Source organism: Physella acuta, unplaced genomic scaffold (assembly GCF_028476545.2).
Source record: "Physella acuta isolate Inbredline_101_S28 unplaced genomic scaffold, ASM2847654v3 ptg000991l, whole genome shotgun sequence".
In the NCBI taxonomy this organism is placed as follows: Eukaryota; Metazoa; Mollusca; class Gastropoda; family Physidae; genus Physella; species Physella acuta.
In genome coordinates, this window is record NW_026732508.1 from 68,527 (window position 1) to 138,862 (window position 70,336).

At 37.3% G+C, this 70,336-nt stretch overlaps 7 protein-coding genes and 1 pseudogene across 10 annotated transcripts; all 8 read right to left on the reverse strand.

The window, feature by feature from the left end:
• Window positions 1-840: 840 nt before the first annotated feature.
• On the reverse strand, window positions 841-7,247 carry LOC131954366 (endoglucanase E-4). The gene is made up of 8 exons (XM_059317992.1): window positions 6,883-7,247; window positions 5,826-6,316; window positions 5,453-5,608; window positions 4,836-5,046; window positions 3,575-3,711; window positions 3,156-3,328; window positions 2,070-2,217; window positions 841-1,373 (listed from the first exon to the last, which is right to left on the reverse strand). The coding sequence occupies exons 2-8, from the start codon at window positions 6,305-6,307 to the stop codon at window positions 917-919; spliced, it is 1,764 nt and encodes a 587-aa protein (XP_059173975.1). The 5' UTR covers window positions 6,308-6,316; window positions 6,883-7,247; the 3' UTR covers window positions 841-916.
• Window positions 7,248-13,005: 5,758 nt separating this feature from the next.
• On the reverse strand, window positions 13,006-17,024 carry LOC131954368 (endoglucanase E-4-like). The gene is made up of 8 exons (XM_059317994.1): window positions 16,892-17,024; window positions 16,503-16,622; window positions 15,998-16,153; window positions 15,615-15,825; window positions 14,565-14,701; window positions 14,266-14,438; window positions 13,875-14,022; window positions 13,006-13,515 (listed from the first exon to the last, which is right to left on the reverse strand). Exons 2-8 carry the CDS (start codon window positions 16,613-16,615, stop codon window positions 13,062-13,064), a joined length of 1,392 nt encoding a protein of 463 aa, XP_059173977.1. The 5' UTR covers window positions 16,616-16,622; window positions 16,892-17,024; the 3' UTR covers window positions 13,006-13,061.
• A 1,728-nt stretch (window positions 17,025-18,752) lies between these two features.
• Window positions 18,753-23,129, reverse strand: LOC131954367 (endoglucanase E-4-like). The gene is made up of 8 exons (XM_059317993.1): window positions 23,012-23,129; window positions 22,553-22,674; window positions 22,098-22,253; window positions 21,474-21,684; window positions 21,156-21,292; window positions 20,387-20,559; window positions 20,021-20,168; window positions 18,753-19,282 (listed from the first exon to the last, which is right to left on the reverse strand). Exons 2-8 carry the CDS (start codon window positions 22,663-22,665, stop codon window positions 18,826-18,828), a joined length of 1,395 nt encoding a protein of 464 aa, XP_059173976.1. The 5' UTR covers window positions 22,666-22,674; window positions 23,012-23,129; the 3' UTR covers window positions 18,753-18,825.
• A 3,944-nt stretch (window positions 23,130-27,073) lies between these two features.
• LOC131954353 (endoglucanase 4-like) lies at window positions 27,074-33,441 on the reverse strand. 3 transcript variants are annotated; one of them, XM_059317973.1, is made up of 8 exons: window positions 33,411-33,441; window positions 32,942-33,073; window positions 31,665-31,820; window positions 30,545-30,755; window positions 29,704-29,840; window positions 28,973-29,139; window positions 28,354-28,501; window positions 27,074-27,890 (listed from the first exon to the last, which is right to left on the reverse strand). In XM_059317973.1, the coding sequence occupies exons 2-8, from the start codon at window positions 33,058-33,060 to the stop codon at window positions 27,443-27,445; spliced, it is 1,386 nt and encodes a 461-aa protein (XP_059173956.1). In that variant the 5' UTR covers window positions 33,061-33,073; window positions 33,411-33,441; the 3' UTR covers window positions 27,074-27,442. The 3 variants fall into 3 exon arrangements, with proteins under 3 accessions (XP_059173956.1, XP_059173955.1, XP_059173954.1); XM_059317972.1 differs by having other exon boundaries at window positions 33,363-33,428; XM_059317971.1 differs by lacking the exon at window positions 33,411-33,441 and adding an exon at window positions 33,224-33,278.
• Window positions 33,442-36,172: 2,731 nt separating this feature from the next.
• Window positions 36,173-42,689, reverse strand: LOC131954354 (endoglucanase A-like). Of its 2 annotated transcripts, none has more exons than XM_059317975.1 (8): window positions 42,660-42,689; window positions 42,144-42,279; window positions 41,253-41,408; window positions 40,401-40,611; window positions 39,533-39,669; window positions 38,265-38,431; window positions 37,607-37,754; window positions 36,173-37,064 (listed from the first exon to the last, which is right to left on the reverse strand). In XM_059317975.1, exons 2-8 carry the CDS (start codon window positions 42,260-42,262, stop codon window positions 36,617-36,619), a joined length of 1,386 nt encoding a protein of 461 aa, XP_059173958.1. In that variant the 5' UTR covers window positions 42,263-42,279; window positions 42,660-42,689; the 3' UTR covers window positions 36,173-36,616. The 2 variants fall into 2 exon arrangements, with proteins under 2 accessions (XP_059173958.1, XP_059173957.1); XM_059317974.1 differs by having other exon boundaries at window positions 42,597-42,672.
• Window positions 42,690-43,305: 616 nt separating this feature from the next.
• Window positions 43,306-49,749, reverse strand: LOC131954342 (endoglucanase 4-like). The gene is made up of 8 exons (XM_059317952.1): window positions 49,680-49,749; window positions 49,071-49,206; window positions 48,479-48,634; window positions 47,589-47,799; window positions 46,792-46,928; window positions 45,274-45,440; window positions 44,826-44,973; window positions 43,306-44,195 (listed from the first exon to the last, which is right to left on the reverse strand). Exons 2-8 carry the CDS (start codon window positions 49,187-49,189, stop codon window positions 43,748-43,750), a joined length of 1,386 nt encoding a protein of 461 aa, XP_059173935.1. The 5' UTR covers window positions 49,190-49,206; window positions 49,680-49,749; the 3' UTR covers window positions 43,306-43,747.
• Window positions 49,750-52,113: 2,364 nt separating this feature from the next.
• Window positions 52,114-63,366, reverse strand: LOC131954356 (endoglucanase E-4-like). Its single transcript, XM_059317976.1, has 8 exons — window positions 63,308-63,366; window positions 62,687-62,822; window positions 62,094-62,249; window positions 59,244-59,451; window positions 57,535-57,671; window positions 55,765-55,907; window positions 53,780-53,927; window positions 52,114-53,027 (listed from the first exon to the last, which is right to left on the reverse strand). Exons 2-8 carry the CDS (start codon window positions 62,800-62,802, stop codon window positions 52,580-52,582), a joined length of 1,356 nt encoding a protein of 451 aa, XP_059173959.1. The 5' UTR covers window positions 62,803-62,822; window positions 63,308-63,366; the 3' UTR covers window positions 52,114-52,579.
• Window positions 63,367-65,336: 1,970 nt separating this feature from the next.
• Window positions 65,337-70,336, reverse strand: part of LOC131954355 (endoglucanase E-4-like) — a 5,053-nt pseudogene continuing 53 nt past the window's right edge.

The following is a 70,336-nucleotide window of genomic DNA, read 5'->3' on the forward strand; positions in this document are numbered from 1 at the left end:
CGTTAATTCGGCTAATAGAAAGATAACCATAGTTGAGTTTGTCTAATCCTTTGTAAATAAAAATATAGTATTTATTTTATTTGGTATCATTTCATAAAAATAATTAAAGAAAGCGAAAGAGAGAAGTGGAAATAATCGACTTTTTAAATTTTATCTTTCGTTATTTAAAATTAAAAGAAATTATTGTTTTACGTATAGCCATTTTCTACAAATAGGGCATTTTCGTGTACCAAAACTAAATATATTATAATTATATGTGCTTAATGTCCAACCCATAAGAGGAAGCACTAAAATGTTCTTTTTACATAGGCGCTCCCTGCATGTAACCTAAATACATTGTTCTATACATTATCTGATGTGTAACTCTCCACATTAACGAAGACAAAAGGTTTAAATTAGTACCTATGAATGATGGTCTTGATAACCAATATGTGCTTGCGTGTGAAATTATTAAAAGTATTTTTCTTATATAAGATATTTCCCAGTAGGGTTTCTTAGCAATTCAATGAATTGTTTTTTAAAGCCACACAAACATACAATAACAACATAAAATACCAACACAGTTATTATACGCATATTAACAGTGTGTTGTCATACACTTTTACTTAAGCAGGACAGAAGTAAAACATCTGTTCTTGCTGAGACGATACAGTTTCGATATTTGCGATTTTCAGATTTTTTTCCGCAATTCTGAGGTGATCGAGCATAATAGTACACATATAGAAATTAGCTCCAAAATGAATTTCGCCATTCAAGAAATTAATAATTACGTTCCTTGATATGAAATTAATTCTACAAAAATTATTCAAAACGCTAACATTCAATAAACAAAGCTGGTGATAAAATGGTTAACAAATAATTCAAAGAATCATTCGTTATTTTATTTTCAAAGAACAAATCAACAGGTAGTTCTACTTTATCTACCATTAGTAGTACATGGGCATTTGTTGTTGGTTGCAGGTAAGCTGTTGATTGCCTGGAGATGGGCGATTCCTGCAAGAGCTCCATGGAAACCAGAGTTATAGTCCGTCGCTACCTCGTTCAACACGTAATCTGTCCTGACGTCTTGGTAGTTATCATTCGCTTCCGGCCCGCCAACAATGGCACCGACCAAAATCTGAGGGCTTGGTCCTGGGGCGGTCCGCTGAGCGTCACTGCATGGCGCGGGGCGGTTTGGACAAGACGCGCCCCTGTGGTGAGGTTGACGTGGATACTTTGATCCATATCCAATCTGGAAACTGTAACATCCACCGTCGTGGCTGTTGTCGCCGAGGATGTAGTTGATCTGTTCGACAGCCCACTTCCGGTATTTGGCGGTGTTCAGCCCAGACTCCGCAGCCAACAGCGCCATAAAAGCAGCGTTTCCGGCATACCTAGACGAGAAACAACCCGCTTATAGCATTTTATACAATTTGCCATAAATCACACACAAAAAAAGAAATAACAAATTAGTAATGTCTACAGGAAATTTTTAACAATATTTTATTTTTACGTATTGATATTTCCGAATATCCTATGACGACTGGGTGTAGGTTTAAGATTTAAGCTCAACATAATTCACACAATAAAGGATATATCTATTCAATGAGCCAGTTGCATTCATCACTAAATAATTATAAATTCTTAGATGTAATATATACATGTGTTAACTGGTAAAATAAATGTTAGCCCTTATATGATGCTAGCATTAGCTACCCAATTGAAAGGTTTTTAACCTCATTCGAGTTTGTCATCCGTCTACATAATAACTTGTAAGTTCTCTGTCCATTTATATTTAGTTACTATTACATCTTTTGTGATCCCCCCCCCCCCCCTCTATTTTTTTTATCAGCCAGTTAGTCCACTTTCCACCCACATTTTACTGAAAACCTTATACTTAGTTGAAATTACATCATCTGTGATACCCCTATTTCCTTTATCAGCCACTAAGCCTACTCTCCATCCACATTTAGCTGACACTCCCTCTTTTCGCAATTACAACACTCTACTCCCTTGTTCTTAAATACCATCCTTCAACACCTGTACCAAAATGCCACTCCTATTACCAACCTGCCAACCCCTATACCAACCTGTTGGCGCCCCACTTGTCCCTCCATGCCAACCCACACGGTGTATACGTGATTCCACTACCGGGCATCCAACCCTCCAGGAAACCAACCACGGCGTTCTTGTAGACGGTGTTCTGTGTTTCTTCGTAGAGGATTAACTGGCAGGCGACTAGAGCAACATAGAATTTTACATCAAAACATGCCTTAACAAATGACTAGAGCGACATAGAATTTTACATCAAAATACACCTCAACAAATGACTAGAGCCAAAAATATTCTATTGGAGGAAATATAATAACAATGATACTTTTTGAAATACAGTAACACACAACATGTGACACAACATATTTTTACATAATATCATATTGGGGCAACATGTCTACCAGAGACATACATAAAGCTTTAGCTAATAATACACACAAACTGATGATTCTACAGTTGTTTAGCAGCTTGTTTCTAACAGTAGATTTTATATCACAAAACATAGTATTGGTGTGGACTTATGTTGTGAATAAAAGTCAAATATACAAAAAAGAATATTTAATGAAGGGGAGGAGGGAGGCTGGAAACAACAAATAAATTGAACAAGGACACCAGACTATTTAACTAAGCTGTTTTTCCGACCTATTTATCTAAATGTAGGATAGGTTTGGATTAGTTCTTTGGGAGTTGTCATAGAGTCATAATGAGTGTCAAATCAAAAGACGAGTACAATGAACGCTCAGCTCAAAAACAACTTCCATGACCAAAAAAAAAATAACAGAAAATACATCCAACTAAAATCTCAGAAAGAATATCCTAAAAAATATCTCCTTGAAGCAAATTTGACACGGAAAAAGAGTCACTCAAGCTCGGTGCCTAAGTGTAAACCCCCAAGGAAAGCGAAAAGAGGGCACCCAAGACAGAACTGAAGACAACAAAGGTGTCTTCTGAGGCTGCATTTCAACAGCCGAGAACCAGACAAAATAGAATATTGTAGTTAATGCGCTAAGCTCCACAAGGAGTTAAAATAGTTAAGTCACCTCCCCTTATTGCACGTTCAACAGATAGGTCATTCCCTCACAACTCCCAGTGACTTAAATCTCATAATTTTTTGATTGACTGACCTTTCTTGTCGTCCCAGCTTAGGGCCCACGCCCAAGCATCATCCACGAAGGTCTTGGCGTCGTCAAGGTACTGGGTGTTCTTTGTGGCCCGGTACAGCCAGGCACTGGCCTCACACATCTCATCTCTGTCACCAGTTGACGAGTAGAACGGGGCGGCCCCGCCGAATAGGCCCCTGTGGAAATATTTAGGGATAGATGGAGTATGCCCCTGTGAAATAATATTTAGCGATAGAGGGTGTATGCCCCTGTGAAATAATATTTAGGGTTAGAGGTTGCCCTGCGGAATGTCCCCTATGGAAATGTTTTTGTTTCATTTTGTTGTAGCACTACCCTTCGCACTAGTTCGCAATCCTCCGAGCTTGAAAAAAACTTCAATAGCAAAGTCTAAAAGTAATACTTGTGGTATTTTAGATTTTTACCTGTTTGCCTTGGCAAAAGAATAAAGACTTTGAGCAGCTGCGAGAAGCTGGGAGCTGTACGTCGTGTCACCTTTGGTTTTAAAGACAATAGATCCAGCTGCCAGAGCTGCGGCTGTTTCAGCTGCTATGTCACTTCCCTTTCAAAATAAAATACAATAGATTATACGTTCATATAGTTAGACACCTACTAACGTAAGGACAGTGTGTGAGAAGCAAAACTGAACTTTCAACTTAGGTCATGGATCAGGGTTTCGCTTTAAAATAAAGAAGGTTGGTATGTCGGAATAACTCGATTCTAGATTTAATATCTAGGCCTATAAAAACACAGTATTAAGTTATAATGGGCTGTTAGCTTTCGGCTAAAGGCTTACTTGTATAATTGTTTGTTGTCTCTATAATTGGAGAATGCAAGCGATGAATAGATTTAAGCTTTTCTTTATAGTTATTTAAATAGTGTATAATTTATTTTCTACTTTTTAGTGCATTATTACATAAAAGCTTGTTATTAAAAGTTTTTTTAAATGTGTTTTTGTTTTGTTTACATTTTGTATAATAACATTTATGCTAGCCTATCAAATAGCTGGAAGTCATCTTTTATGTCCCATTATAACGTGAAATCCAAATTGCTTTGCCCTTTTAAAAAAAAATTCTGTTTAATTACTGAAAATACCAAAACGTCAAATATATCGACTATGTTTTTAATGTTTAAAAAAATCCAGACAATCAGGATTTTATAACCATATTAATTTTTATTACACCGTGCATGATTCTTTAAATATTTAATGAGCCTTTCGAATACCTTTAACACTATGACTATTCACGGTAGCTTCGATTGATATGAGAGTTCCTAATCAAAATGATAACGCGTTTTCTAATCACTCAGGTGGTATTAGTACGGAACTTAAGCAGTCAAACTCAATTATTTCTTTTAATGATCTCATCCAGAACGTAGATAGAGGGAAACATCAAAGCATGCGATTGGCTAAAAATCATTTAGCTTTATTTGACATTTGATTAATTAATTAATTAATTAATTAATAACATGTGTTTTGCGCTAGAACGAAACCGCCTCATAATTATTATGACTCTGATTTAGATTAAGTGAATCACATGTTTTGCTTTGAAAGTTTGTTGTCCATCAAAAAAGTCCACAAAAACAAAGCTTCGTATTGCAACGTTACCTCATTTGCTGGGAGATTTACTTGTCTGGTTTTAGCCTGTACCTTGGTTGGAGCGCTGATGTTTTGACTTTAAGACCTACCTTATTGGAAGCGCTGACGGTCTGACAAGGTCTCGACATGCTCATGTCTTCAGGACGTCCCCAGTAGTTGTGGTCAGCCACGCCGTCCCCCACCTGTACGACCAGCTGCTGGGTCTGAGGGTTCCAGGCCTTGAGGAAATAGTCCAGTGGCCACTTGATCATGTCGTAGGCTTGGGTCAGCTGACCGGCCCTGACGTAACCATCCTGGAACCTGAGTGATAAGGTGTAGAGACGAAATTAAAAATTTGAAGAACTTGTGTGGTTAGATTCTGCGTGCTATACGTTTTTGCTAGATGACATCAGGAAGAGTGCGAGTTCTTGGCCAGGTAAAATTACGCTATTTGTGAGACTATGTGAATAAGTGACTTTGTTCTAAGCTGCCGTTAAAATATGACGATTTTTATTTTTTGTGGGTTTTTTTTTATTTATGTTCTAAATAAATGAATCCAAATGTGTTTTTTTTTTAAAATATATTTTGTAAAATTACCTAAAATTTGATTTTATTCTCTTGTAGATTAACCTGAAAATTTCGATTAGGATTAATCTGAATTTAAAGTAAGAGTAGCAGGATATCTTACTTAAGTAAACGACATTTGAAAAGACGGAATGAAACTGACCTGACCATAGACCACAGCAGGAGAGTCGACGACGCCGCCATGGGCAGACCAAACTTGATGTGGTCCCCAGCGTCGTACCAGCCCCCCACCACACAGTCGTATGGTGCGGAGTCTCCTCTCCATGGGATGGGGTTGTTGGCTGGTAGCTTGCCGGACCTGTGAATAAAAATAGATTGTTGGTTTCAACTCAAGTGTACTGGTATGTTGCTGGTCAGAAAAATCCAATCCACTATAAGTTAAGGTTAACAAAATGTGTTTCTTTGTATGAAAAAGTTAACAAATGGTTAAATGAGCAAGGCTTGGCGGAATTGTTTACTTCAGTCGTGTAAAATAAACTATTCTAGATCAAGTATTTGTTCTATGTTCATCTTACCTCTGGGCGTCGTAGAACAAAATTGACTTTCCCAGAGCAGCACCGTAGTCCTTGGTTGCCGTGCTACCACCGCTGTAAGGTGCTAACGTCACCACGGGCGCCTGGGTAGGAGCAGGCGTCACGCTCCCTGGCCCGTCCATCCCCTCGATGTAGATGGTCGTATAGGGCGCAATATCGCCAAAGCCGTGACCAAGGAAGGTGAAGCAGAATCTATCTCCGACATGTAGAACCGAATTGTAGTCCTTGTTGACAAGGAGGTACTCGGTGGGACTGATCTTGGTGGGCCAGGTCACCCACACCTCAATGCTGTCCACATTCTGGTTGAACAACAGGTGGGCCCTCCAGCCGTTCAGCTCCTTGGTGATAGAGATGCAAGGATCGCCTTGGAATCCGCCGTACCAGTGGTTGGTGATGGGGACCGTGGTGGCGCCCCATGTGGCCTGCACCACTAGCGACACCGTCAGAATTAAAACTGTGATCATCGTGGTAATCTGTAAAGAAATAAAGCGATGGCAAAAATGTTGGATAATTTCGATGTTATCACTTATTGTTAACTTTAACTATGTGTAATATTAATCATTCAATAAGGACTCCATTTAAAACTCTGATTCTCTTTTTAATCAACGTACAATATCTATGAAATGTGTGTAACATTAAAAATAATCTCAACACAAAATATATTTTTCTATCTTTGGACACAATTCTAGCAACACAAATTTAATCAGCTTTAATTAAACTACAGTTAAAACAAAATTTCACAATCAGTCAAATAAATAGATAATATAACCAAGTAAAGGAACAAACGCACAACCAGTAATGAAACTTACCCCGTAAAATTGTGCCAACACAAAAAAGGTTTTTATTTATATGTTTCTGTTTCCTTGACTAACACCAGATGGTGGTATTTACACCATTACTAACAAGTATCATACGATGTCATACAGGATCCTTACTGTTGACCCGTGGTTTGTGGTGAAATCGATTTGCCTGAACTTGGCTGAATTTGTGTTAATTGATCTGGCTAATTAAGTATATAACACTACACAAATAGACCTACGTATGTATACCTTATATCTTGTGTTTTATTTGAGGAAACGGCCCAGGTGTTATCCTTACCTCCACTTCGAGTTGATACAATGTGCTGCTCGTAAAATGCGTAGTACTTTCTCGAAATTTTCTTAGTTACAATTAGTTAAATGTACTTGATCGAGTCTAGACTAAAAGAATGTTCCAAAACCGTTAAGAAACAAATAACAAAAATATCTTTTCGCTGTGTAATTTACGTGTTATAAATCCAACAAGAAATAAATGAATACTGAACCAACTATTCTGACGTCAACTTATCACCATACATTTTAACATTTTGTTTAGCCTCAGGCTGAAAACGATAGCTGAATTGTTTTTAAACTATTTCAGCCGACAACCGTATGAGGAAAGAAAACAGTCGTGTGCGTCACAAATTCAAATTTAAAAAAAATAATTCTGTCAAGGTAACCTGCGTAATGGTGATTGTGAGTTTTAAAAGAGTGATCTCCCATTAAAGGGGAAACTATCCAATGTTGTAAAGGTAGCTTTAACAAAATATTTAACAAAATAAATATATTTTTTAAAAAAACCAAGTGATATTCAACATGTTATTAAACACACACTTACCAATCGTTAAAGAGATAGCACACCTGGCTTAATTGCATCAGGTTTTAAAGTTTTAATTACCTTTATCGACGTTAATCGCTATTTAAGAATTTAATTAATTTAAAAACCAAGTATAAACATTGTGAAAATGATGCTGGCCAGTTCCTAACGTCACCACTATTTATTGTACCTGTACGCTAACTAATTTGACAGATTTTTAAATATTATGTCAGTCGTGTAGGTGAATATCCTGAAAGAAAGACCATCTTTTTTTGTTAATGTTCCTTACATTGTTAATTTACAACCGCAAACTTTCTGGAAAATTTTCTATCATAGTTTTATTTAATTCAAACAAAAAGCATTAAAAACGTTTATAAATCTGTTAACACTTTTTATTGAATTATTTTTCCATTTTCTTATAATAAATTGTTGAAGTTTTTTTTCCTTTCTTTCCAACATCCACATTAAGGACTTGACATGGGTCAAGAAAAAAAGAACACGATTAATTTTTTTTTGTCCTAAACGGAAAATATCATAAACGTCTATTGTATCACAGTCTAAAAGAACCTAGTGGTAATGACGGTAACACTTGAAACGTCTTTAGAAAACTTGGTCCTAGAAAACACCTTTGAAACGAATTAAAGTAAACATTAATTGTTACTAGCTGAAGCACAATCGGTTATTGTTCTATACAAACATTTGTCTTGATCTTACCGACACTGATCCGATATTAGTAATGGTAATCTCGCTGACTCAAATCACGTGATACTCACCAACAGGTGTCCCGGGAAAATACAGTGCAGAGAAACATATATGTTTTGATCTTGGGTCGGATGGGAGGTCGGGAGGAGAGGACGGAAAGCGAGATGGGGAGGGGAGGGAGCACGGGATCAATCGATATTGATCAAGTGACGTTTTAAACGATTAGCGTTATGTTTATATGAATGTGTGTATAATAAAGATTCATATGGCCTTGGTTGTAGGCGTAGGTGGCTGGCTACTAGTGGTTTGTCAATAGTGCTGGTAAGACCATAGTGGGTATTTCTAAAGTGAGGATTTGATCACATGAGCTATTCTACACTGATGATAGAATCATATTTCTCTTTCCACATGTGGTTTTTCATTGCGGTCGTGTATGATAACATATTATGTGTCCATAGGAAAAGAAATCATAAAAACGTTTTAATAACAACCTTTTATGTACCAGTGCACTAAAAAGTAGAAAATAAAGGAGTTTCTTTAAATATATAGTAATATAATGCACTACAATTTATATTATTATAAAGAAAAGCGTGGGTCGCTTCCTAAATATTATTAGTAAAAGTATCCAATATATAATATAGTGACCCACGCACAAAATGTATAGTCAACCCGGGCGCTACGCCTTTGGTCCCGGGAAGATAAAGTGTATAGGAACCTAAATGTTTTGATTTTGGGTCGGGTTGGGCGGTCGGTAGGGGGCACAGGATCAATCAACATTGATCAAGTTACGTTACAAACGTTTAGCGTTTATGTTTACATGAATATGCGTATAATAACGATTCTTGCGGCCTTGGTCATAGGTGGCTGGCTACTAGTGGTTTGTCAACAGCGGAGGTATCACCACATGACGATTTTCCAGTGTGAGTTTGACCACAGTAGACATTTCAAAAGTGAGGGTTTGACCACAGTAGGCATTTCAAAAGTGAGGGTTTGACCACAGTAGGTATTTCAAAAGTGAGGGTTTGACCACAGTAGGCATTTCGAAAGTGTGAGTTTGACCACAGTAGGCATTTCAAAAGTGAGGGTTTGACCACAGTAGGTATTTCAAAAGTGAGGGTTTGACCACAGTAGGCATTTCAAAAGTGAGGGTTTGACCACAGTAGGCATTTCAAAAGTGAGGGTTTGACCACAGTAGGCATTTCAAAAGTGAGGGTTTGACCACAGTAGGTATTTCAAAAGTGAGGATTTAACCACATGAGGTTTTCTACACTGATGGTGGAATCATTTTTCTTTTTCCACATGTGGTTTTACAGTGCGGAGGTATGATCACAGACTATATGTCCATGCGGTGTTTATCTACTTGTGACGTTTATCATAACAATAAAGAAGAATTCTCAATGTTACGAATAATGAAATTTTATCCATCAGCGCTGCTAATAATAAATACAAATTAATAAGTAATAACAACAGTTTTTGTCAACATAAATCCTAATGCCAGACTACAAGGGCTATTGTTAAGCAAAATGTGTACATATTAGGCGTCGTCCATCAATGAGTTAACACTCTAAGGAGGGGATGGGAGAAAACTTTGTAACGATTTGTGAAGATGGAAAGCGGTGAGGTAAAATCGAACAGTTTTGAACCTGACAGTCGATGGAGTAGGAGAAGTGGAGTTCACTTGTACCAGTGAGCTCGGCATCTTAAGGGACATGTTTGTAACGGTAATGTTATTCTACCGCCATCGTCGTTACAGCCTCCACTCCTACCTATGCTCCGTCTCGTTTCCCTTCTGCCCCTACCCCCCCCCCCCGGTCAGCTGGAATCTTAAGACCGTTAGACTGTTCCGTCGCTAGATCTACACTTTGACTCTTCCAAGCCGAAAAGGCTTACGGGACAGACCCGTCGCTAGTGTGATAATAGGGCCGGTAAACGATGAACTCGGTCCTTTTTACCCTGACCACTGCCCTTGCTCAGCTCACGTGCAAACTAAACCCCACCCTGGGTGCGGGTGCGTCCAAGAATTTAGCAGTTATCGCTTCTTAACAGAATGTATTTGATTATTTTAAGAAACTAGAAATCTATATCAACCTTCTATTGTTATGTGTCTTTTATTGTCAGCATTTTTTGTATTTTTTCTTTTGTCCATATTGTTATAATTTTCTCTCAACTCGAGTTGTATTCAATGATTATCTTTTGTTACAATATCCCACCATACTCGCGTATCATACACATGTATTGCTAGTTATGTTGTTTATGTTAGCAACATTTAGTAGGCCATGCCTTCTATTAACAGCGTCTTAGGTCGGGGACTAATCTATTCCAATGCTATTCTAACAGAAAAGGTGAGCGCATGTGGACGTTCTACCGGTTTGAACCTGGATTCAAGATCAAGACTTTCGGTTAGATCACTTTAACATCAAACCACGCCGTCCCTTGTTTTTAAAAATTAATGTCCAAGGACAGACATTATTTTTCCGGCTATAATTTACAACCTAACGAAACCTTAGAGGGTTGTTAATTTTTCAATATATACATTTTATAAGACGGTTGTCATTCGCTATCAGTTTTCGCCCTTTTTGTGGACTGTGGTCGATCTTATTCACTTGGTGCGAGATATAATATATGTGACTTTTGTCTCTGTCTGTGTGTAACGTGTATGTTTGCGTATACGCGTATGTGTGTGTGCATGTGTGACTGAGTTTGTGTGTGTAAGAGTACGCGCATACTTGGGTGTGTGCGTGTGTATGTATGCGGGCGCACCTGTGTGTGATAGTGTGTGAGTGTGTGTTTGTGTGTATATATGTGTGTGTAAAACGTATTTAATCTCTTTGTTGACGTAGTATCTAAGCCAAGAAAACAGAACCATTATATCAACATTAAAAAGATTTTCCACTTGGGTTGGTTCAGGAAATCAATGTTGAAATGTAAATAAAGAAAAGACATACAGTATCAAAGTTACATTCCAACACAGCATTTATTAGCAAACTAGCCGTCCCGGCCAGTCCCTGCTCTGGCTTCTGTGAAAAACCTTTCTGTTAAAGACCATTACCTGTGTGTTTAGTAATCATCATAAACCCGGCATTGCCCACCCAAACCACAACCAACCAAAACAACAAAACGCAAACATAACGCTAACACAATTACAAATACAAACGAAAACAAAAACCTAACCACAAACCCAACCACAACCACAAACACCAATACAAACACAAAGAAAAAACAAACAAAAAAGCAAACGAAAACAAAAACCTAACAACAAACCCAACCACAACCACAAACACCATACGAACACAAAGAAAAAAACAAACGAAAAAGCAAACGAAAACAAACCAAATCTGAACGCAAAACCAACCACAAACACAAACCCAAAGAAAAAAACACAAACGAAAAAGCAAACGAAAACAAACCAAATCCAAACGCAAAACCAAACACAAACACAAATACAAACACAAACCCAAAGAAAAAAACACAAACGAAAACGAAAAAAGAAAGAACAAAAACGAACCAAATCAAAACGCAACCACTAACGCAAACCCAACCTAAACACAAAGAAAACACTAACGCGAACATAAACGCAAAGTGCTCACAGTCTAGCCCGGGGCAGAATCGCCTGTTTAAGCTTAATAATCGACTATAGTACCCCAACATTATTCATAGTCTTTTGCACTCACTTAAACGAACGTAGGTGCCAAACCAAACCAAATGAACAATTATAATACTCCAAGCTTATTCGTAAAATACCTACAACATTTGCACTTGATCAATCCCCGCTAATTATGTAATTATTTTTTTCCCAACACCAAAACAAAGTAATAAAAAGTAAATTCTTTTCCACTAATGCAATGTTTTATAAAGGGAAGTAATTATGTTTTCCTAATTTATCAAAGGGAAGTAAGTGCTAAAGGACTAAATATAAATAATTTTCAGAAATAATTAGAATTTTTGTTATTTTTTTTTTTAAATTGTGTTTAATGAACATGCCGACAATTATTACTATCAGTTTGAAAAATGAAAATTATTTCCCAACACTTTCAATAGTAATTTTTAACTCATAAATTTAGACTATGAGTACGATAATAGTCTAACACTTAAATCCATAGAAGTAAAAAAAAAAACAAAAACAAAAAAAATGATGACATAGAAATGTATCAGTTGTTTGTTTGTTTGTTATAAATCTTGGCTGCTGTATTTTTTTCAATTTATTATTTTATTTTAATCTGTTAGCAGATGATCAATCTCTTTAAATTTCGTTTGACCTATACACTACAGATGTAGGTGGGTAGAAGAGCGAGAAACCACTGTGTTTTTAGGATAGGATCTTCGTGTGTTGTATTACGACGAGTGAATTTGAGTGTGACGGGGTAGAAATGTGTTCAAATGGCGTGAACTTGTCCAAAGATCTACCATCTACAGTGTGCTTGCTCATCACCATCTTTTCATTTTTGTGCCCAACACATGGGGCCGCCACAGAAAGCTCCTTCCACTTTTGTTGGTCTCTGGTAATTTTCGCGGCAGTCCCCCATAACAGTCCTTAGTCAAACAAGGGCATCTCAGCCGTGCCCCTCCACGTATCCCTAGGCCTTTTCTGCTTTCGTTTTTTTTTTTTTTTTTTTTTTTTTTGAGGCGTTCATTTTAGACTTATTCCTGTGATGTCCTCTAGATTCATTCTTAGGACAACATAGTTTTTTTTAAACGTACAAAAAATGTTTTAATCCCTAAACCACACTGTCCTTCAAGACGCTAAAAAGACACTCTGTTCGTATAATACATTATTTCTATAAAAATATTTAAATTATAAAAATCAATACACATAGCTGGTTATTTATTAATATAGAATAATAAGGAGAACCATTTGTTACTTTATTTTTTTCAACAAACGAATCGGCAAGTACTTCTGCATTATCAACCAGTAGCGGTACATGGGCATTTGTTGTTGGTGGCGGGTAAGTTGTTGGCAGCCTCGAGATGGACGATTCCTGCAAGAGCTCCTTGGAAACCAGCGTTATAGTCAGTTGCTACCTCGTTCAACACGTAATCCGTTCTCACATCGTGGTAGTTATCGTTCGCTTCAGGTCCTCCCACAAGTGCGCCGGTTAATGTCTGGGGGCTTGGTCCTGAGGCGGTTAGTTGTGCTTGACCACAGGGAGCGGGACGATTTGGACAAGATGCACCTCTGTGGTGAGGTTGACGTGGATACTTTGATCCATATCCAATCTGGAAACTGTAACATCCACCGTCGTGGTGGTTGTCACCGAGGAGGTAGTTGATCTGTTCGACAGCCCACTTCCGGTATTTGGCGGGGTTGATCCCGGCCTCTGAAGCCAGCAGTGCCACAAAGGCGGTGTTTCCGGCATACCTAGGTGAAAAACAACTTCATAACACTAGCTACAATAAGCAAAAACTAGAAAAAAAAACCAAATTTTTTATATCTACTGCACTTTTTTCATTAGGTATTTCCAATATCAATCTTTTATGACTACAAGGTAGATTATTTTAATATATATATATTAGCTCAAAAATATCCACTTCAATTAAAATTTTAGCACTCCTTCCCGATAAGAGCACTAGCTTCTCCAAACAGAGATGTTTAACCTCTGTCTCCATACAAAGTCTAAGTCCACTATCGACTCAGTATCACCCTTATATGATGTACTTTCTTGTCAGCCCCTATACGAAACTACCAACCCATATGAACTTTCCAACACTTGTACCAACCTGTTGGCTCCCCATTTGTCTCTCCACGCCAACCCACAAGGCGTGTACGTGATTCCACCGCCGGGCATCCAACTCTCCAGGAAACCAACCACGGCGTCCTTGTAGTGGGCAGTGTGTGTCTCTTCGAACAGGATTAGTTGGCAGGCGACTATGTGAGCATATAAGGTAAAAGAAGATTAGAGGAATAAAATATCAGAAATCTCAGAAAAAATATCAATGAATAATATCTCCCTCAAGATATCTTAGAGAAAAAATGCAATACAAAATTGCTCGAAGTACGTCAAGAAAGCAAGAGAGATACACCCTGAAAAATACTACCCTCACCAAAAGACATCCAAGAGATAGACCATTCCCCCTCTCTCTTGAAAGTTCCGGTATAAAATTCACTGACCTTTCTTGTCATCCCAGCCCAGTGCCCAGGCCCAGGCATCCTCCACAAATGTCTTGGCGTCGTTCAGGTAATTGGCGTTCTTGGTGGCCCGGTACAGCCAGGCACTGGCCTCACACATCTCGTCCTTGTCCGCACTAGACGAGTAGAACTGGGCGGACCCATGGAATATTCCCCTGGGGAGACAGTGACAGTTAATTAGAGACCCAACTAAATCTGTATCTGGTAAAATTGGAATGTTTAGTTCCCGCCTTCTCAAACTCGCATCAAAAGTGTGTGGTGTGAATGTGGTGTATCTTTACCTGTTGGCTTTAGCAAAAGCATAAAGACTCTCAGCAGCTGAAAGGAGCTGGTTGCCGTAAGCCGTATCACCTTTGGCTTTAAACACAATAGATCCAGCTGCCAGAGCCGCGGCTGTCCCAGCTGCTATGTCACTTCCCTTTTGGAAGAAAAGATTTTAGAATAACCAATTTTATCGTTGGATACTTCGATATAAAAAGCTTTTCTGATGCAGTTAAACGGTTTTTCCAACGGTAGAGGTGATAGTTACAAATGAATTAAAATTAGTTTAGAATGTTTTGTTAAAGATATAAAATATGTGTGTGTTGAACAAGCTTTGGATGAATGTTTAGATTTGTCTATTGTAGCCGTCATTAGTAGTCAATTACAATACTAACAACCTATATCTACCTTAAATATTTTTCTGATAATGTAAATTGTATCTGAAAGTCGATAGAGTCTATTTGAAATTTAAATTGCGGTGCGAGCGTTACACCAAACATACAACTTTGGCTTTGTTAGAACCCTAATATTATCTCGTCTGAGTCAATACCATGCCATAGCTCTGACATTGAACGTAACCCCAAACATTTTTAGCCTATTCCAAACATCGAAACTTTTTGTCTTGCAGGTGCTTGTAACAAAACAAAATAAATTATACAAATGTTACGCCATGTGACGGCTTAAATCCTAAGATAACAGACACGAGGCTTCTTGTTGCAGTATTTCCTACCTTTTTAAAAGATCAAACAGTTAACTTTTAAGAACGACCATGTTAAAAGATGTATCTTATGGGCTTTGGGACATACATTGTAGGAAGATCTAACCGTTTGTTTTTAGACCTACCTTGTTGAAAGATTTAAGCGTTTAGTTTTAAGACTCATCAAGTTAAAAGATGTAACGTTTTGGCTTTGGGGCATGCTTTGTAGGAAGATCTAACCGTTTGTCTTTAGATCTACCTTGTTTAAAGATTTAACCGTTTAGTTTTAAGACCTATCATGTTAAAAGATGTAACGTTTTGGATTTGGGACATACTTAGTAGGAAGATCTAACCGTTAGGCTTTCGGACATACCTTGTTTGAAGCACTGACGGTCTGACAAGGTCTTGCCATGGTCATGTCTTCAGGACGTCCCCAGAAGGCGTGGTCAGCGTTACCGTCCCCCACCTGCACGACCAGCTGCTTGGTCGATGGGTTCCAGGCATGGAGGAAGTAGTCAAGTGGCCACTTGATCATGTCGTAGGCCTGGTTCAGCTGACCGGCCTTGGTGTAACCGTCTTTGAACCTGATGAATGCAGTGTCTGAGAGTGAATATTCCTGACTCGGGAAAAGTTTCTAGTTTGTTTGTTTGTTGTTGTTGTGTTGATTCTCTCGAATCTAATCAATAAGATTTGTGGTGATTGAAACATAAATCAACCTGTCTACATCGACACGTATTACAATGGAAGAAAACTGACCTGATCATAGACCACAGCAGGAGAGTAGACGACGACGACATGGGAAGACCAAACTTAACGTGGTCCCCAGCGTCGTACCAACCCCCCACCACACAGTCGTGGAGGGCAGAGTCTCCCCTCCAATGGATGGGGTTGTTGGCCGGAAGTTTACCTGACCTGGAGAATTTAAAAATTCGTCAATGTGAACTACTGGGTACAGGTAAGTTTATGATACGATAGTGATATATATATATATATATATATATATATATATATATATATATATATATATATATATATATATATATATATATATATATAACGTAAGTAAAAGTTTTTTTAACCGTATGTTTGCTCATAAAACAAACATACATATAAACAAATATTTCATTATCTTAAATTAAGGAATTAAAAATAATTAAGCAATCTAATTAACACATGGTACCTGATGGTAGATTTTACTTCAGTAATGTACCTTAAACATTTACCTGTTCTCGATCAAATGATTGTTCTATGTTCAACTTACCTTTGGGCGTCGTAGAACAAAATGGACTTGCCCAAAGCAGCGCTGAAGTCCTTGGGCGCACACCATGTCGTCTGGACCACCAACGATACAGCCAAAAGTAAAACTGTGATCATCTTGTAACTATGTAAAGATATGACACAATCCCAGAAATTGATCTATAACATCCAAATGGTCACTTATATTTAACTGTTTTTAAAGTGGTTTCCATTTAAATTACTGAATTTTTTAATTTTTTTTTTTAAATTTTTTCTTTTAACTTTATTTGAATTATCTAAGAAGTAAATCTGAACACTAAAGATGTCAACACAAAATATGTGTTTAATTCTGTGCAAAAACTTTTAGCAATACTAATGTTATGGTAACTAAATTAACTAGAATCCGAAACTCACATCAAGATAATAACACCAAGCAAATGAACTAGCAAACAACCAGTACGTGCAATCTCCTCTTAGAATTATGTCGGTATACAAATATCTTTCTTTATTTATGTGTTACCGTTTCTTAGGCTAACGCCAGATGGCGGTCTTTACACCATTGATAACAAGTATCTCACGACTTGACACTGATGCCCTCGTTTGACCTACCAATAGTTTGTGTTGATTTTAGTGTGGCTGGACTTGCCTGATCTACTAGTTTGTGGTGACTTTGGTGTGGTTGGACTTGGCTGACTCGTTAGTTTCTTGTGGTTTTGATGTGGCTGGCTTGGCTGACCCGCTAGTTTGTGATGAATTTGGTTTGGCTAGATTTGGCTAAATTTCTTTTAACTGATCCGAAACAAGAAATATTATAGCACTACACAAACTAGCGTACGTGTGTATACTTGATACATTAAGTAAGAATTATTTTCACTTCAATGGTTTACAGTGTAATAGTACTAAAACGATACGTCGAAATGTCTCAAAATTTTCTTTGTTATACCTATGAAATTATTTTATTTATTAAGACTAAACTAAAATAATTTATCAAAAACCTTATGATACAAATCACAAAGATGTCTTTACGGTGTGTATTTTACGTGTCTCAAGTCCAACATGAAAAAAAAAATTACTGAACTCTTTATTGTGACGTCAGCCTATCGCCCTAGATTTTATCATTTTGATTAGCCTCAGGCTGAAAAATGTCACTGATTTTAAACAATTGCAGACGACAACTGTATGGGGGGAAAACTGTCGTGTGCGTCACAAATTCAAATTTTAAAAACAACTTTGTCAAAGTAATCTGCATTTCGGAGTTTTAAAAGAGTAATCTCCCATCATACGTGAATAATATCCCATGTAGATAGGGTAGCCAATACAATGCTTAATATATACAAAAAATAATTTACGAGCGTTGTTGTCAAAAACATAAATTAAATTATTTTGACCAGAATATAACTAATGTTTAGCAACAGCACACATATTGTTTAACATTATACGAAGTTTTCTTGTGGTGTGGAAAAGACGTAGAAGCGACCTATCGTACGGTTTTTCATTTACTTTTTAATGTTCAGATTATATTTTACTTTTTAATTTATCGTAGTTTCTGGGTCTTTTCCTCGCAGATTAATATTGTGAACCATTTTTGTAAAAAAAGTAAAAGGTTGAGTTTGTTTCTATTGTTCGATTCTAATATAAGTTCCAGAAGCGTCACCTTGTGTTTGTGTTCACTCTTTCAGGTGACACCAAATAAAAGGAAATTAAGATATGGGAGGGACATCGTGGCCGAGTGGTATAGCTTGCGTTCGACTTCAAAGACTTGTCTGAGTCCACCCTTATTTACGTTAGGGAAAGTAAAAGCTGATGGTCATAATGTTGACCACACTATACCTTCCTTTTCCGAGGTCAGTGAAACAGGTGAACTCTATTCCAATTGCCAAATGGACGTTAAGGTACGGGACGCGAATACTATTTTGAACATTTTTAACAGTTTATCAATACTTTTTAAATGAAGTTTAAACTACAAATTACGGGCGTGGATGGGTAGCTTAAAGGAACGAGTTGTTTTTATGGTAAGGTGTTCAGTTGAAGACAAGTGAAGCTTGGTTAGAATGGGGTAGAACTCGGCTACAGTGGTGTGAGCTTTTCAACTACTCCATCACTGTACACATCTCCTGCTCAAGATTTCAGAAAACTCTTATCGGAAAAAAAATGCAACACTCTATAAATTTTGTTATATTCAAGACAATTAAGACACACTCAGTGCCTTGTGTAGATTATTTCCAAAATGTATTTTCAAACACTTAAAATTCAATGTAAAAAAAACTTAGTGATCTATGGTTATGAAATAATTCAAAGAACCATTTGGTATTTTATTTTCAAAGAACGAATTGACAAATAATGTTTTTTTATCTGCCAGTAGTAGTACATGGGCATTTGTTATTTGTGGCGGGTAAGCTGTTGATTGCTTGAAGATGGACGATTCCTGCAAGAGCTCCTTGGAAACCAGAGTTATAATCTGTTGCTACCTCGTTCAACACATAATCCGTTCTCACATCGCGGTAGTTATCATTCGCTTCAGGTCCTCCCACAAGAGCGCCGACCAATATCTGAGGGCTTGGTCCAGTAGCGGTCAGTTGTGCTTGACCACATGGTGAGGGACGATTAGGGCAGGACGCGCCCCTGTGGTGAGGCTGACGTGGATACTTTGATCCATATCCAATCTGGAAACTGTAACATCCACCGTCGTGGTGGTTGTCACCGAGGAGGTAATTGATCTGTTCGACAGCCCACTTCCGGTATTTAGCGGGGTTGATCCCGGCCTCTGAAGCCAACAGTGCAACAAAGGCGGTGTTCCCGGCATACCTAGACGAGAAACGATCGGCTAGCAAACTTAAGTACATTTTTCAATAATTCTTAGTAGGATAAAATTATTAGTACCCACTGCATTAAAAAAATAATAGTCCTAAGCATGAACATTAAATGACGATACGGTACGGTAGTAGGTTATTACTTTTAGCTTAACATTATCCCATTTTATAAAGGAGGGAAATACATGTATTTCGTTTAAATTTTTAATTATCACATCATATATATATATATATATATATATATATATATATATATATATATATATATATATATATATATATATATATATATATATATATATATATATATATATATATATATATATATAATGCACATTTACTGTTAGCCTTCCCTAATCCCATAGTAACAAAAATTTTGCACAAGCTTCACTTCACACAAATCTCCTTTTTTCAAAATGTTAAACATCCGTCTCCACAGAGGCGTAGTGAGGGGGGGGGGGGACACATGTCCCCTGGCGCCAACCTTAGGGGGCGCCAAAATGGATTGGAAAAATAAATCGAAAGTTTGAGGGGGGTTCAAATCGAAATCTTGACGGGGGTGCAAATCGAAAGTTTCTCCCCGGGCGCCGGGAAAGGTCGCTACGCCTCTGCCTCTCCATGCCAATTTGTTCACCAAATCTCCAATCAAACCTAATTGTTATCCCTTTTATTAATGATACCAATATATTCCTCCGTTATACTAAAAATCCAAAATGCCAATCCCTACACCAACCTGTTGGCTCCCCATTTGTCTCTCCACGCCAACCCACACGGAGTGTATGTGATTCCACCGCCGGGCATCCAACTCTCCAGGAAACCAACCACGGCGTCCTTGTAGACGGTGCTCTTTGTCTCCTCATAGAGTATGAGCTGGCAGGCGACTAGAGCAGCAGAACATTTTATGTGAGGAAATAGTGTGAAATAAAAGGAGCAAAATATAAGAAATCTTAGTATATATATATACCCAAAGAAAAACTTCCCACGTTCTTTTCTAACAACAATAATAATTTAGAGAATCCCACACTGAAATACACCACTCTCTCCATTGTCTATATATTATTTACCACTCTCCTGAAAACAACGGTTCAAATTCACTGACCTCTTTTGTCGTCCCAGCCCAGGGCCCATGCCCAGGTGCCCTCCACAAAGGTCTTGGCGTCGTTCAGGTAATTGGCGTTCTTGGTGGCCCGGTACAGCCAGGCGCTGGCCTCACACATTTCGTCCTTGTCCCCACTGGACGAGTAGAACTGGGCGGACCCCCGGAATACTCCCCTGTTGAGATAGTTACGGTTAGTGAGTGATTCAAGTGAATAAATCTGTGGCGTAATTGCGGAGGTTAGAATGTAGGACTGGTGAGTATGGCTACGGTGAAGAGTCGTCGTGAGGCACGGGCGTGGGGTTCGAATCTCTCCGGTGATACCATATAGGGGGGATAGATACCATGGTGAAAATTGCAAAATATATGTAGAAGAAATATGCAATTTGCCATTTTTATTAATAATTAATCAAATTTAATCCACTTGTATTAATAATTGACTATAGATAAACATCTTTCCTATTAACTATGCAAATTTTAAAACTATCAGCAGAGGAAAAAATGTTTTATTAAGTATTTTGAATATCTTATTAGTCAACCAACTACCGGGGAGGGGTGACATCAAATCTTATAATTTACAACGTAAAAACGATGATTTTTTACATGAATTAATAAGTGGATTAACATAAAATACGCACAAATCGATCGACGCCATTAGACAAAATAGGAAGGGGGTGCAGTACTGGTTGATAACTTGTGAAGCCACTGTGGTGAAATTATGATAATCACATTTTATATGTACTGGCTGTGAATGTACATGTTAGATCTTTACCTGTTGGCCTTAGCAAAAGCATAAAGACTTTGAGCTGCTGTAAGGAGCTGGGTACTGTAGGCTGTATCACCTTTGGCTTTAAACACAATAGATCCAGCTGCCAGAGCTGCGGCTGTCTCAGCTGCTATGTCACTTCCCTTTTGAAAGAGAAAATTTTAGAATAACCTGTTTGTATCATTAAATGTACCGATATAAAATTTATCTAGTGCTGTAAAAAGCTCTAAACTGTTGCCTTTAGGGCGAGCCTTGTCGAAAATCCTAAACGTCTGGTTTTAGGGTTCGTCGTTGGAAACTCTAACGGTCAAATTTTGGACCTACCTTGTTGGACGCACTGACACTCTGACAAGGTCTCGCCATGGTCATATCTTCAGGACGTCCCCAGAAGGCGTGGTCAGCGTTACCGTCCCCCACCTGTACGACCAGCTGCTTGGTCGTTGGGTTCCAGGCCTTGAGGAAATAGTCCAGTGGCCACTTGATCATGTCGTAGGCCTGGGTCAGCTGACCGGCCTTGACGTAACCGTCCTTGAACCTGAGGTATGTGATGTCTTAATGTGAATATTCCAGGCGTTTGTGAAATAAATTATAATGCTAAAACACAATTATAAGTATGGAGATGTTTGGTGTCTTCGCCATATGCGTTTTGACAAGGTTGCTGAATGGCCAAGACAGTATGTAACATTGTAGATTGTAATGATAGCATGTGAACTGTGTCTAGTTGTCCTTATATTGGCCAACTAATTTTAGGCTATTTGTATCTTTCTAGAGTTTTTTTTTTAATTTGTTAAAAATTAGTGAATCAAAACATAATTTTACTTATATTTTAACAATTATTCAAGCTTTGAATTACATCAATCTGATAATTGAGATTTGTATTTACTTATATCAAATACACCGTACAAAGATATCTCAAAGGTTACATGTAATCATGAACAAAACACTGACCTGATCATAGACCACAGTAAGAGTGTTGACGACGACGCCATGGGGAGCCCAAACTTGACGTGGTCCCCAGCGTCGTACCAGCCCCCCACCACACAGTCACGGAGAGCGGAATCTCCCCTCCATTTAATTGGGTTGTTAGTGGGAAGTTTGCCTGACCTGGAGATTTTTAAACCCTCAACGTTTTAGCTAGTAAAGAGGCAAGTTGATGATATTATAGTGGTGACACTTAACTATATACACTTTCTACATTACTTTTAGATGTTATCCTTATGTTTCTTTATTAAACAAAAAGAAATGAACCGTGCCTCACAATTTTTAACGATAAAGAATATAAGATGTGTAAACTTCTCTACAACAACAGATAATACCGAATTAGGCGGTATTTTTTAACTTTAGTAATGTCTCTTCGAACTATAGTTATCATAGCTTGAATTGTTGTTGTATGTTCAACTTACCTTTGGGCGTCGTAGAACAAAATCGACTTGCCCAAAGCAGCGCTGAAGTCCTTGGGCGCACACCATGTCGTCTGGACTACTAACGATACCGCCAAAAGTAAAACTGTGATCATCGTGTATTGCTGTAAAGATATGACACAATGTTAAAAATGTTTTAAAATAAACAAATTAACAACCTATTTTGACGTAGACTAAATTTTATCTGAATCATTCATTTTTAATTAGAATTTTTGTTTCCGTGTAAATCCCTAAATGTATTTTTTTATTATTTCTTTTTATGTCATTTAACTTATCTATTACTGTCATCTAAACATTTAAATTTCAACACAAACTATGTGTTTAAATCTATTAAGTGTAATTCTAACAACGCAAGCGCAATAGTTCCATATGTAACTAGAGTAAAAGCCTAAATTGACAATCAGACTTAAGATCGACAATACAAAATAAAAGTAAACGAACTTGAAATCAAACTTTACTGACAAATGTAAAAGCAGTTTGTCGGTATACTAATATGTTGCGGTATTTATATGTTAGCGTTTCTTTAACTAACGCCAGATGGTGGTATTTACACCATTAATAAAAAGTAGCTCACGACTTGATACAACGTCCTCTCGTTTGACTCGCTGTTTGTGGGGAATTCGGTGTGGCTTAACTAAGTTAAATGTTTGTTTATTGATCCGGCTGATGAAATATACAACACTACACAAATAGACTCACCTGAGGATACCTTGTATACCTTCTTTTGTTTGAGGTAACTGCCAGGTGTTAGACTAACCTCCCCACCGAGTTTATACAGTGCAATGGTACTTTCTCGAAACGTTAGTTTTTTTTTTATAACTAGTTAAATTAATTTAAGTAAAACTAATCTGAAATAATTTATCAAAAATATTATGACACAAACAACCGAGAAAAAATTACACTTGTGTGTTAATTGCCTTGATTCCAAAAAAAAAAGACGAAACCAGTTATTGCGACATTTGCCTATGGAGATAAATTTTAATTTTGTTTAGCCTCAGCTTGAAAATGATCACTGATTTTAACTACTTCAGACGTCAACAGTGTATGTGCGTCACAAATTCAAATTTTAAAAAATCAACACTGTCAAGGTAACGTATAAATGCCGTTATTAGTAGAGTGATCTCCCATTAAAGGGGAAACTAGCCGATGTGAATAAGTAACAAACCCAATACCTAAACAAAATATTAAAGAAATAATTTACTTATCAATTTTATGCAGTAGAATATATATATATATATATATATATATATATATATATATATATATATATATATATATATATATATATATATATATATCTATATATTGAAAAGTGAAAATATTAACTGAGAAATTCTAGAAACAATGATGGCCTGTTCATAACGTCACTGTTAGTTCTTCTACTCTTACACACTCCTAAATGGATTAGAAGTTAGCTAAGTTATTACTTTCTTGAATACTGAGTATAGAGAAAGTATTGCAATCGTGCTAAAAATCTAAATCGATATTTAAACAATTCTCTACGTTTCACACCTCCTTGAGTCAGAAAAACTTAGTTTTGCAATTTCGTCTGCGTGTCTGTTCGAAATTCTTTGTGTCTAAGAACACAATAACTTGAGTACCGTTTCCGTTATGTTGAAGAAATGACATATTATCTTAGTATGATATCGACTTTGTACTTTTTCAGCGATTTCCGGTACCCTGAAGGAAATCTACTTTCCGGTCTTAAAACCCATAAAATTGACTATCATTTACGTAAGTTCGTATATAATCTTAGAATTTTACTAAAATTTTGAAATGTTTCCAGTAATCGGAAACGGTCATTTGTTTCCATGGTAACACGATAACCTGAGTAATCTTTCAGTTAAGTTATCCAAAAAAGAGGTCAAGATTTAAAAAAAGATAACATTTCCTTTTCGGTAAAGAGAAATAAATTTGTTATAAAAAATCATTTAATATGTTAACACACGATATGTTGGTCCCGCTTGTGACGGTGGTAATACATGATACGTCTATAGAAAACTCACCTATCAAATGTACTCAAGTAGATCAAAATTATAACTGGTTGAGGCACAATAGGTTATTGTTCTACACAAAAGCTGGTTTTGATCTTAACGTTACTGAACTAATACGGTTGATGGTTGTCTCGCGGATACTAGTCTCTAACTAATGTACCGAGAAAAGAAAGTGCAGAGACACTTATAAGGTAGCTCTGGGGTTGGGCTAAGAGTTGGGGGGAGGGGTAGGAGGGGTATAGGTCAAGAGAGGTTTACATGAATCTGCCACGTGATATTAAGCAACAGATGTATCAAGGAAATTCAGTGTAGAAAAACCCACAGTTTAGCTCTGGGGTCAGGCTAAGAGTTGGTAGGGTAGGGACGAGGATGGGAGGGAGGGGAGGTGGGGGGGGGCACAGATCAAGAGAAGTTTTTAATCATAGACGTGTTGCCTACATGATTAAGTCACGTGTTATTCGGCGACAGATGTCCCCGGGTGATTGGGATATTCAGTGCAGATGAACCAAAACGTTTAGTTCTCGTGCGAGGCAGAAGATGGGACTGGGACAAAAACGACAATAAATGTAAGACGTAGATAACTAAATAACTATATATATATATATATATATATATATATATATATATATATATATATAGGGTTTGATCACAAGTGGTTTGCGAAAAGAAGGTCGCCCACATGTGGTTTTTATAGAAATTATTAATAATGTTAACTTCTGTTTATACTTTAATGGTTCAACTAATGTGCATCAGTGAGATGAACTCCCTTTGTGATGCCAGTTATATATTAGTTATTAACAGATAAACAGATAATAAATAAAAGCCAATAACAGCTTGTTTTTTCTGTTCATATATATATACATATATATATATATATATATATATATATATATATATATATATATATATATATATATATATATGTATACTTTGTTTCTTGGGAGGTAGCACCGCGAAGTGCCGCTCCGGGTGACACCCGACCTAGCGACGCCACTGAACAATAGACAGATTAGCAGCCTGTGGTAACACATCGTAATGTGGACAGGACAATGTGATATGTGATTTAGATGTGCATGTAATAAATGTTAAAATATTACAAGTTATTTACATGCTCACTGTATAAGTGTTCGCCGGAGCAACTTTTTGTTACACCTGTTTAATTAGTTGTAATATTAAAGTTTGCCAGTGTTGTTTGAGCGATGAAAAAAAATCATTCCAACCTGTTTAAAGATATCCTTATTGTATAACATTAGTAGTTGTTATTAAGATGCTAGGAGCTATAAAAAAAAGCAATGAAAAAAGCAATCAAGACAACACGGTGATAAAGGTTTTTTTTTTAAGTCTTGCTACCTGAAAAAACTTGTTACAATAATGTCTGTATGTCTGTCTCGTGTCGTAAAGGAGTATATATATATATATATATATATATATATATATATATATATATATATATATATATATATATATATATATATACATATATATATATATATATGAATGTATATGACAGACGTGTGACGTTCTTTGTTAGGTTACGTTGAACTTCTTCTTGCAGCTCCCAGATGCGACAGAACTGTGTAACTATCTGTCGTGTCTGAATTAGTCTTTTGCTGAGAAATTCCACCGCTAGGCTATGGCACCTTCAACTCATGCAAAGAATCAAATTCCGGCTGCAGGTTCGAGATTGCAACAATTTATCTATAGGTGAATAATCACTGTTCTTTTTATAACATAAAAATCAACAGAAAATCCAGTGTCCATACATTGTATCACTCCTTAACTTACTTTCTACTGTATTCTTAGTGATAGAACCCGTGGTCATAATACTTAATCAAACACGCCCAGTCTTGGTTGCACATACGACTACCATAGCCTAGGCCAACCAAGTGTTTATCCACTAACAGCATTCTTCATCTCCGTCATCACACTATCTCTGCACACAACCGTTCTCTACATCTATCACTGGCCTTCTGCCCACGATCGTTCTCTTGGCCTTTCTGCGCATGTACCCAAAAGTAGCCCTGGCACTTCGTGTTATTGTGCTGCTTTTGCCTAGATCTAACTAATCTATTTCGATAACGACAATCGTAATATTTTGAATTGGTTAATAGCTTGGTGTCAACTGCGTAGTTACAAAACAACTCGTTTACATCAAGTATTACGTCTTGTTGATAAGTTAAATTGTATTTTATTTTATTCCTACCAGTTACTTAAAAAACATCCTGTTTAAATTTTACATAATATCTCGGTTCAGTTTTGGCCTTGTCGTGGTTGACATCTAACCACGCTGTTATCAATAGCGTTTTAGTAACTATACTTTAGTTATACATATAAATAAATAAATAAATAAATATATATATATATATATATATATATATATATATATATATATATATATATATATGTTTGTGTGTGTATGTATGTATGTATATTATATGTATTTATACGATAAACCATTAAGGAAATTGTGTAATAATTAGAATTACAACAAATGCTTTTCAATTTCGGTCCCAACTGTTTTTTTTTTATTCTGATCAAATTTATTTTCTATATTTCTCTACCGTAATCAGTTGTAGTAGAGATGTGTATGGGATTTTGTATGTGGTTTGGTTGTATTGAATAGATGCTGTGAGTGTGGTGAGCAGAGGTTGACTGGTTGTGTCCAATATGCCCGGCAATATGTTAAAGGACCCTCAAACCCAAGGTGTTGAGTGAGTTAATGTTTAGTGAGGAGGATTGTGTTTAGGGAGATAGTGTATTGTGGTCGGTTGTCTGTGTTGTAATATTGTGTATTGGTGTATAGCTACTAAATGTGTGAGATAGTAAGATAGTATGAGTATGGTCTAGTTGTTACACGAAGATTAGTTGTGTTTGTAGTTTAGTTGTTACAGGGACATTTGTTGTGTGTGGTGGGCATGTGGTTTGTGCTCTGTAAGTAAATAATTCCAGCCAAGGCCCCAGTGAATCCCGAATTGTAATCTATGGCCACCTCATTAAGCACGTAGTCGGTTCTGACGTCAACATAATTATCTTGTTCCTCTGGTCCACCTACTAGTGCGCCCGTTAACACTTGAGGATTGGGCGCGGGGGAGTTAGCTTCAGTGTATCCACAGGGCGCGGGCTTGTCGGGACAGGAGGCGGCCCGATGGTGGGGTCGGAGGGGGTACTTGCTGCCGTAGCCGATCTGGTAACTATAGCAACCGCCGTCATGAGGGTTGTCGCCCAGGATGTAGTTGATCTGCTCTACTGCCCAGGTGCGGTACCGGTCTGTTTCAATGCCAGCTTCTGCTGCTAACAGCGCAATGAAGGCGGAGTTGGCGGCGAGTCTAGGATAAGGGCAAGTTGAGATGAGTTATATATTCGTGTCTTATAGATATATCAACACCTTAATAAGAGTTCTTACTACGCTTATGTTGCATTAAGTAGTTAAATACTAGTGCACTACTACAAATTGTTTTTATCATTAGATTAAGCTGTCGATCATATGATGTTGTAATAAGTACAGTTTCAATTTGTAAATGTAAAAATTCCATCCACATTTTTCTGAAATACATTTATGATTTCTTAACTATCTGTTTTTATATAGATAAGTGTATCAAGAATTTAACAATTCTTGGTTCTGCCAGAGGTGCAAGAACACCTGGTAGATAGGTTAGTTTAGCCGCCGTTTTTATATCTTACATTTACAAAGTGCTATGTGCTTAGAATTCGCTGTGTTTAGAATGTACTTGGAATGTGCTGTGTGTTTAGATCATGTTAATGTTTTGAACGTGTTCAGTGCTATAATACCTGAGAGAGCCCCACTTCATAGCCCAGGCTAGGCCACAGGGTGTGTACTGGATGCTACCCCCGGGCAACCAGCTGTTGAAGTAATCGATTACACCATTTCTCTGGACGGTATCCTGGGTCTCTTCATACAACAATTGGTGACATGCCACTGGTGGATAAAGTATGGATAAAGTGTTGGTAAAGTGTGGATGAAAAATACAATGTAACATGTGTTGAGTAAATCAATAGACTAATGTATAGATAAATTTCTAGATAAATATATAGATTAAATACGTAGATAAAATAATAATTACATAAACGGAGATACATTCAAATCTGTACATTTACTATACATGTAGGGAAATTTTACAACACCATTTGTGACACCATCTGCTAATCTCCATTTTGGACACCGTCTACTGACTCCATTTCGTACATCGTTTTTACCCCTTTTCGTACACCATTTATTGACTCCATTTTGATATCATCTACTGGCCTCCATTTTAGACACCATCTACTGACACTATTTCGGACACCGTCTACCGACCCTTTTTAGACACAATCTACTGACGCCATTTTAGATACCGTCTATCGGATTCACTGTGGACATGGTCTTCTAACACCACTGGACATTACTCACGCCTTTTATCTTCTAGCTGATAGGCCCAGATGTAACCAGATTCAGCGTTGGCCTTGGCCTCGTTCAGGTACTGGGCTCTCCCCGTGGCCCTGTAGAGCCAAACCCCAGCCTCACAGAGTTCGTCCTTGTAACTGGTAGAGCCGTAGGTGTTGGTCTGGTACAGTCCCCTGGACAAGAGGCGGAGAAAATGTAATTAGAACATAACGCTGACCGAGAGTATAATCTCAATGTGCATGTTTATGGCTAAGATAGTAAGGGTAAACGTGCTTATAACACTTTTGGTTCCATTCGTTACCAATAATAAAATAAAGCTATTCAGTTAACATCTTTTTATTTAACTTTTTACTTTATTGTGTAACTAAAGACACAGTTTTCTGTACTGTTTTAAATAATTTTTAATTTATTGCAATAATTTAAAAGTTTTAATTTATTCCAAATAAATCTAAAACCGCAGTCTATTAGTTTTAATACAGATGACTTTTTCTAAAAAAAAAATATTAAGAAACACAATATCATCAACAGAGTTTGAGGGGGATTTTGTTTTAGTTAATTTTATAAACGTGACTATCACTCTTACTTAGTTTCGTTTGCAAACTTGTACAAACTCTCAATCAAATTCTGTCATAGTTTGATATATCTCAATTCATTTTAAAAGTATTTTAGTTTTAGCTTTTCTTTTTTATTGTGTATGTAGGTTTTTAACGTACTAATTACGTGATTCTCGCCCTTACTTATAATCGTTAGCAAACTTGTACAAACTCTCAGCGGCTGTTAACAGCTGTGTGCTGTAGGCTGTATCTCCCTTGTCCTTGAACACCAGTGACCCAACAGCCAGGGCAGCGGCTGTACCCGCTGTTACGTCACTTCCCTGCAGAGAAAGCGATACTTTTGTTCTGAATTTTATTTTGTAAATAATGCAGAGTTTATCAAATGTTTTGGTATTCATGAAATATTTAAGAAGCGTATTAAATAATTTCACAAGTTTAAAGGACTAAGAATGTATTGACTGTTGCAGAACATTGATTTTTTTAGGAGTTACACAAACGGCCGTGAAAATTTCAAATGCTATGGAACATGTAAAGCATATTAAACATTCCATAATCGTCTTTTCCTTTTTGTGCCCAAGACACATGCCAGAAAGCTCCCTCTACTTTTGTCGGTCACCTGCAATGTTCCTGGCAGTCCCCCACGACAGTCCTGCCTCTGCCAGCTGCGTCCCCGCCGTGCGGCTCCACATCTCCCTTAGCCTCCTCTGCTATCTTTTTTCTTGGGGCGTCCAGTTTAGCATCACTCCTGCGATGTCTTCTGGATTCATTCATAGGACGTGATTCATCCATCGCCATCGTCTTTTTCCAATTAATTTGGAAACTGCTTCCATTTCCATCACTCCAAGTATTTTATCATTTGAGATGGTGTTAGGCCAGTGTATGCCATTTAGCCAACGTAAGCACTAAGATCAAACATTCCATACTTTATTATATTTTCTAAAACACCTCAAATGTTCCAGAACTAAATTGATATCTTACAATTTATCACATGTTTCAGAATGTTATCAAAAGTTCTAGAACCTACCGGATGTGCCACGTCCACCTTCTTACAAGGTCTCGCCATGGTCATGTCCTCTGGACGTCCCCAAAAGTTGTGGTCAGCAGTCTCGTCGCCCACCTGGAAGACAAACTCGTGAGCTGTTGGGTTCCAGGCCTTGAGGAAATAGTCCAGTGGCCACTTGACCATATCGTAGGCCTGGTTCAGCTGACCGGCCTTGACATAGCTGTCCTTCCATCTTGGTTAAACAGTGAAGAAATAAAAAGTTTTTTAATGTCAGTATTATTTCAATTCTGCATGGCATATTTTTGCTTCTCAATATAATTTTTATACGCTTTCCCTAGGCGTGGCTTGATTTCTGACAGAGGAACACTTAGTAGACCGTGAATAAGTTATTATTTGAATTAAATATCGGTTATTTTCAATGAACAATTTAATTGCTATACTTTTCCTCAAGGCGAGGTTTGATGTCTGACCAGGGACCAGCTGGGGAACGGGTTCTCACTGGGGGGGGGGGGTCTGATGGAGCTCTCGGTGTTAAGAAAAAAAGAAAACGACATTCACAATGACGGCGCTGGTTCCGCACCTGCAACTGACGTAATAGAGTTTGAATTCTCCACCCGGCCTGCGGCACCACATACCAATTTGATAAAATTTAGTATTTTATATTAATTAAGGTTCTGAGGAAAGTAGCCTAGTCCACGAAGTCCAAATATTATTTCGTCACCTCTAATTTTATAAGAATTAATGTGACTCATGTTAATGATTTTAATTTTATCTGACTGAGAAATGCAGTGTTGTATTTTGAAGCTCTTTTTTGTGTGTGTATGGCTGTTATGATTGAGTTTTGGGCTAGTTAGAGTTAATACCATTAGAGTTATCGTAAAGACAATAATTGTTTCCAAGTTTTTAAACAAATTTTGAGATAGAGGTAACAATATTGGCTTTTTTTTTACATTCCGCAGCGATACTAGAAGTAAAATGAAAATTTTCACGTGGAGAGAAAACACACCCACCACATTGCCATGCCAAGGTTATCGTTATGAATTTTAAATATGAACTTGTCAGTATTTGCTTTGTTTTACTGCTGCCATTCTTTAAGTTATAAATTCTAAACTCTAACTATAAAAAACCAACAAGAACGTACTTGTACATGGACCAGAGTAAAATGGTGGTCGTGTACGCCATGGGGAGTCCAAACTTGACGTGGTCCCCAGCGTCGTACCAGCCCCCCACCACACAGTCGTTGAGGGCAGAGTCTCCTCTCCAGGGGATGGGGTTGTTGGCGGGGAGTTTACCTGACCTGTGGATACAAGAGAAAAAATATGAGAGAGAAGAGATCATAAAAACAGGTATCAACATAATCTCTCTTAGTATATTAAAATTTGCTTTATTGAATGTGCTCATTAGGGAGATATCGATCTATTATTTGACTAATCTAATATTCTTCCAATAGATTAAAAAATATACACTACGGGGAGTCGTTTCTCAATAAAAATATATATAAAAAATATCTCACTAATAAGCCCTTTATTATTGATTAGACCTATTTTCTTGCAACATAAAAAGTCGTCGTCATAGTTTACACATCCCATGTGCAACATTTCTTCCCAATGACATAGCTCTGCCTCTTTTGGTACCAATTAGTGGAATAATTCTCCTATTACAATAAAACTAACCGAAAATGTATTTTTTTTAAATTTAAAAATAATTTCATGATCTATTTTACAGAGTCATTTCTCTATACATTCTATTCGAATGATGTGTCGGGGTAACAAAATACTTTCAAACAATTAAACAAGGAATTGAAGGCTTCTTGTACAATCATCTGTTTCATCTCAGGACTGCTCTTTGTGTTGGTGAATATGCTTGTTCGGTTAATGGCGATTTACAACCCCATATGGTATTATGCTTATCCACTGGGCGACATTATGCTTGCTCGACATAAATGCGATATGCTTGTTCAATATCAAGTGTTGCGCTTGTAAGACATCAAGGAATTTGTTTGTTAGGTATCCGTCACTATTGTTTGTCAGAAAAAAAATGTAATTAGTACAAGATCCGGCCTGGAACGGCGTGGTCAAAGGATAGAGAGTTTGGCTGTTAACTTAAAGATCACGGTTAGTAGCTGTAGAATGTCCCTGAGTTCATCCAGCATTGACCTAAGTAAAAGTGAGTGACCACATCATCCTTTCATATGCCGAAGTAAAAAAAAACATATGAACTCTACTTCATCCAATAGATAGCTAGGTCGTTATGTCTGTCCCGCTGCCTCAAAATATGCCTGTACGGCATCCGGCAATGTGCTGTCCGAATCTAAATGTATTCCTGCTCAACATCCGGTAGTTTGCATATTTCTTCACTTAAACAACCATTGTGAAAATAAAATGCTTACGTGCAAGTAAAAATTCAATTTAAATCTACCTCTGTGCGTCGTAGAACAGAATAGATTTCCCCAAGGCTGACTCGTAATCCTTGACTGACTCAGTCTGCGTCACAAACATGGGAAGCACAAGGCAAAGCATGAACCATGACGCCATCATGGAGGAATTATTACTTTTGGGAAAATAAAAAAAAATTGAAGTTTTGCGTCTTAAAGTTATTGAATTGGGTTAACAAAATATGTAAACATAATTTCAATGCACCCGTGCAAGCGTAAGATACTGCACTATCTACATTTGAACCAACATTTAAAACAATATCTACATCAAAATTTGTCTCAGCATTTTAAAAATTCAGCGTAAGATGTAAAGCATTCAGCCTTTATCTGGAACGTTTATGAAAACAAAAAAAAACCTCTCAAACTTAACCTATAAACCTATCAAAACGTCATCATAAGTCTTACCTAGCAACCTGTATAGCTTGCCTAAACACGAATAAAAACAGTCTTTACCTGTTGATCTATCAAAACATAGGCACTCTATATATTTTTTATACTTATCTGAGAAAATAAAGTTTGTAGTTTTGTTTTAAAAATTAAACATTATTCTTATCTCTTTATCTAAAACATTAATTTCTTATATTAAGTTCAAGGATGTACCATCAACTTAACTTGCACGTGATGGTTTAGTGGTGCACCGTGTAATGACCTTCAGTGCATTTCAATCCTGACTGCTTCTATGTAATGGACAAACACTATACAGAGTTGCTTTCTGGTGTGTTTGGGAAGCAAGCAACACAAATAATTTGTGTAATGTTAACTTACTATGTTAATGTGGCTATCAAGAGACAGAACTATATTGTGGAAGAGAAACTATCTTTGTCTTTTTTTTAATGGCAAATGTTGGTTTTTGTATTTTTAGGAAGGAATTATATTGGTAACTAATTTTTTAGGTCCTTATATTTTTTTTAAGTATTTAGATATTCAAATGCTTTTAAATTAATTTCGGATATTTTTTTCCAATTTTTATTAGTGTGGTGATAGAGTGATGAAACGCATCCAAGCAATCATCCCTTCGACTCTAGCACATCTAGGGCTTTGGCCTGCTACACCTCCTGAATCCAATCCCCCTTAACTGCTAACTTTTTCCATGTTTCGAATTAAATACGCCTTAGGCTCTTCTCCACATTTTATATCTGACTCTGATTTAACGCACTATAAACACAAATACCAAAGTGAGATTGCATCAATTCTTTCAGAATTTTTCTGAATACGCTCAGCTTTGACTGATCTTTAACAATCTTGCACTATTTTCGCCACACACTTATAAAGCCTTTTCACACCAAACGAATCTCTCTTCTTAGACCCGAACTGTGAAAATTCGCAGCAGTAAAAGAAGGGTGGTGATACAGAATTCGATTTTTGTTGGCTCTTGTTGTGGGGGTGAGGTTGGCTTTGTGAAAAATTCAACTCTTCAAATATGAAATGTCCACATTATTACAACCAAAATATAAACATTTTATTCAACAAAACAATATATTAAATGCCCAAATTGATTTATTGCCTTAAATTATTCCGTTTGAAAATAAAAATAAAATATTGCTATTTTTTGATGTTTTGTTTAAACTTGTATTTTGCATTTTTTATTTTGTTCGACTAAAATAAAATTTATTGCCGTTTATTATTAAAATTTGTTATATACATTCATGGTATACAGAACTAGCAATCCCGTCCCGCACTTCAGTGGGCTGATTACTTTAAGACGATTACATCAATGCGTTACCAACTAATATTTTTTGACGCGTGTCCTCGTTTTCTAAGACTAAGTTTATTTAATTTAAAGAAAGCAGGCGCTATATTTCTTAGATCTGAGTTATGATGTCGCTGGTTTGTCAACCCTAAAGACCAGACGCGCCATTGTGTCAGGAGATATCTGGCGCCAAATTACACCCTACTTGTTTGCAGAAACACTCCAACATCTTCCCAAAGGCTGAGAAATTGATAAAAGACAAACAAATAACACAGACATGCTTTGATTTTAAATGCAGAGATAGATTGCCAATCGCTATTTTCTGGCGAAACTCAACATTTTTTACTTAAGGTATTAATAATCTTTATTTTTAGAACGGTAAGCCCATCCAAGTTTTTATATAGCATTTTTTATAGACAAAGGGAAACAATCAATTTAATTTTTTTTCAAAATAATCTAATCCAGATAAGTTAATCCGAATATTCAAAATTCATTAACATTCCTTATTTTTATTCTCTAGTCCTCGAACATTGACCAATAAAAGCTATTCTTGAAAAAAAAGAAATATATCATTGACAAAACTGCATTCGCTGGCCGATTTAAAAAAAAATCGTCATTCGGCAACTACAAGGTTATGCCGGTTTCTAGAATAAACCAGGAGTAATCTCCCCTAAACTTTCTCGAATATTCTTACATAAAACAACAGGGGATGGGAACTCGGGATATAGACATGATTTTTAATCCATTTTAAATACTTAAACTTTTTAAAATAGAATAAAATCTCGTGGAAAAGAATTGCACACCAAGTGAACGCCAAATAAAATGTGCATAATACTACGCAATATTATTAGTATTTTATAAATTTACATTAGTTTTTTTTTGAGAAATCGGAAATAGCGTAAATTACTACTTCTGGTCAACGGAAATTACTCAAAATTTGAAAGAAGGTAGAGAATTAAATCTTTTACTTACAATCTGCAATAGTACTAAAGTTATAGGCTTTTTAAAAATTCAAAGTAGAAAAAGTTCCAATTCCAGTAATCGGAAATCGCTCAAAAGTTAATACGGATCTACGATTTTGATAAAATACTTATATATGAAATTTCATCAACCTAGCTGTAACGGTACTCAAATTATCGTGTTTACACACACACAGACACGCAGACACACATACACACACACAGATATACTGACAATATTGCAAAACTATGTTTGTCCGATTCAGAGAGGTGTAAAACGTCGAGATTTGCAAAAATCTTGATTTTTTTTGCACGATTACAAGACTATCTCTATACTTTGTACTTACGAGAAAGTAAAAAAGGGGAATGCGATACACCATTTACGGAATACTTTAAGAAGTAGAATTGCAACATACAAAAACTACTAAAACACAACTATTTACCAAATATAAAATTGTCTTAATAATTTTCCGACACTAAATATTAGAAATGTTAATTTTGAAGATGTTCGTCGATGTATATTTTACTAATGTGAAAAATACATATCAAATCAAGGAAAGATAGAATCGATTTTGGTGTAATTTTTATTGGTGTAATTTATATTTATTTTTCTTGCTTATCCAGTCGTTGTAAAGAATTGGGTGGTGTTTTGTATGTACGTTGTGTTGTATGGATGCTGTTGGTGTGGTTGGGAGGTTTGTGCGTGTATGGAAGGTTCTGTGTGTGTGTTGGTAATATTGAGTACAGTCCAGTTGTTTCACGGACATCCGTTGTGTGTGGTTGGCATGTGATTTGTGTGTGTAGGTTAAAGGTATTAGTTTAGTTGTTAGAAGGGCATTTGAAATGTAACGGTTGGCTTGTGGTTTGTGTGGAGGTTGAATGTATTGGTATTTGTGTATGTGTGGACTTAATTTAGTTTATTATACCGGAATTCGAAATGTAACGGTTGGCTTGTGGTTTGTGTGATCAGGCCGTATGTGTGTGTGGTCGAAATGTGTTGTGTACGTAGTTTAGTTGTTACAGGGACATTTGTTGTGTGTGGTGGGCATGTGGTTTGTGTTCTGTAAGTGAACAATTCCAGCCAAGGCTCCAGTGAATCCCGAATTGTAATCCACCGCCACCTCATTCAAAACGTAGTCGCTTCTGACGTCAACATAGTCATCATGCTCTGCTGGGCCACCTACTAGAGCACCCGTTAACACATGAGGATTGGGTGCGGGGGAGTTAGCATCAGCAGATCCACAGGGTGCGGGCTTGTTAGGGCAGGAGGCTGCTCGATGGTGGGGTCTGAGGGGGTACTTGCTGCCGTAGCCGATCTGGTAACTATAGCAACCGCCGTCATGAGGGTTGTCGCCCAGGATGTAGTTGATCTGCTCGACTGCCCAGGTGCGGTACCGGTCTGTGTTTATACCAGCCTCGGCGGCTAACAGGGCAATGAAGGCGGAGTTGGCGGCCAGTCTAGGACACAGACAAGTTGTCACGAATTAGTCACAACACAACTTTAGATGTTTAGATGTTTTGCATGGGTGTGGTTACGTGTTAAGAATGTGTTACGAGTTATATATTGTGCATTTAAGCATTCTGAAAATTTGACGTGTTTAGAGTTTAAAGTGCGTTTAGTGTGTAATATGTTCTTTTAAAATTTAAGCATTTGAATTTGTGGTAAGTATTGTATGTGACATATTTTTAGAGCTTGATGTATTTAAATTGTGTAAACTTTGTATAGTCTCGAGATCTAATCCCGGGCTCGAGTCTGTAGGACGTCCGTGTGTCCACCGAGCTCTGATGAGTACCTGATTAATGTTAGGGAAACTAAGACCTTTAGGCATAGTACAAACCCCACTATCTCCCCTCCCCCATCCACTCCACCCTGTGTGCCAAGTTAATAAAAACAAACTACAATGACTACACTTCATCCCCCCCCCATGCTTATTGTGCATGAACCCGGAAATCTTGATGATGTGTTTAGAGCGTGTTGTGGGTTCTATTTTTAAACCTACCTGAGAGAGCCCCACTTCATAGCCCAGGCCAGGCCACAGGGTGTGTACTTGGTGCCACCCCCGGGGAGCCAGTTGTTGAAGTAATCGATTACACCATTTTTCTGGACGGTATCGTGCGTGTCTTCAAACAGCAGTTGGTGACAGGCCACTGGTGGATAAAGTGTGGATAAAGTTTGGGTTAAACGTGAATAAAGGGTGGATAAGAAGTTCGTAAAGTGTGGATAAATTGTTGGTAAATTGTGGATAAGTTGTATTATAAAGTGGATAAGTTGTTTGGTAAAGTGTAGGTAAATTGTTGGTAGAGCGTAGATAAGTTCGAGCATAGTGTGGATAAGTTATTGGTAAATTGTGAGTAAGTTATTGGTAAAGTGTGGATAATTCTGAATGTTTGAACTCCCCACGGACAAGGAACTAAAATCCCCACTTTAACCATTGTCTTTAACCTTACATTGGATATATTCTACCTTCGACACTGTCGATTGACGAGATTTTGGGTACTCTCTATCGACCATACTTTATACACCATGGTCCTACCTTGAATAGCTACTGAGTTTACTTTGAACCTCTTCAATAACACTACTTTGGACATCATCAATAACGCTATTTTGAACATCGTCAATAACGCTACTTTAGACAATAAACTTAGGACACTACTTACGTCTTTTATCTGCCTGCTGATAGGCCCAGATGTAACCAGATTCAGCGTTGGCCTTGGCATCGTTCAGGTACTGGGCCCTCCCCGTGGCCCTGTGCAGCCAGACCCCAGCCTCACAGATCTCGTCCTTGTAGCTATCCGACCCGTATGTGTTGGTCTGGTACAATCCCCTGGACAAGAGACAGGATAAATGGCATTAGAACGTACGATGCAATACTCTGATTAAGTGCCACCAAAATCTTTCATTAGCTCTGTAGGCCAACATCACGACCATGGTAAGTATAGCTGTGCTTATAAAATTCGAGTTTCTTTTATCTTGCAAGTAATGAAAAATCTGCTCTTGTTCTCTTTTTAATGTTTTAAACTTGTTATTTATGTGCTCTTATTTTTTTTTTGTTTTTTGTTTTTATTTTTTTTTAAATTTCTAAATTAATTTTTATTTTGTATTTCTTGGTCTTTTATTTTTATTATTATTATTTATTTATTTTTTTGTGTAAATAGAGAAGTTTATTTTCTTTAATATTTTGTTTTCATTTCATTTCTTGTAATATTTTTAAATGTTTTGATTTATACCGATGACTTTTAGCTTGAAACATTATACACATTTTAGAGTGTATCGTTTTTTTTATAATCTTTTATATAGTTCAAAGTGTATGATTTTTTATATTTGTACCTTAATTTGGACCGACGTCTAATACAGGAAATTTGTTTAAATTTTTAAGATATATCCGTCTCAGATGACAATGCAGAAATGTCTAATTTTTAAGATAAGACATAAGTTTAGTCATTAAAAGTTAATTTTTAAACTACCATATTTAATAATAAAATTCTAAATCAGTTGGCCGTACACTGAATATTTTTTCTGAGTGACTTAGTGCCTGCGCATCGACCACAAACTAAGAAATGGCATGTAACGATCTTTTAGAGTTTGCAAGCTATCGATGGGTTTTTAACAAAAATATTTTTTTAATGTTAGAACGATTTACTAAAATGTTAAATAAAAGAAGCATAAAATCATTTAATAATAAGCTGTTAAATGCACTGAAAATTAAGAAATTAAATCAACTTTTTTTTATAATAAAAGCTTATTTCTTTTAAATTTATATTTGTTTTATTTTTTAAATACTATTTACGTGGTTATCGTTCTTACCCCTGATTGTTTACAAACATGTACAAACTCTCATTTTAAAAGTATTTTAATTTTAGGTTTTCTTTTTTTTTTACGTGCGTAAGTTTTTTTAATGTATTATTCGCGTGATTATCACCCTTACTTATGGTCGATAGCAAACTTGTACAAACTCTCAGCGGCTGTTAACAGCTGTGTGCTGTAGGCTGTATCTCCCTTGTCCTTGAACACCAGTGACCCAATAGCCAGAGCCGCGGCTGTACCCGCTGCTACGTCACTTCCCTACAGAGAAACCGTAAACTTTTACCCCTAATTCTACCAAACTTACTAACACGTGTTAAATCGTTTATTCAGTAGCAAATTGAATGTTCTTTAACTTAACAGTTGCTATATTATTTACATAAATTGCTTAAGCCAATGTTTAACAACTAACGAGATAAACTTGATATAGTTTCTGCTATTATCAAATATTCAAGAACTTGGCAAATTTTCAAATAATTTCTGTCACTTACTAGGGTTTTCAAAAACTTCATTTTCCAGAACTTATCCATCATTTCGAACTTATCAAATTTTCCAGATATTATTAAATGTTCCAAAACTTATGAAATGTTCAAGAAGTCAAAACGTATCAAATATTTTCAGAACTTAAAGATTTGAGAACAAATCAAATATTTTAGAACATATCGAATGTTTTAGTCATTTTCTCAGAATATTTTATAATACATCTTCCGGAACACATACAAATGTTCCTGACCGTCTCCAATGTTATACAAACTGTCAATGTAAAACAAACTAAACCCTGTGATATTTTACAACATATTTCCAGTATTAATGTTCCTGATCGTCTCCAATGTTATACAACCTATCAATGTAAAACAAAATAAACCTGGGATATTTTACAACATATTTTCAGTACAAATAAAATTTTCTAGTATTTTTAACTTAGCAAAACAGAATTAATAGCCCAGATATTGTCTCATGTTCCAAAAGTTATCAAGTGTACCAGAACCTACCGGATGCGCTATGCTCGCCTTCTTGCAAGGTCTCGCCATGGTCATGTCCTCTGGACGTCCCCAGAAGTTGTGGTCAAGAGTCTCGTCGCCTACTTGATAAACAAACTCGTGAGCTGTTGGGTTCCAGGCCTTGAGGAAATAGTCCAGTGGCCACTTGACCATATCGTAGGCCTGGTTCAGCTGACCTGCCTTGACGTAACTGTCCTTCCATCTTGTTAAAACAGTGACGAAAAAACACGTTATGACAGCATTTGTCCACACAAAACAATCTGCAAAGCAGCAGTTGTTTGATCTTTGACTTTTCTCTCCTAGAACGGAGGCTGTCCCGTTTTTAGGAAATTCACAGGCCCAAAGTTCAAACTCGGGATTTTCGGAGTTATAAATCAAGCAAAATCCTACCCTACATCTACTCCATTTACTACATCTCACCACTGGAAAAGAACAAGGATCTAAGGGATTTCTTTATATATGCTGATGGAAACTAGATGTTCGCAGGAATGATTATTTTTTGTTGTTTAATATACAAGTCAAAATATTTATATCGAGGTTGTGTTTCTCTTTCTTCTGGTATGGCTGTTAGGATTTTGAAAAGAGTCTGGGTAGTAAGATTTGAGTAGAGATAATATTCAGTGTCAGGGTTATAATAACAGTTAGATATGAGAGGCGTTTAATGTTAATTTGAAACCAGCCAGATATTCGACACGTAAAATGAAAATTTTCACGTGCAGGAAAAAGACGCCTTCCTCTTCTCACATCATAGTTTGCACAATAAGAATTTTAAAAGGAATCTATTTATATTTTCTTAGTCTTGCCTGCATTTTAAATTTAATTTCAAACACTGAGTAAACGTACTTGTACATGGACCAGAGTAAAATAGTGGTCGTGTACGCCATAGGCATCCCAAACTTGACGTGGTCCCCAGCGTCGTACCAGCCCCCCACCACACAATCATGGAGGGCGGAGTCTCCCCTCCAGTGGATGGGGTTGTTAGCGGGGAGTTTACCTGACCTGCGGATACAAGTAAAAACACATTGGAGAAATATAAAAGATACAGTTATCTACGTTTCTTATCATAATTACCTCACAACGTACGGAAAACAATCGAAGATTCTACCAAACCTCTTCAGCAAACAGCTTTTTAGTTTAAGTCCATTGGGCTTGTGAATGTAGATGTTACAAAACACACCATGTATATAAGAGGATACTTTTACTTAATTGATTCTGAGTAATTACCAAAATTAAATGTGCTGTTTATTTTTTAATATTCGGTATCGCAGTAGAGGGCACTAATTGCCAACTTTATGTTTATCCAGCATCGAAAGATTTGTTTGTCCCCTAATAGAGTTGGGAGGATGTTTGTAACCCATCGTTATTTTTTATGACGCCAAGCTTTTTGCCTATTTGGGCCTTTAAAAATGATGTGGACATGATATGGGCCAAAAACTGCATTTTTTCGAGGTTTTTTTGGCTTTTCCGGGAAATCCATGAAAGAAACCCGGAATTTTTATAGCCTATGTTTATCCTCGTAACTTGCTTAACATAATTGCTTTTGGAACTAGTCATCGATATTGCTTCGTTGAGGAGGAGATACGACTTAAAGCTGCGGACACACATCCACCCATCCATCCATCCATTCATTCACACATTCATACACCCAGGAATGACTGGTTAATAATAATAAACGCAATTCTCCAGAATGGAAATTGCGCTAAAAATTCAAAGAACATTTTAATTCCAATCTACCTTTGTGCGGCGTAGAAAAGGATAGATTTCCCCAAAGCTGACGCGTAGTTCTTGACTGACTCAGTCTGCGTCACAAGCAGGGGCAGCACCAGGCAAAGCATGAACCATGACGCCATCATGTAAGAATTACTTCAATCTGGAAAATAAAAAGTATCAAAACAGCGATTCTCGATAACTTTATAATGTTCAATTTACAATATTTGGATCAACATCTAAATCAATATTAGTATCAACATCTAGATCAATATTTGGATCAACATCTATATCAGCATTTTGATCAAATTGAAATTATTCTAGGATGTAAACATTACCATTTGATGAAAAACTTTTCAGTCTTTACCTACAAACTTTACATACAAACTTTACCGAAACACGAAAAATACGATTACACTTAACATATAATCCTATTTAGACGTCATCACACAGACTTACCTACGAACCTGTTCAACTTACCTAAACACGAATTTTAGAAACCTGTCTCTGTTAAACTATCAAAACATAAGCACTAAGTCCTACCTTTATACCTGTCTGAGACATTTGACTTTTTCATATCTGGCGATCTAAAACCCTAATTTTAGCAACTTTCATGTCAGTCAAGTTCAAGGATGTACCGTCACTGTTATCTGTTGATTAAGTCGTGCACCATGTACTGACCGTTAGTGCAAGCCTCTACTGGCTGCTTTAGAATAATCGTGTCGGTGATTAAGTTCGCAAAAACTTTTCGTGTGATGGGTTATCGTGATCTGTGTTGTAATTAAGTGAGTGGCTATATATATATATATATACGTTCGTTGATTGTGAGAATGAATAAAGTTGTGCTTCAGTGTATCAATTTTTATTCTTTGTGTTTCCTTATGGTTTTATATCAAGTTCTGATTCAAACTTAGGTTCCATTTAAGGATCTTGACTGCTACACTACTTTGATCCACCTAAACTTGACCGTTGTCATTTTCTTCATTTTCAGGACTTCAAGTTATTTTAGGCCTGTATCTACATTACCCATCCCTCTCTTACTAAATGCATGGTGATCACAAAAATATCTTTGAGTTATTCAGCTTTAATGAATACTTACAATAAATTTAAATTGCTTTGTATTATTCAGGATTATCCAAATTACCAGAAATTTAAGAAATTAAAACAAAAGATGATAATGTTTTTTAAAGACGAATTGTATTTAAATCTCATTAAAACAGTAATTTTAAATTTTACAATAACATCAATTAACTGCAATACATAAGAGACACAATATTGAAGAACCCTTAATTAGTGAATATGATATGACGTTCAGTGGAATATATTATACTTTTATTGATAAAATAGATTTAATAAGGATTTTGATATGTTTGCGTGTGGTCTTTCTGTGACTTCAATTTAATTTATTTCTTCACAATTGTTGGGTGTGGTTGGCATGTTGTTGTGTGGAGGTTACATGTACGTGTGTGTTGGTGGTGTGTGTCCGGTATCGTTGTTATATGGACATTTCTTGTGTGAGGTGAGTTTGTTGTTTGTGTGGGTGCATTAGTGAGCGTGTGATGTATTTGCTTCACGCACTGTATGTGTCTGTCTGGTCTAGTTGTTACACGAAGATTAGTTGTGCTGTTAGTTTAGTTGTTACAGGGACATTTGTTGTGTGTGGTGGGCATGTGGTTTGTGTTCTGTAAATGAACAATTCCAGCCAAGGCCCCAGTGAATCCCGAATTGTAATCCACCGCCACCTCGTTTAGTACGTAGTCGGTCCTGACGTCAGCGTAATTATCTTGTTCCTCTGGGCCACCTACTAGAGCACCCGTCAACACATGAGGATTGGGCGCGGCTGTGTTAGCCTCGGCATTTCCGCAGGGTGCGGGCTTGTTAGGACAGGAGGCAGCCCGATGGTGGGGACGGAGGGGGTACTTGCTGCCGTAGCCGATCTGGTAACTATAGCAACCGCCGTCATGAGGGTTGTCGCCCAGGATGTAGTTGATCTGCTCGACTGCCCAGGTGCGGTACCGGTCTGTGTTTATACCAGCCTCGGCGGCTAACAGGGCAATGAAGGCGGAGTTGGCGGCCAGTCTAAGACACAGATGTTGACATGAGTTATTCATAGGAGGACCTCGGTCACAAGATGACTTCAGTGATAAGATGACCTAAGTCACAGCGAGACTAAGGTCAAAAAATGTTTTGCATGTTATTTTAAATGTATTTAAAATGTGATTACGTATTTAGAATGTGCTAGGTGTTAAGATTTCCATCAACATCTAAATCAATATTTGGATCAACATCTAAATCAATATTAGGATCAACATCTAGATCAATATGATATTTGTTTATACGTTAAGCTTTTCTTTTTGAATGTGTGATTAGATAAGGACAGTGAAATGTTTTTATTGAGTGATACGTGTTATACATTTCGAGCTTTTAAATTTGTTATTAGTTTAGAGAGTTAAACATGTTTAGGGTGTGCAATGTGCTTAAATTTTGTTATGTGTTTAGAGACTCGAGTTTTGATCCTGGGCTCGAGTCTGTAGGGTTCCCTGTGTCTACCGGGTTACAATGGCTACTTGACTCAAGATCGTGAAACTAAGGCGGCTGCGCATAGTGCTGATCACACTATCCCTTCATGGTCAATGAATTATATGAACTCTACTTCATCTGCCTCTTCATATGCTTAGAGTGTGTTGTGTTTTATATTTTTAAATCTACCTGAGAGAGCCCCACTTCATAGCCCAGGCCAGGCCACATGGTGTGTACTTGATGCTACCCCCGGGGAACCAGGCGTTGAAGTAATCGATTACACCATTTCTCTGCACGGTATCGTGGGTCTCTTCATAAAGCAGTTGGTGGCACGCGACTGATGGATAAAGTGTGGTAAACATAAATTTATAGACACATCTATTGATAGTTTTTATAGATAAAATTTAAAATGTTAGGTACACATTTTACTTAAATAAAAAGTTAACTGCGTGATGTATGTATATATAGATGTGAACACTAGCTGATGGTGAAAATGCTACAAAAATATATGATGTATGAATGTGTTGATGAAACATTCTTCGCCAACTCTACTCTTTGGGCACTATCTATTGACTCCTATTTGAACACCGTCTAATGATCCCACTTTGGACACCTATACCGACCCCATGATACTCACGCCTTTTATCCTCTAGCTGATAGGCCCAGATGTAACCAGATTCAGCGTTGGCCTTGGCCTCGTTCAGGTACTGGGCTCTCCCCGTGGCCCTGTAGAGCCAAACCCCAGCCTCACAGAGTTCGTCCTTGTAACTGGTAGAGCCGTAGGTGTTGGTCTGGTACAGTCCCCTGGACGGGTCCTAGGACCTTTGACCACAGGTGCTTTGACCATAGGGGGTTTGACCATAGGGGGTTTGACCACAGCGGAGCTTTGACCATAGGGGCTTTGACCATAGGGGCTTTGACCACAGCGGGGCCTTGACCATAGCGGTGCTTTGACCATAGGGGGTTTGATCATAGGGGGTTTGACCATAGGGGGTTTGACCACAGGTGTTTTCTCAGCCGAGGGTCTTTGATCACAGGTGGTCTATTAACTGGTGTTTGATCACAAGCGCTGTGTCCGGCGTTGATCATAGGTGTTTTGTCCACATAGGGTCTTTGATCTCAGGTGGTTTGTCCAATGCTGTCCATATATGGTAAGAATTTATTTTAAAAGTTGCTAAATTATATTTTAAATTTCGACATGATGTAATAATATGGTCATACAGATGTACTGGCATATTTGCGTGCTATAGCACATCTGTCATTTAGTTAACCATTTTATGTATTACATCTTTGAATATATTGGTGGCAAGTTTTGTATCATTTTTTATCCTTTATATATGCTATGTATTTTCAAATACTTCTACATTATTTATTTGTGAAACTTGTTATATGTCGCATTATTTGTGTTTCATTTATATTTAAAATAAATCTATGAGGTCTAGCACCAGCCTACATGTGGAGACTAAAATATAGTTCTTGGCTTTTTTAAATACATGTTAATTTCTATTAACGTACTCTCAGGAAACATGTATAAAATCGTGTTAATTGTATCACACCTATGATCAAAGCCGGACAAGGTGCTTGTGATCAAACACCAGTTGATAGACCACCTGTGATCAAAGACCCTCGGCTGAGAAAACACCTGTGGTCAAACCCCCTATGATCAAACCACCTATGGTCAAAGCACCACTATGGTCAATGGCCCGCTGTGGTCAAACCCCCTATGGTCAAACCCCCTATGGTCAAAGCTCCGTTGTGGTCAAACCCCCTATGGTCAAACCCCCTATGGTCAAAGCACCTGTGGTCAAAGGTCCGCGCACCCCTGGACGAGAGACAGTGTAAGTGTCAATAGAACATACGAGACAAAGCCCTACACCAGAGCATTATAACGATCTACGTGGAACTGTTTATCGCTACAATAGTAAGTATAGTTGTGCTTATAATTTGGTTTCTCTTTTCTTACGAATAATAAAATATATGTGCCTATTTTTTTACTTTTTGTCTAACTAAAGACAAATTATAGCCGGCCGTATAATGATTTTAATTCTGACGCCTTTTGTATAAAAAAAAAAGTAAACACAATAGTATCTATAGTTTGTCGTTTTTTTTTGTTTTTTTTTTTTCAAAAAACTATTAACGTGGTTATTGCTCTTACTTATGATCGTTAGCAAACTTGTACAAACTCTCAGCGGCTGTTAACAGCTGTGTGCTGTAGGCTGTATCTCCCTTGTCCTTGAACACCAGTGACCCAACAGCCAGGGCAGCGGCTGTCCCTCCTGCTATGTCACTTCCCTGCAGAGAAAGCGAAACTTTTGTTCTGTAATTCTATCAAACTTACTTACACGTGTGGTTTAGTTTATTAACTGGATGTTTAGGAACATCGTTCAGAAACTTATGGAATGTTCTTTAACTTAACGATTGCTCCGTCATTGCATACATTTTTAAAGATAGCCTACTAATGTTTAACAGCTTATCAGATGAGTTTGAACTAAAGACATTTTTCTGCTACTTTTTAAATAATCCAGAACGCATTAAATTTTAGTATTTAAAGAATTGCTGTTACTTACCATGGTTTTCAAAAAATTAAAATTACAGAACTTATCAAACATTTCAAACTTTATTATTCCGAAATAAATGTTCCGAAACGTATGGAATGTTCAAGAATTTCAAACATAATAATTTCAGAACTTAAAGCTTCGAAACCTAATTAAATATTTCAGAATATTCAGAAATGCCCCAGAACGTACTGAATCTTCCAGAACAAATGATCCTTAGTTTTTCCAATGTTATAGAACTCTTCAAATATAAAACACACCAAACCTGGGATATTTTATAATATATTTCCAGGACATATCAAATTTTGCAGGACAGAATTAATGTCCTAAATCTTATTACATGCTTCAGAACTCGTTTCACTTGTTTCAGAAGTAATCACAAATTTCCAGAACCTACCGGATGTGCTATGTCCACCTTCTTGCAAGGTCTCGCCATGGTCATGTCCTCTGGACGTCCCCAGAAGTTGTGGTCAAGAGTCTCGTCGCCCACCTGGAAGACAAACTCGTGAGCTGTTGGGTTCCAGGCCTTGAGGAAATAGTCCAGTGGCCACTTGACCATGTCGTAGGCCTGGGTCAGCTGACCGGCCTTGACATAGCTGTCCTTCCATCTGTATGCGTCAGTGACGAAATAAACATGTTTAATAAATTAATTATATATTAATTAAAAATTGTTTTTTTTTACTGCTTTATGGCATTGTTTCACGTTTAGCCTACGAGTGTCGTGCCATTTTTGTTTCTGAACGGAGCCTCAAATGCCCGAGGTCCAAACTTTGGATTTTAAAATTACTAGTCAAGCGCACCGACCACTCTGTCCCCTAAATGTACTTACTTACACCTCGCCACAGGAGAATAACAAGGATCTGCGGAAATCCTTTATATATGCTAATTGAAACTTCTTGCTCTGAGGTAATAATTACGTGGTTTTGTTGTTGTTGTGGTTTTTGTTTACTCTGTAAGTCTATACAGTTATATCTAAGTGTTTCATTTTCTGCCAGTACGGCAGTTAGGATTGGAATTAGGTTACAGACAATACTTAGGCCAGGGTTATAATCATAATTAGAGATAACCGTGGCGTTTAAAAGTTAAGTTGAAGCCTGCCAGCCATTCTAGAGGTAAAATGTAGGGGGTGGGGGGGGGGGGGGGAGAGACGCCGCCAACTTGCCACGCCATAGCTTTCAATAAGAATTTTTTTAAATAATTGATTTATATTTACCTTATCTTTAATACGACCATGCTTTAAAAAGGCATTGCATTTAAAATCTATTTTTAAACATAGATTTAACTTACTTATACATGGACCACAGTAAAATGGTGGTCGTGTATGCCATGGGGAGGCCAAATTTGACGTGGTCCCCAGCGTCGTACCAGCCCCCCACCACACAATCGTGGAGGGCGGAGTCTCCCCTCCATGGGATGGGGTTGTTAGCGGGGAGTTTACCTGACCTGCGGATACATGAAAAAACATTTAAAAGAAATATAACACAAGGGTTTTAAAAGTTTGTTTTTTATAGTTACCTCACAGAGTAAGCAAAACAACTGAAGTTTCAACCAAAATTCTTTTACTGCACACAGAGATTTCCATTGCGCTTATGAAAGTTGATGCTTTTAGAACACACCATGCTACGAGAAGATACTTTGATTACAGAAATCTTCAGTGATAACCAAAATCAAAGTTCTGTTTATTTTTAGTTAGCAGTATCGCAGGAAAGGCATCAACTTCCCAGAGCAACTTGTAGAGCATCCAAAATTGTGTCTGTCTTGCATCAGGTTTTTCAGAATTCATTGATGTTGGATTGTGACATGCAGCCAATACACATTTTCGGCACTTAACATATTGTGAAAATAAAATATTTAAAATAACAGTTCAATGTAAATTTACCTTTGTGCGGCGTAGAACAGAATAGATTTCCCCAAAGCCGACGCGTAGTTTTTTACTGACTCAGTTTGCGTCACAAGCATGGGCAGCACAAGGCAAAGCATGAACCATGACGCCATCATGGAAGAATTATTTCTATCTGAAAAACAAAAATAATAGAAACAGGACTTAAGAACGTTAACTGCATAATGTTCAGTTTACACCAGTAGACCTAGTCTTGACTGCACGCTTACATTTGCATCAACTTCTGGATAAACATTTGGATCAACATCTAGATCAAAATTTGCATGAACTTCTAGATCATTATTTGGATCAATATCTAGTTCAACATTTGGATCAACGTCTGATCAATATTTGGATCAACATTTAGATCAATAACTAGATCAAAATTTTGATCATCACCTAGATCAACATTTGGATCAACGTCTCGTGAACTTATTCTAGGATGTAAACATAACCAACAGACAAAACATTTCTCAGCCTTTACCTACAAAATTTACCTACAAACTTTACCTACAAACTTTACCGAAAAATGAAAAAACTCTCAGACTCAACCTATAAACCTATCGAAGAGTCATCATAAAGCTTTACCTTTAAACCTGCATAACTTACCTAAAGGGATTTTTTTAACCTGTCTTTACTCTTTAAACTATCAAAACATAAGCATGGAGTCCGACCTTTATACCTGTTTGAGACATTTGACTTTTTCTTATCTCGCGATCTAAAACCCTAATTACAGCTACGTTCTTGTTCATGAAGTTCATGGATGTACCATCACCGTTATTTGCACGAGTTGTTTAAGTCGTGCACCATGTACTTACAGTTAATGCAAGTCATTCCTGGCCGCTTCAGAACAATTGTGTTGGTGATTAAATTCGCAAATACCTTTAATGTGATGGGTTATCTTGAGACAGAAATAATGTGTCTTATTTTAAGTTATTAACTTAGAGTGGCTATCTAGAGGAAAAATATATATAATGGAAGAGAAAACATGTTTTTTTGCTAGAGACAAAATTTTAATGTTGGGTTCTGTGGTAGAGAAAGACTGGTACTCATGCAAACAAACAAAAATCGAGATTTTTGCATATCTCGAAGTTTTACACCTTCTGAGTCGGAAAAACATAGTTTTGCAATCTTTCCGGTATGTCTGTGTGTATATGTGTGTATATGTGTGTGTGTCTGTCTGTCTGTCTGTCTGTAAACACGATAACGTGAGTGCCCTTACAGCTAGGTAGGTGAAATTTCATACATAAGTATTATATCAAATTTGTAGATCAGTATCGGGAGAGTGGACAGAAAGATACGCAACGGAAAACTGCATACAAAAAAGTGCGCTCGGACATTTTTACTTTCTCGTATACAGAGTAGGGCCTATAGAGAAAGTATATTAATCGTGCACAAAAATCACATTCAATTTTGACAGTTTTCACCGTTTAGCACCTCAGTCCTTCATCACATCCGAAGTATAGAGGACTTATTTTAATCGGGCAAAAATTATAAATCCAGATATATCCAAATATTGGCGTTTTATTCGTTATCGAGTCGGAAAAACTGGACTTTGCAATTTTGTCCGTATGTCTGTGTGTGTAGTTGTGTCTGTCTGTGTGTCTGTAAATTCGATAACTTGAATACCGTTTTAGCTAGGTAGATTGAGTTTTATATAAATTACATTAAATTTCTAGATCCGTATTAACTTTTAGCGATTTCCGATAAACGGAAGTGGAACTTTTTCTACTTTCAAATTTTCAAAAGCCTATTACTTGAGAACTATTTCAGATGGATATATTAAATTTCACATGTAATTAAAAGACCTAATAAGCTGCCTTCTATCCAATTAAGAGTAATTTCCCTTGACCGGAAGAAGTAATTTAGGTTATTTCCGATTTCTAAAAAAACTCATGTGAATTTTTTAGTACTAATAATTTTCCGCACTATTATACACATTTTTTTGGCGTTCACTTGGTCTGCAATCCTTCTACGAGATTTTATTCAATTTTAAAATGTGCAAGTAATTAAAAATAGATTTAAAACAATGTCTATATCCCGAGTTGCCATCCCTTGTTTTATATACGAATATTCGAAAAAGTTTAGGGGAGGTCACTCCCGATTTATTTTTTCTAAAATCGAGCCTTTTTAGACTTGAACGAAGAGTGACTGTACTGTAGCATAATATAAAAATATATGCGCGAAAAATGACAAATTTAAATGTATTAGTATAATTAGTTTGTATTTGCGCATTTTTCTATTTCTTCGCATTTTTCCTATTGTGCATTTTTCTGGTATCATTTCGGGAGGCCACCTACGATGAATGCACGGGGGAAACTTCTTTCGTTGATTGTGAGAATGAATGAAGGTTTGCTTTAGTGTATCCAGTTTTATTTATGATATGTCCTTATGTTTTTATATCAAGTTCTGATTTAAACTGTGGATATTTAATTACTATGAATAAAGTTATGGACTGAACTAGTCTCTCCTTTCAAAGAAGAACTCACCATCACAGCTGGGTAGGTCAATAGCAGTCTACAGTCTATACACTGTGAAATTTGTATAAATCAAGATGTATACACAATGTGACATTTTATTAATTTTTTTCAGAGTTTAAATACTCAAACAATAGAAACTTTTGGATCAATTTTAATTTTCAGTGGTGTGGTGTGATCTGATAATGCAACACACCCATGCAACCATCCATGCTGCGTTACGGTCCATTTAGGACTTTGGTCTTCTATGCCATCTTGATCCACTCACACTTTATCGCTGTCTTTTTCTTCATTGTCTGGACTTTAAGCTAGTTTAGCCCTTTCTCCATATTACCATTCTTCTTATACTAGATGCACGATGATCACAATAAACCAAGTATATTATAGGTCGATTTTTTTTTCCAAATATCTTTGAGTTATTCAGCTTTAATGAATACTTGCAATAAATGTAAATGGCTTCGTATTATTCGGGACTATCTTTTTTACCAGAAATTTATTAAATCAAAACAAAAGATGATAATGTTTGTTTAAAGAAGAATTGTATTTAAAAATCATTAAAATATTAGTTTTAAACTAAACAATACCATGAATTAATTGCACTACATTAAAGAAACAATACTGAAGAAACTTTAATTAGTGAATGTGATAGAACGTTGAGTGGAGGATATGATACTTTAATTAGTAAAATAGTTTTAATTAGAATTTTGGTATGTTTGCGTTTTGTCTTTCTGAGACATTTTTTATTACTTCACAATTGTTGTGTGTGGTGGGCATGTTTTTGTGTGGAGGTTATATGTCCGTCTGTCTGTGTGTTGGTATTTGTGTGTGTCTGTTATAGTTGTTACATGAATATCTGCTGTGTGTGGTGAGCATGTGATTTATGTGTGGAGTTTGTGTGTGTGTTTTTGCATTAGTGAGCGTGTGATGTATCTGAGTGCACGGACAATATTTAACTATGTGATCTAGTCGTTACACCAACAATAGTTTTGTGGGTAGTTTAGTTTTTACAGGGACATGTGTTGTGTGTGCAGTCTAGTTGTTACAGGGACATTTGTTGTGTGTGGTGGGCATGTGGTTTGTGTTCTGTAAGTGAACAATTCCAGCCAAGGCCCCAGTGAATCCCGAATTGTAATCTATGGCAACCTCATTCAGCACGTAGTCGGTTCTGACGTCAACATAGTCATCATGCTCTGCGGGGCCACCTACTAAAGCACCCGTCAACACATGAGGATTAGGGGCTGGTGAAGTCGCCTCGGCAGACCCACAGGGCGCGGGCTTGTTTGGACAGGAGGCGGCCCGATGGTGGGGACGAAGGGGGTACTTGCTGCCGTAGCCAATCTGGTAACTATAACAACCGCCGTCATGAGGGTTGTCGCCCAGGATGTAGTTGATCTGCTCGACTGCCCAGGTGCGGTACCGGTCTGTTTGGATACCAGCCTCGGCGGCTAACAGGGCAACAAAGGCGGAGTTGGCGGCTAGTCTAGGATACAAACAAGTTGAGATGAGCTAGTTTCAATAAAAACGTTCGTCACAAGATGACTTTAGTAATAAGAAGACCTAACACACAAGGCGACTAAGGTCACAAGATGTTTAGAGTTTGGCATATTTTTTAAACATGTATTTAAAATGTGATTACGTGTTTAGAATGTGATATTTGTTTATACTTTAAGACTTTTAAAACTGGGACGAGTTTAGAATGTGAAATATTTTTAGTTTGTGGTACGTGTTTTACATTTTGAGCATTTAAATTTGTGATTAGTCTCGAATGTGAAATATGTTTAGAATTTGCAATGTGTTTAAAATTTGTTATATGTTTAGAGACTCGAGTTTTGATACTGAGTTCGAGTCTGTAGGACTCCCTGTTTCTACCGTGTTCTGATGGGTACCTGACTCACGATTAAGGCGACTGCGCAGACTGCTGGCCACACTAGCCCTTTTTTGTACCATTGACAATAAAACGTATGAACTCTACTTCATCTGCCTCTTGTATATTGTGCACGAACAGGAAACGATTATTATGAAGATGTGTTTTGAGCGTGTTGTGTGTTATGCTTTTAAGGAGGTTAATTTTTCAAGATGGCCGCCGTTGTCATTGTTACCAAGATTTTTCCACCAATTTTTAAAAGTGGAGATGCATATGCGGATGTATCTTAATAAAGCTGTAAAGGAATAACTGTCTTCTAACGAATAAAACAAAACAAAAATTATCGGAGCCTGCCCCCTTAAACCTACCTGAGAGAGCCCCACTTCATAGCCCAGGCCAGGCCACATGGTGTGTAGTGGATGCTACCCCCGGGGAACCAGGCGTTGAAGTAATCGATTACACCATTTCTCTGGACGGTATCGTGGGTCTCTTCATACAGCAGTTGGTGACACGCGACTGGTGGATAAATTGTGGTAAACATAAATTTATAGACAAATCTATTGACACTTTTTAGAGAAATGTATTGATCAAATCCGGGTTCAAGTCAGTAAACAGTCACTGAGTCCGCCCAACTCTGATGGGCACCTAACTCACGTTAGGGAAAGTAAAGGCGGCTGGGCATAGTTCTGACCACACTATCTCTTCATATGCCGAGGTCACAGAAACAAGTGAACTCTACTTCACTCGCTAGACCACTCCGTCCCCTTATTGCTAGCTTATGTTATGTTAAATGTGTCAGATATTTAGCTATTTAGTTATATCTTCGCTATTTCACTAATATCGATAAACTTGTAATAACGCACATTGCGTATTTGCCAATAACTAATTTCTAAAATATATTTCTCAAACAAGCATAACAATTTAAAAAAAATAAAGATCTATAATTTACGTGTAACGGGTACCGATGGCTAGTATATAGAAACATTGGAACACTAGCACATAGTGAAACTACAACAAACATGTATAGATGGATGAATGATGAAACATTCTTCTCCAACTCTTCTCTTTATCATCCATGTAGATATGTTGGGGTAGTTTTAACGTAAAAGTGGCGTATTGGTGGGATTACACAGCCATGGCCATGGACATGTTGTAAAATGGCAACTATGTTGCATAATCTGGTGGGTATTGTTTCTATATACGTTTTTACTTTCTCGTACATACGAAGTATAGACAAAGTATTGTAATCGTGCAAAAAAAACTAATCGAGATTTTTTACAAATCTCGACGTTTTACACCTCACTGATACGGAAAAACATAATTTTGCAATCTTGTCCGTATGTCTATGTGTCTGTGTGTGTGTGTGTGTCTGTCTGTCTGTGTAAACACGATAACTTGAGTGCCGTTAAAGCTAGGTTGATGAAATTTCATATATAAGTATTTTATCAAAATCGTAGATCCGTATCAACTTTTGAGCGATTACCGATAACCGGAAGTGGTACTTTTCCTACTTTGAATTTTTCAAAAGCCTATAACTTGAGTACTATTTCAGATAGATAAATGAAATTTCACATGTAAGTAAAAGATCTAATTCTCTACATTCTATTAAATTTTGAATAATTTCCGTTGACCGGAAGTACTAATTAACGCTATTTCCGATTTCTCAAAGAGCGCATGTAAATTTATAAAGTACTAATAATATTGCGCACTATTATGCACATTTTATTTTGGCGTTCGCTTGGTACGCAATTCTTTTTTCTACGAGATTCTATTCTATTGTCAAAAGTCTAAGTAATGAAAAATCAAGTCTATATTCCGAGTTATATAAGAATATTCGAGAAAGTTTAGGGGAGATCACTCCCGCTTTATTAGTGTAGGTAGTCGAAACGCAATGTGTGTTAGTGTCAAATACTTTGTTCTACTATACGTTTTGTCATATGTATACTTGATATCTTGGATTATTTGTCTAGTTATGTTTCAAGTATCACTGCTATAAGGAAAAACACCTCGGTCAATTATATATAATGTCACTTGGGATTGACTTAATTAAACTTGTCTCTTGTCAGAACATAATGTCTGGAGGTAGGAATTTTGTTTCTTTGTGTTTTCTACGGAAAATGGAGATTGGGCTAAGAATCCCACTTTATTCATTGTCTATAACCCTATATTGGATATTCTGCTGTTAAAACCTTTTACTAACTCCACCGGGGACACCATCGACTGACTCTACTCTGAAACTGTCTATTGACACTACTTTAAATACCAAGTCTTCTGACCCTATATTGTCGATCTACTGACTTTACTTTGGACACCGTCAAAAACGCTACTCTGGCTAATTTTGGACATTACTCACGCCTCTTATCCGCCGTCTGATAGGCCCAGATGTAACCAGATTCAGCGTTGGCCTTGGCCTCGTTAAGGTACTGGGCTCTCCCCGTGGCCCTGTAGAGCCAAACCCCAGCCTCACAGATCTCGTCCTTGTAGCTATCCGTGCTCCTGGAAATCGGTAGTGATCAAAGTCAATAGAACATGATACAATGCCCTGATTAAGAGCATTAAGAATATAGCAGTAGTAATGTGTATATCTATAATAATAAGTGTAACTGTGTGTGTAAAACTCGAGGTTTTTTAATCAATTTTTGTTTTAATAATAGAGAAATTTTCTTTTCTTTAATAATTTTAATTTCATGTAATTTAAATGTTTTAATTTATACCACACACACACACACACACCGACTATTTAGCTATCTATTTAGCTTTAAAAAGATTACTTTGTATGAAAAGGTTTTAAAAATTAAATACAATATCATTAAGAGTTTGTTTTTACAAGCTTTTATTTAACTCACTTCCTCTGTCTGTCTGTCTATCTGTCTAGATCGAAACACCCGAGCGTTTATACGGTTTATGAAAAATAAAATTAGGATGTGGTTTGACGCCCTTGATCCGAGTTCCATGAAACTTTGGAGTGTTGATGAGAATACTCCCGAGAGGGTTTCTTTGATGAAAAAAAATTCAATAACGGCATCCTGTGATTTGGCACCCCAATGCTTTCCCGTGACCGCTATGGTGACAACGTTCATCTTAATCAGTGTGATAGACTGGATAAGTTGGGGTGTTAGAGTCGTTCACTAAATTGGATCAAGGCGTCCGCCCGCGTACCGGGAGGGTGCTGTCTGGCGCACTGGGTTATCCTGTGAGCACCATGATTCTTACGTAAGTTTTAGGCGGCGCCCCTGCGGTAATGTAATCAGGGGTTCCCGAAAGAGCCATTCTATAGGATTGGTAAACTCATTGACGAAACCCTTCTTGTATATATCGTCAGACGGGCAAGCTAGTTCAATAATAGAATGCTGGTACCAGTTTGCCGTAAACGGTAAAAAAAAAATCAAGGATGAGTGACATTTTAACTCGGCGTCGACCACAGACTAAGCTACTGATCGGTTTTCAAAGCAAATAATTTTTAGTCGAGGCCTGTATTGTTGTGTTTTTAAAACTATTTACTAAAAAAATAATAAAACAAATATAAAAACATTTATAATATAAACTTTTATAAGTACTAAAGAAAGGAATATATAAAACGAGCCGACCCGCTGCGTATCATACACCGCTATTTAGTTGTTTTTTTTTCTACTTTTCAGTAATTTATAATTTGTGAATTCGACAGTATCAATGCTGCCACTGAAAATATTTGCTTAAAAACACTAACCCCCCCCCCCCCCCCCCCCCCTAACGTGAAAGCAGCCTCCTCTTAGTTACCTCCTCTAAGTTTAAAATCGTTTCAAACTAAATTATCTGCCCCTAATAGCCGTCACCAAACCCGTCTCTATGATTGTAAAATGTAAACAGCGTGAACCACAGCTCACCAGACCATGTGAGAGGGTGGAGGGTGGGGGTGGTAGCGATAGAGAAGAGGAGAGGGGACTGTAAGGCGCGCTTGCAGCTTGTTTTCTAACGGCTCCCAGAAGAGAATTATATATATAGATAAACTTATTTTCTTTTTTTTTTAAAAAGGTACTAAAGTACTAAAGAAAGGAATATATAAAATAAACTTATTTTCTTTTTTTTTTAAAAAAAGGTATTTGTTTTATTCTTTAAATACTATTAACGTGATTATTGCACTTACTTATGATCGTTAGCAAACTTGTACAAACTCTCAGCGGCTGTTAACAGCTGTGTGCTGTAGGCTGTATCTCCCTTGTCCTTGAACACCAGTGACCCAACAGCCAGAGCAGCGGCTGTCCCTCCCTCTATGTCACTTCTCTGCAGAGAAAACAAAACTTTCTCCAGTAATTGTATGAAACTTTCTTACACATGTATTTTATTTACGGCATGTTATGAAACTACGTTTAAAAATAAACCGAATGTTTTTTTTTAACTTCACGATTGCTACATGATTTGCATAAATTTTAAAGATAAACGACTAATGTTTAACAGTTAATCACATGAACTTGAACTAAATACATTTTTCTTCTACTTATTAAATTTTCCCGAACCTTTCAAATATTTATAGAATTACTTTTTTACCTAGGTTTTCAAAAAACACAAAATTGCAGATCTAATTTAACATTTGAAAGGTGCTGTGGTCAAACCCCCTATGGTCAAATTCCCTATGGTCAAACCCCCCATGATCAAAGCACCTGTGGTCAAAGCGCCTAGGACCATTTGAGACTTTTTTTCTCCAGACATTATCAAAAGTTCAAAAACGTATAGAATGTTCAAGAATTTAAAACGCATCAAATAGTTTCAGAACTTAAAGTTTCAAGAACTAATTAAAAATTCCAGAATATATCCCATGTCCCAGAACGTATTAAATTTTCAGGGACAAAAGAACAATCATCCTTACCTTTCCTAGTATTATAGAACTTTTCGAATCTTAAACACACCATACCTGTGATCTTTTATAACATACTAGCGTGCCCGTCCCCTCACGTTGACTCGGGGGTAGAAGAAATTTTGACGGAATATATAAGAAGGGTTTCGCCAATGCGTTATCAATCCTGTATTCTTAGACGTGTGACCTTGTTTTCTAAAACTGAGTTACTTAAATGTAAACAACGCCTGCGTTGGATTATATTTATCGAGGTACGTGTTTACCTACACTACCGCATGAAAGGCTTGAGTGTACGTTAAACGCTCACCGTAATAGTGAGGTAGAACACACTTCAGTGACCGCCCAGGTGTCAGGGACGTAGAGGGCGCTCTCGAGAAACCCTTATTACACTGCCGAATTCGAGAAAAATCCCACCCTCTCGGGACGCCGCCCTTGCGAAATAAAAATTAAGATTTTTTTTTGCAAAAACCTCCATTTGAGTGTTCTTACAAACTAACCACAGTTTTATGGCGATCGGATGAACGATGTCGAACTGCAATTAACGTTTAATTTTCCATACCGTTTATATAGAAGAAACAAATCGCGCTCTATCGGGGCGACAACTCTGCGAATTTAAAAAAAAAATTACTCGGAAGCCTCCCCATGTGTATTCTCGACAATTTCTCAACGTTTCACGGCGATCGGATAAAATGTGTAGAAATGCATAAAGGACAAACAAACTAACACACACACGCACACACGCACACCCATACACTTCTTTATATCAATAAAAATATATTGCTTTATATATATATATATATATATATATATATATATATATATATATATATATATATATATATATATATATATATATATATATATATATATATATATATATATATATATATAGCTTTCCAGGACAGATCAAATTTTTGCTGAAATTTTAACTTAGCAGAACAAATCAAATGTTGCAGAACAGAATTAATATTCCAGAATATATCAGATGTTGCAGTACGTACCGGATGTGCTATGTCCGCTTTCTTGCAAGGTCTCGCCATGGTCATGTCCTCTGGACGTCCCCAATAGTGGTGGTCAGCATCGCCGCCCACCTGGAAGACAAACTCATGAGCTGTTGAGTTCCAGGCCTTGAGGAAATAGTCCAGTGGCCACTTGACCATATCGTAGGCCTGGGTCAGCTGACCGGCCTTGACATAGCTGTCCTTCCATCTATATTCATCAGTGACGAAACAAACATGTTTTTAAATCACTTTTAGTGGAATATATATGGCTAATTTCGTTGCACAATAGTATTGTTTTACAAAGGCGTCGCGAGGGGGGGGGGGGGCGGGGGCGCGGACCGCACTGGATGACACCATTTTTTGGGGGGGGGGTGACCACAAGACAAAAAATAGAAAAATATATAGAGAAAAACAATTATCGTTCCAGTTAAATGAATGCTTAATTAGAGATAGTCTTCTAAGAGCCAAGTTGACAAATCACGACAATAGTTGGGGGGGGGGGGGGGTGACACCATGACCTAAACCTGCTATTGATAGAGAAAACAATGTGACATCCAGCCTTATTAATTACCTACTATAAATAAACATCGTTAGTATTATATGTGCATAGTTTAAAGCGATCACTGGGAGAGGGGTGACACATAATTTAATAATTTTCTACAAAAGCAATGATGTTTCCATTTGAATTAATAACTGTTAGAATTAGGCCCCTCAATGCTTTTTCTAGGTGGATTAATATAATTTGACGCCACTCGACAAAAAGCTAATGGGGAGAGGGACTGACATCAAAGTGGATTGGGGTGAAACCACATTTTGTATATTTTGCAATAGAAAATGTACAATTATAGTAATTTAATTACAAATTTAGTATACCCATCAGGGGCAAAGAGCTTCTAGAAAATACAAACGTTGCAAAAAAGTATTTGGTCGCAATGTTACTCATTGTCCTATACATAAACCAAAATCAGACGAAGTTCAGCACATATATATATATATATATATATATATATATATATATATATATATATATATATATATATATATATATGTATATCTATATATATATATATATATATATATATATATATATATATATATATATATATATATATATATATATTGTTACGATACCCCTTCTCCTAATCCAAGAACAAAAACTAACAATGAATAAACACCATTAACAATTATTTCAACTATTTAATGCCACATAAAGATACAACAACCAACGCTAACCGCCACCACATGGAGCACAATAAGAAAATAGAACTATATACAACCAGAATATAATAAAGTCCTCAATTCGACTACACTACTTGTCCCTAACGGTCCATTCTAATCTAAGTCTACAGACATCTCGTGGCTTGTCATCAGCTCACATGAGTCTCCTAACGCTAGCTATCCGTGTGTGTGTCTCCAGTCTCCTTCTTACCGTCTCAAACCCCTCCTTAAACAACGGTCTCCCTTCTTAGTCCTCCCCATCCAGGCTAACCTAATTTGCATGTTGCCACAGTTCTGGGGTACCTAATTAAAATCTCAGACCCTGCTAATAAACTTCGTCCAGTTATATAGTCCTTAACTGTTGCACCCCCACTACAGTCACCCAGGCCAATAAGATACGTGACTGCGACACCTACCCCATTGATGACCACGTCTGTAATTACAATATAATTATAACACGTGCTTCGTTGACTGTCTACTTCTAGACCTGTTTAGTCTGGTCACGTGTATCGTCAACCCTACACCTGCAATTTGCGCTACCGCTCCTTAGTTTATAGGCGACCGGTCTCTTCCCTTCTATAGGTCCAACTCAGGCCAAGATCTCGTGGGATCGTAACAATATATATAGGCTGTATATATATATATATATATATATATATATATATATATATATATATATATATATATATATATATATATATATATATATATAATTTTTTCGGGGGGGGGGGGGGGGGGTAGGTGATACCATAAGTTGCCACAACGGGTGACACCCGACCTAGCGACGCCACTGTTGATGTATGGTTAGCCGATAAATGTAGACCTACATGTTCAGTTGCAGTCATCTACTTTTCTTTCGTTTTCGGGGTCATCTATAAATGACGTCACACTCGAAGAGGTATGTGACGAGGTGGAGGGGGGTTCAGATGGTGTGACGTCACACTTTTGCATTATAAAAAAACAATGTTAGAAAACGTATTTTAGCCGTTATTTCGCGTTTTAGAAAACTTTTTAAAATAAATTGTAATAGAAATTGTTTAAAACACTATGTTGGTATAGTTCAGACAAAACTTTTGAAAAATATCGATGTTTTTAGAAAAATTCAACTGCAATTTTGAGGACGGGGGGTGTAGGCTGAGGTGTGACGTCTGGGGGTCTGGCCTTTTGTGCCGATGTGTGGCGGAGTGGAGGGGGAGGGGGGGGGGTAAAAATCGTCAAAAAAGCTTGACGTCATTTACGGATGACCCCTTTTTCAAAGAGTAAATTGATGGGCGTTACCTTCAACACAAATAGGTGGACATTCTACACGCTATAAGGCAAGCTGACTCCGACTTTAGAATGTTTTTCTTTCTGAGTTTGCATTCAAAGCCTTTCTCCACCTAAGAACAATCTGCAAGACAGCAGTTATTTTATCTTGGTTCCTGATCACCTAGATAGGTGGCTGTCCCCTGCTTACGAGCCTCAAATGCCGAGGTCCAAACTTTGGATTTTAAAATTATTAGTCAAGCGAACCGACCACTCTGTCCCCTACATCTACTTACTAACACCTCGCACCCGGAGAATAGCAAGGATCTACGGAAATCATTTAACTATGTTAACTGAAACTTGTTGTTAAACAGAGAGTGAACATACTTGTACATTGACCAAAGTAAAATAGTGGTCGTGTACTCCATAGTTGACCCAAACTTGAGGTGGTCCCCAGCGTCGTACCAGCCCCCCACCACACAGTCGTTGAGGGCGGAGTCTCCCCTCCACGGGATGGGGTTGTTAGCCGGGAGTTTACCTGACCTGCGGATACAAGAGAAAACACATTGGAGAAATATAAGAAACTGGTTTTCAACGTTAGTTATTATAGTTACCTCACAGTGTACGCAAAAAACGGAAATTTCGACCAAACTACTTAATTGTACACAGATTTCCATTGCGCTAATGAAAGTTTGTTTTTAGACCTGACTATGGCTATGAGAGGATACGTTCACTATACAAATCTTCAGTGTTCACCAATATAAAACTTCTGTTTAATATTTACTTGTTAGTATCGCAGTAAAGAGCATTAAGATCGGCGTTATGGTTGCCAGGCATCAAAAATGTGTCTGTCCGGCATTCGATGTTAGGTTGTTCGGCAAACATCGATATTTGTTTGTGACATCCAGCTAATAGACTACTTCGGCACTTTAAAATATTGTGATAAAAATATTTAAAATAACATTTTAATTTCAATTTACCTTTGTGCGGCGTAGAACAGAATAGATTTTCCCAAAGCTGACGCGTAGTTCTTGACTGACTCAGTCTGCGTCACAAGCATGGGCAGCACCAGGCAAAGCATGAACCATGACGCCATAGTGGAAGAACTATTTCTATCTGAAAAACAAAAACAATCAAAATAGGACTTATGAACGTTAACTGCGTAATGTTCGGTTTACAACTGTAAACCTAACCTTGACAGCACGCTTACATTTAACATGTAGATCAACATTTGGATCAACATTTGGATCAAGTTCTAGATCAACATTTGGATCAACATTTGGATCAACATCTAGATCAACATTTGAATCACCATTTGGATCAACATTTGGATCAACTTCTAGATCAACATTTGGATTAACATTTAGATCAACTTCTAGATCAACATTTGGATCAACATTTGGATCAACATCTAGATCAACATGACGTAAACTTATCCTAGGATGTAAACATTACCAGCAGACGAAATAATTCTCAGCCTTTACCTTCAAACTTTACCTACAAAATTTACCTACAAACTTTACCTACAAATTTTACCGAAACACGAAAAAACTCTCAGACTCAACCTATAAAACTTTCGTAAAGTCATCATAAAGCTGTACCTTTAAACCTGCATAAGGTACGTAAAACGAATTTTTAAAAACGTGTCTTTACTCGTTAAACTATCAAAACATAAGCACTGAGTCCTACCTTTATACCTGCCTGAGACACTTGACTTCTCCTTATCTGGCGATCTAAAACCCTAATTATAGCAACTTTCATGTCAGTCAAGTTCAAGGATGTACCATCACTTTATTTGCACGAGTTGTTTTAGTCGTGCACCATGTACTGACCCTTAGTGCAAGTCGTTGCTGGCCGCTTCAGAATAATTGTGTCGGTGATTACCTATGATGTGAGGGGATATCCTGATACAGAAATAATGTGTCTTATGTTGAGTAATTAAGTTAGAGTGACTATCAAGAGAAAAACAAACGTATATAATGGAAGAGAAAACAATATTTTTCATTTGCTGTTGTCAATTCTTGGGTTCTGTGTTAAGAAAGCAATTAATTTTGTATATAATTTTAAGTCTTAATATAATAGACTGTAATGTTTTGTATTGTGTTTAGATCGAATCGGGTGTGATAGGTGAATATCTGCCCATTGGAAGTGATATGCTTAAGCGATCAATCATAGTATTTTCATACTTTTTTTAGCCTCGCTCACAGACTGGAATGGGATATTCGGGAGGGTGACCAAAAAAATAAGAACGGAAAAAAAGTGCGCAGGCACATTTTTGTTTTCTAAAATCGATCATTTATCGACATTAACAAGGATTGACTACGCTGTAGCATAATATAACATACGAGCCGACCCGCGGCGAGCATACGCCGCTATTTAGTTGTTTTATTTTCTACTTTTCAGTAATTCATAATTTGTGAATTCGACAGTACCAATGCTGCCACTGAAAATATTTGCTTTAAAACACCACCCCCCCCCCTTTCCCGTAACCCCGTGAAAGCAGCCTCCTCTTAGTTATTTCTTAGTTACCTCCTGTAAGTTTTAAATCGAACTAAATTATCTGCCCCTAATAGAAACCCGGCTCAACGGCTCTACGATTTGTAAACATTTAGCTTTGTAAACATTAGCGTGACCACAGCTCACCAGACAATGTGGGGGTGGGGTGGGGGTGGTAGTGATCGTTAGAAAGAGAGGGGACTGCAAGGAGGCGCTTGCGGCTTGTTTTCTAACGGCTCCCAGAAGAGAATTATATATATAGATTTGCACGAAATATGACAAAATTAACGTGTATTAGTATATTGAATTTGTATTTGCGCATGTGTCTGTTTTTGCTCAGTTTTCCGATAGTCCATTTTTCTGGTATCCGTTTGAGAGGCCACCTAAGATAAATACAAGTGGAAACTACTTTCATTGATTGTGAGAATAAATCAAGGAGTGTTTCAGTGTATCCAGTTTTATTCAAAGTGTTTCCTAATGTTTTTATACAAAGTATCATTCCAAACTATAGATATTTAAATATGATATTTAGTTATGAATTGAACCAGATGTTTACTGTCTATCCTTTCAAAGAAAAACTCACAACTCTACACACTGTGACAATTGTATAAGTCAAGATGTATATACGCTGTGATACTTAATTACTTAACATTTAATTTTTTCAGTGTTTTGATATTCAAACACTAGAACCATTCGGATCAATTTTAATTTTCAGTGGTGTGGTGATCTGGTAATGTAACACACCCAGGCGACCATCCATGCTGTGCTACGGTCCATTTAGGGCTCTGGTCTTCTACACCGCCTTGATCCACACACACTTAACCGCTTTCTTTTTCTTCATTGTCTGGACTTCAGGCTACTTAAGGCCTGTCTCCACATTACCATCCCTCTCTTACTAAATGCATGATATCACAAAAACCAAGTGGAATAGACCTATAGGTTATTTTTTCAAATAACTTTGAGTTATTCAGCTTTAATGAATACTTGCAATAAATGTAAATAGCTTCGTATTATTCAGGACTATCCTTTTTAGCAGAAATGTGTGAAATCAAAAAACAAGATAATAATGTTTATGTAAAGACTATTTGTATTTAAATCTCATTAAACAATAATTTTTAATTTCACAATCCCATCAATTAAGTAATTTAGGTGTTTACATGGACATTTGTTGTGTATTTGGTGGGCATGTGGTTTGCGTGTGTTTGTGCATTAGTGAGCGTGTGATGTATTTGCTGCACCGACTATATTTGTCTGTGTGGTCAAGTTTTTATATTAACATTAGTTGTGTGTGTAGTCTAGCTGTTACAGGGACATTTGTTGTGTGTGTAGTCTAGTTGTTACAGGGACATTTGTTGTGTGTGGTGGGCATGTGGTTTGTGTTCTGTAAGTGAACAATTCCAGCCAAGGCTCCAGTGAACCCCGAATTGTAATCTATGGCCACCTCGTTTAGCACGTAGTCGGTTCTGACGTCATGCTCTGCGGGGCCACCTACTAGAGCACCCGTCAAAACATGGGGGTTGGGGGCTGGTGAAGTCGCATCGGCAGACCCACAGGGCGCGGGCTTGTTCGGACAGGAGGCGGCCCGATGGTGGGGACGGAGGGGGGTACTTGCTGCCGTAACCAATCTGGTAACTAAAGCAACCGCCGTCATGAGGGTTGTCGCCCAAGATGTAGTTGATCTGCTCGACTGCCCAGGTGCGGTACCGGTCTGTTTGGATACCAGCCTCGGCGGCTAACAGGGCAATGAAGGCGGAGTTGGCGGCCATTCTAAAAGTTCGAAAACGACGACAGAAAAGCAGATGAGTTAGTCATTAGACGACCTCAGTCGCAATATGACTTAACTTACAGCATTAGCTCATTCATATGATGGCCTAAGATAAAATATGATCTAAGTCACAAGCTGACTTCCATGTTAACGAAAATAAAATTTTACTTTAAATCGTTTACATTTTACATTATGAATAGAACATTATCTATAACTTACGAAATCATAGTCTGTCTAATGATGTATTTGAGCGACTAATAAATAAATTGTTAAATGTTTATGGTGATATGTTTATACAAAATCTAAACATACTATGATTTTGCTTGAGTTTGAAATGTGTTTGAAATGTGATTACTCGTATAAAATGTTATATTTTGCTTTACATTTTAAAGATTTTACGTTCTTAGAATGTGAAATATGTTTAAATCGTGCTATGTCTGGACAATCTGCTGTGTGTTGGGGGTTCTATTTTTAAACCTACCTGAGAGAGCCCCACTTCATAGCCCAGGCCAGGCCACAGGGTGTGTACTTGGTGCCACCCCCGGGGAGCCAGTTGTTGAAGTAATCGATTACAGCATTTCTCTGGGCGGTATCGTGGGTCTCTTCATATAACAGTTGGTGACACGCGACTGATGGATAAAGTGTGGATTAAATGTTGGTAAAATGTGGATAAAGTTTGGGTAAAGATTGGATAAAGTGTTTATATGTGTGGATAAAGTTTAGGTAAAATGTGGTTAATGTGTGGTTAAAGTGTGGATAACGTGTGAGTTAAATGTGTGTGTAAAGTATGGATATATTACAATACAGCTTTTGTTCACATGATGTATGGCGATCAATCAAAGTGTGGGATCTCATAATGAGTGGGGTCACATGATGTAATGGGTCAAGTGATGTGTGGGGTCACATAATGTGTAATATTTGTTATCATTCTTCTAGATAAGGTATACATTCTATGATCCCTATTTTGAAAGATTTTAAGGAAACAATGTACTAAAAGGCTTTTTAGGGACACCACATCTACTGACCCAAATTGTATATCTTCTCCCAACCCAATTTTTTATAGCATCTACTGATACAAGCTAGGTCACGGTCTACTGATCGTAGCGTGGAAAGTTTACTGACCCCACTTTGGAAACTGTCTACTAATCATATTTTGGACACTGTCTCACAACACCACTTTGGACAGTGTACTGACCCCACTTAGTACCCCTATACCGACCCCATTATACTCACGCCTTTTATCCTCTAGCTGATAGGCCCAGATGTAACCAGATTCAGCGTTGGCCTTGGCCTCGTTCAGGTACTGGGCTCTCCCCGTGGCCCTGTAAAGCCAGACCCCAGCCTCACAGAGTTCGTCCTTGTAGTTAGTCGACCCGTACGCGTTGCTCTGGTACAATCCCCTAGATAGAAACAGTGAAAAATGTCACTAGATTATAATTATGATACAAAGCCCTCGTCAAGAATACCATCTATGTAAGAACAGTGATTATTATCACTATACATCGTTAACATGGTAAGATTACTTAGTATTTTTTTAACTAATTTAATACTCTTTAATTCCTGTCATATTTTAATTTATTTTAATTCTATACAAAATTATTTTAATTTTAGCTTTTCCTTTTTATTGTGTGTATAGTTTCTTAAAAATACTAATAAGGTGATTATCGCACTTACTTATAATCGTTAGCAAACTTGTACAAACTCTCAGCGGCTGTTAACAGCTGTGTGCTGTAGGCTGTATCTCCCTTGCCCTTGAACACCAGTGACCCAACAGCCAGGGCGGAAGCTGTACCCCCTGCTACGTCACTTCCCTGCAAAGAACAGAGAAATATGTTTACTATAATTTTACCAATGTTTTGGACATATTCCATAGCTTATCTGAGTTTGTTTGTGATACGGACCATAATGAATGTTCCCAATTTTATCAAAGGATTTTCAACTTAGCTATTGCTCCACGATTTAATTTAGTTGCCCTCATTTGCCTAAAAACAAGTTTTAATGCTCCAAAACATATCCAGCATTTCGAACAGATCAAATGTTTTCAAGACATCAAAAGTTCCAGAGCTTATGAAAAGTTCAAGAATACCAAAGCTCACTTATTTGTTCCATCTTTTCGATACCTGATCACGAACTTTTCAAACATTCAAAACTTTTCACGTCATATTTTCAAGAATGTATCATTTGATTCGGAAGTTATCAAAAATTCCAGAACGTACCGGATGTGCTATGCTCGCCTTCTTGCAAGGTCTCGCCATGGTCATGTCCTCTGGACGTCCCCAAAAGTTGTGGTCAGCAGTCTCGTCGCCCACCTGGAAGACAAACTCGTGAGCTGTTGGGTTCCAGGCCTTGAGGAAATAGTCCAGTGGCCACTTGACCATATCGTAGGCCTGGGTCAGCTGACCGGCCTTGACATAGCTGTCCTTCCATCTTGGTTAAACAGTGACGAAAAAAAACACGTTTAATATATTTATTATATATTAATTATTAAATGGTTATTTTTACTGCCTTATGGCATTGTTTAACGTTTTGCCTACGAGTGCCGTGCCGTTTTTGTTTCTGAACGGAAACTGTTATGTGACGTAGTGGCCGAATGGAGTATTTGGCATCTATCCCGTATGTTGATATGTTGGAACCCATGTAGTCTTTTTAAATATTTTTATATTTTTTCTTAACAGCGCCCCCACACACCACCTAGTTGTTTTGCCAAAATGTAGTTTTTAGTGTTCTAATTAAGATTCTTACGGGACTAGCATAGTTCCCGAGTTCAGGGACAGTTGCTGATTATGTTGTCACAATAGAATAAACAATGATCAATGTAATTTAATTTAGGGTTATGATGATTTATTTATTTTGTCTTTATTAGTCAGTGTCATACTAACCCCTGAAAAGTTTAGAGAAGCCTTGCAACTTTCCAAGAAGTAAAGAAAGAATTTCCCTTGGGAGAAAACACCGCTAGGGCGTAGCTTCTATAAAGAAATTCAAAATAATATCTGGTATTTGTATTGTCTATCATGCTTTAATTAATTACAATTTGTATTTAGTTTTTAGATGTTGAGTAGACGTACTTGTACATGGACCAGAGTAAAACGGTGGTCGTGTATGCCATGGGGAGCCCAAACTTAACGTGGTCCCCAGCGTCGTACCAACCCCCCGGGACGCAGTCGTTGAGGGCGGAGTCTCCCCTCCACGGGATGGGGTTGTTAGCGGGGAGTTTACCTGACCTGCGGATACAAGAAAAAACACATTGGAGAAACAGATACAGGTATCAACGTGTTTCGTTATAGTTAATTCACATAGTACACAAATCAACGGAAGTTTCGACACAATGTCTCTATTAGATCACAGCTTGTGAATGACGATGTTTCTAGAAATCACATGGGTAGGTAGTGATTATTTAACTACAAAAATCTTAAGTGATCATCAGTATAAGTTCTGTTTTTTTAATAGTAGGTATCGCAGTAGAGGGCATCAATAGCCAGCGTTATGTTTGTCCGGCATCCGCCGTTTGATTGTTCGGCATCTATCGATGCTTTTGCCTATTTTATTACTTAGGATATAGTAAAATTTAATTATTTTCTTGTAAATAACACTTCAATTTAAATCTACCTTTGTGCGGCGTAGAACAGAATAGATTTCCCCAAAGCCGACGCGTAATTTTTGACCGACTCAGTCTGCGTCACAAGCATGGGCAGCACAAGGCAAAGCATGAACCATGACGCCATCATGGAGAACTATTTCTATCCGGAAAATAAAAACAATTAAAACAGGACTTCCAAGTTTCTACCACATGAATCTAAAAAAAAATAATTATAATAGCATTTCATCTTATGAGCGCTTACAAATACAGCACTTTGCATTAACTAAGTTGCAATCAACATCTAGATCATCATATGTATTAACATAAAAATCAACATGTGTTCGAACATCTTAAAAACATAGCCTAAAATTTTAACATTACGAAACATGTTTATCCTTTACTGCATACTTTATCTTAAAGACGAAACCAACTCTTATACTTTATCTATAAAGATATCAAAACGTCATAAGCTGACGGGGGGGGGGGGTTAGGGGGGTCATAACACCCCCCCCCCCATAGACCCCTCGGTATATATAAAAAGTATGACGGGGGATGCAAATCGAAAGTTTGAGGGGGGGTGCAAATCGAAAGTTTGAGGGGGGGGTGCAAATCGAAAGTTTGAGGGGGGGGGGTGCAAATCGAAAGTTTGAGGGGGGGGGGTGCAAATCGAAAGTTTGAGGGGGGGGGGGGGGTGCAAATCGAAAGTTTGTCCCCGGGTAAAAATTGGAACCCCCCCCCCCCCCCTTGAGACGATCCTGGCTACGCCACTGAGCTGACTTATATAAAGAAACT

Bases quoted from the DNA above. Each gene is read 5' to 3' on its own strand.
- LOC131954354 (XM_059317975.1), bottom strand. From the start codon at position 42,262: ATGATGGCGTCATGGTTCATGCTTTGCCTGGTGCTGCCCCTGCTTGTG. The intron at 38,432-39,532 runs GTAAGGGTGATA...TCTCTTGTCCAG, and splicing joins AAGTTTGCTATCGACCATAA to GGGATTGTACCAGACCAACA. The intron at 37,755-38,264 runs GTAAGTAGTGTC...TTTATCCACCAG, and splicing joins TCAGCAGGCAGATAAAAGAC to TGGCCTGTCACCAACTGCTG.
- LOC131954353 (XM_059317971.1), bottom strand. From the start codon at position 33,243: ATGCTGAGACAAATTTTGAT. The intron at 33,074-33,223 runs GTAGATATTGTT...TTTTCCCAAAAG, and splicing joins ATGCTGAGACAAATTTTGAT to TAATAATTCCTCCATGATGG. The intron at 30,756-31,664 runs GTACGTTCTTGT...TGTTTAACCAAG, and splicing joins TTACTCTGGTCCATGTACAA to ATGGAAGGACAGCTATGTCA.
- LOC131954342 (XM_059317952.1), bottom strand. From the start codon at position 49,189: ATGATGGCGTCATGGTTCATGCTTTGCCTTGTGCTGCCCATGCTTGTG. The intron at 45,441-46,791 runs GTAAGAGCAATA...GGACCCGTCCAG, and splicing joins AAGTTTGCTAACGATCATAA to GGGACTGTACCAGACCAACA. The intron at 44,196-44,825 runs GTAGATTTAAAA...TCTGTGTCTTAG, and splicing joins ATGAAGTGGGGCTCTCTCAG to ACTGGCCGCCAACTCCGCCT.
- LOC131954367 (XM_059317993.1), bottom strand. From the start codon at position 22,665: ATGATCACAGTTTTACTTTTGGCGGTATCGTTAGTAGTCCAGACGACA. The intron at 22,254-22,552 runs GTAAGTTGAACA...AAAAATCTCCAG, and splicing joins TTGTTCTACGACGCCCAAAG to GTCAGGCAAACTTCCCACTA. The intron at 19,283-20,020 runs GTTGGTGTAGGG...TTTCTCGTCTAG, and splicing joins GACAAATGGGGAGCCAACAG to GTATGCCGGGAACACCGCCT.
- LOC131954356 (XM_059317976.1), bottom strand. From the start codon at position 62,802: ATGGCGTCATGGTTCATGCTTTGCCTGGTGCTGCCCATGCTTGTGACG. The intron at 53,928-55,764 runs GTGAGTAATGTC...TTTATCCACCAG, and splicing joins TCAGACGGCGGATAAGAGGC to TCGCGTGTCACCAACTGCTG. The intron at 53,028-53,779 runs GTAGGTTTAAGG...TTTGTATCCTAG, and splicing joins ATGAAGTGGGGCTCTCTCAG to ACTAGCCGCCAACTCCGCCT.
- LOC131954366 (XM_059317992.1), bottom strand. From the start codon at position 6,307: ATGATCACAGTTTTAATTCTGACGGTGTCGCTAGTGGTGCAGGCCACA. The intron at 5,609-5,825 runs GTAAGATGAACA...TTTTATTCACAG, and splicing joins TTGTTCTACGACGCCCAGAG to GTCCGGCAAGCTACCAGCCA. The intron at 3,329-3,574 runs GTAAAAATCTAA...ATATTTCCACAG, and splicing joins TCTTTTGCCAAGGCAAACAG to GGGCCTATTCGGCGGGGCCG.
- LOC131954368 (XM_059317994.1), bottom strand. From the start codon at position 16,615: ATGATCACAGTTTTACTTTTGGCTGTATCGTTGGTGGTCCAGACGACA. The intron at 16,154-16,502 runs GTAAGTTGAACA...TAAATTCTCCAG, and splicing joins TTGTTCTACGACGCCCAAAG to GTCAGGTAAACTTCCGGCCA. The intron at 15,826-15,997 runs GTCAGTTTTCTT...TGCATTCATCAG, and splicing joins CTGCTGTGGTCTATGATCAG to GTTCAAAGACGGTTACACCA.